Source organism: Lepisosteus oculatus, chromosome 12, assembly GCF_040954835.1.
Source record: "Lepisosteus oculatus isolate fLepOcu1 chromosome 12, fLepOcu1.hap2, whole genome shotgun sequence".
Taxonomy (NCBI): domain Eukaryota; kingdom Metazoa; phylum Chordata; class Actinopteri; order Semionotiformes; family Lepisosteidae; genus Lepisosteus; species Lepisosteus oculatus.
This window is the reverse complement of record NC_090707.1, coordinates 23,883,368-23,955,456: the sequence shown is the minus strand read 5'-3', so window position 1 is coordinate 23,955,456 and position 72,089 is coordinate 23,883,368. Positions and strand designations below refer to the sequence as shown.

The window sequence follows — 72,089 nt, the reverse complement described above, 5'->3', positions numbered from 1 at the left end:
AAGCATAGCAATGAGAATGTCCATGGCTCCTAGTTCTGTTTGCCTTGTTAAATTCTGAACATAAAACTGATTGGTTAGAGTTGATGAGCTGCAAAGGGGCAAGCTGTGGTTATTTCCATGCAAAAAATTAAAAAAGAAAAAAGTCAACTTTTTGCCCGTTAAGCCTTTTTCATATGACTCAAACCAATTATACACTGTATGTACAGTATTGCACATAACATAGTGAACTTTTCTATTGCCTTTCCTGAGTGTCAGAGCCTCATACATAAATGAATCTGCGTGCGGTGGCTCTGTGGCTGCACCTGTTGCTGGAAGGTTGCTGGTTCATATCCTTAACCCCCAAGGGCTCCAGGAGTGCCATATAAATGGCTGACCCTCCGCTCTCACCCCAAGCTTCTCTCCCTGTCTGTGTGTCTCATGGACAGCAGGTTGGGGTATGTGAAAAGACAAATTCCTAATACAAGAAATTGTATATCGCCAGCAAAGTGATCTTATCTTATTTGTTCCATATATGAACACCTGCCTATTTATACCCAAAGCTGTATTATATTTTTTTCCATGTAAGTTTTAATTATCATCTTATTTATATTTATCTTCAGTAATTTACTGAGTCACAGCAATAAAGTGAAATTGTGTACATACAGTAGACAATGGGTAAAGGGCCTAGATAAAACACAGGTTGCTTGTTTGACGGGACTGTTTGAAGACCTGAAACTGAATTATGTAAAGTGCTATTTATCTCGGCACAGTTTGAAGCAAAATATGTTGTGCTTCCCTGTTCTGGCATTGCCTTTCCATTGCCATACATGACCCTGCACTGACTTTCCAGTGCTTTACAAACATCTATAAACACAACTATCACGGTAAACCATCTTCACACCAGAACCACAGGAGCTTGAAAGTCTGCCACACGGAAATGTTTGTTACTTTTGTCTAGTGTATCAGTTTCTTTCTCCCTATCTCTTGAGATTAAAGCTCTGTGGTCAAGATTTCGATCTTTTAAAAAAAATTGAACAGGTATCTGCGATTAAACAGTGGAGTAGCATAAGTTAAACTTCCACCCACATTTGCCTATTACAGTATCAGGATTTGATAAAATTCCTTGTCTCACACAGAACACGTTTTTCATGCACAAGGTTATTTGACACAGATAGCCCTTAGCCCTTTCATGTCCTGAAGCAACAATTGTATTTATAAAGTGAGGCTATAGGTTTTTTTAAAGATGAAAGCTGATGCACATACAGTAATTTGTTCACTGGACAATTGAGGTGGTCTCAGCATTCTCCTTTTCCTTATTCTAATGTACAGTTCTGGCTAAATGAGGTCCCTTTCCTTTTGTTCTGACACCACCTTTACAAAACTGCACACCTGTAATGCTTAATACCTGTGCAAATAATGCTTAAAGCTCTCTGTAAGTGATCTGGATATTCACTGAAAAAACATATTTGTAGATTTAAGTATTTAGACAATCTTTCTAAATTACAAAAATAATTACATTTAGCAAATATAATTTGACTGGCTAATTATTAAGGAAATTGAAGTACAATAATGATAGTTAATATACTGTACATTCAGCAATTGTATTTATAATCCACATAGTGCAATTATTATCATCTGCAAACATGCCAGAATTCTTTTTTTTTGCATTAATAATGAAACATAAAAATCAAAGTTCAATTAATTTATTGTCTTAGGGTTTTATAGCATGCCAATGAGCTGAGTTTCAACATTTTCATCTTTTAAATAAAATGTCTTGTTTATAATGATCACCGCCGGTATACATCGTTCACTTACAGAGCAAAATGAATTCTGCATTTCCTTATTCTAACGCTGTAAAACTAAAAACTAAAACTAAAAACTTTTTTCAAACATTTTCAGTATAGTCACATTAAACTGTTAAGTTGATACAAAATATCAGTACAAAAAAGCTATAATCAGGACATACAAATTAACTTTAAAGAGGAGTTATAACACCTAACAATGATTAGAAACATACTAATAGAAAATAGAAATAAAACAGTTATTCCATTGAATCATAGTGAATTTGTTCTTGTATGGAATAACATAAAGTTAATTGTAATACAGACATGAAAAATAAGTATAAATATACCTATTTAAAAATCTTGTGAATAGCCCACTTTCACAAAGCAAGATTTTCTTTTTTTAGCTGTTGCTCTTTACATTTAAAATCAGGCGAAAAACTTCAGACTTTTGCAGCCCATTTTCAAAGAACCCTTATATTTCTCTCCAGCTAATATAACAAGGACCATTAGTTTACAAGATAAAATCTTAAGATGCCCACGATGCACTGAACTGCATGAAGTTTATGAACTGCTGAACGTAGACTAATGAAAACAGAGACATCAAAACACAGTGTTTGCATTTGTATTGGAAGTTTGTTGTGTGAAGAGCAAAGTGGTTGTACTGTTGGCATGCATACTTCTACTTCACAGCTCTTTGATTCTAGGTTCGATTCTGGATTTGGGAACCTTTCCAGGATGCCAAAGTCATTGTGCTGGTGAGCTAGATTCAGGCCTCAGAATTGCTTCCATGTCCTGCAGTGCATTGATGTCCTGTCCAGGGTGAGAACCTGAAACACTCTGGGTCTAGGTCAGGGAAAGCAGATTTTTGGATATTTCAACTGCATAGAGTTGTTTATTTAATATTTTGCTTGGGTCATTACTGCAGTCTGTTATGCAATCTGTATTGTAATGAATTGTAAAAGGTTTTTATATGTAAAAGTGTATTTTTACACAGGGATACAGTAATACAATTGTACAGTCTAAGCTTTCATACAACATTACCATCCATATAGCTAGCACACGAAGATAAACTGCAAACAATTTGCTAGCAAAGTAATTAAGTGATTTCCTTTTTTCAGATGGTACCCATCTCTTTCCCTCTTAATGTTTACTTACTTCCTTCTCAAATACCTTTCTAAATCCTATAATTCTGCCATAACCCCATCTTTCAGCATATGGATTTTTATCCCAATGGGCATTTAACATAATTACACATTGCCACTAATAGTAATTTAACGAATTTCTACAATACACAGCTATTATTCACATATGGTGAAGACATGTTGAAAACACCTTTATCTTTTATCTTTCAAAAACCATTGTTCTCTGAAATACTAAAATTCAATATATATTCTGTGGTATTTTTGTTTTCTTGATAACTGTTCAAAATTCACTTAAGCTGCAGCAATAAAGGCCAAGAAATAGTCATGTATTTAATAGCATATAGTCAGACACCTCTGGGGTGTAAACCCACCTGAGCAATGTTCTTGTGACTTGTCCTGTAGTTTACAGAAATGACTGCACATTTACGTTAGTTATCCCACTGATTTATTGTTTTATTAACAGGGCTAATAAAACTCTGTTAATAAAATGATGTATTTCCCCACAGACTTTAGTGCTTACAAAACAAATACAAGTAACAAAAGATCTTTTTAACGTAGTAATTTGTTCTTTTTAAGCCTTAAGACTTAATTACAGAAAAGAACCCTTTCTTTTGTTGATCACCTAAACTGTGCCAAACCAGCCTTAATCAAACGAACAGAACTCTATGAAAAAGACACCTAGCTTTCATTTGCTCCACCCATATATACAATGTGCACAGGCCATTGACAACACCTGTTCTCAATTAAATCAGGGCAAATATCCCTTTGAACTTGAAGATGTAGTTTTTCCACTATTCATTTCTGCAACTACAGTATTTACATGGAGAAAGATAGGGAGAATATAGGCTGTACCATGTTGTAGGTCCTTAAAAGATGCCTCTATAACCATATTTTCCCTCAATATTTAATCTTCTTGGCAGAGGAATAAACTTAACATAGAGAATGTATGCATGTGTCACAACCTGTGCATAGAGGTTCACTATCAAAAACATACTGAAGGTAATGTCAAAGAATTTCAACATTTTTCATCATTTTTTATTCTAAGAGAATAGTGTAGAACATAGAAAGCAGGCAACTCCTAAAAATGGGAGAATAATTTTCCCTAGAATTAGACATTTGGTTACGTTTTTGTCTTTTGTGTTTAACAAAAAATACTATATTTCAAAATACATATTTCTAACACCTTTCTAGAAATAACCTACACAGATATATCATTGCTAAATATGCATAACTGTCACTTATTTATTAGAAAAGAAGTCTTCTTTACTTTCACACGAGATCTCAATGCTTTGTATAGTTTCTCTAAACACCTTTAGAGAGATTTTATGAATAAGGCACAATCTCAGATCCTAATTAGTCACAAGGGAAATTACAGAAGGAAAACCTGAATTATACTAGATAAGCCCTTTGAGAAACTGTGTTTGGTTTCATTTTAATCAAGCTAAAGAGCTATTTTACATGTTAGGTTATAAGAAGGAAACACAGTGCTGCTCTTCCATCATTTAAGTTTAAGTTTACAGGAAAATCTATCAGGGATCTAAAAACTGCAGACCAAGACTGCAGACCAAGACAGAGCTGGAAAGATTATTTACACCAGGGTTGGTCCAGGCTCAGACCCTGTTTCACAGTTCCCCACTGTTTATAATGAGGTGTTTACTCATTTTGTAGCAAATAGGGTGCAGGGACCCTATGACAGGGGGTTAATGTGTGTAGGTCCTTCAAAGTCACACTACCCATTTAGGTTTAGGTGATGAAATCAGCACTGAGGCTAATGAAAATTAATTAGATTAACTCAAGCCAAATCCACTCCAACTGACTTTTTTTATCAATCAAACTGAAGTTATAGTATTCTCATATACTGATGCACACTACATTGTTCAGTGTTCAATGCAGGTTTCTATAAATATTAAGGGTATTTTTAGGCCTGAAGTTAACAAAATTATTTTCTTTCTGTTGGGCTTCTCTGATATCATTCTCTGATATCATCATGCTCACACCTGAAGAAGGCTCCACGGCCGAAACGTTGTGTTCTCTTTCTTCTTTTTTTCAGCATGGGATAAACCTATTACTTGTTCCTTTGCAGCCTACGCATGCTGACGCAGCTACCCACCTGAACTATCATTAGATATAGATTAGTAGAGTTTTTCTACTGTCAGTTTGCAAGACATCTATTAACCTGTTACAGACTCAGGGCAAAAACGAGTGAATATCCCACTCCTGGGCTTTTCAAAGGAGGTCATTAAAATTTTATTACATTTCTTTCAAAAATAGAATATCCTTTTTCTATCCTGTTTTCCACAAAGAACACAATGTCAAGTTAAATCTTTGCTAATTCACACTGGGAATGAGGTGACTTGCCAGAGTCAAAGAGAAAATCGAACAAACAGTAAATGAATGAATTACAGTAATTAAGTGAGTGTCATTTAAGCAGAGTAACACCCAAATAACCATCTTCTAGAGGTAGGATTAAATGGGAGGAGGAATTTTTACAAAGTTAATTCACCAAGCTTATTCCTCATAGATTCCATTTATAAGTTAATATAATATAAATGCATATTATTTGCTACAAATGAAGCTTTCTTCTCTTTTAAAGAAACATGAACAGGAAGTAGAAATTTCTTGTTTTGAATACATTTTTCATTGGTAATTTATAATATTTATAAATTCATACTTTTTAGTGTGGCACGATAGCACTGTGGTTAACATGTTTTTTTTTTATTTTTTCCCCAGGTTAGTAGTTGTTTTTCTGGTGTACTTACTTTTCTGTTGTAAGATTCTTTTCAGTCATTGCAATAGTTCTGATAGTTCTATTTTGTTTTGTACACATGTACTGCACTTTGTGCTAATTATTTTATTTTTTTACTGTAAATTATATTCTAATTATTATTATATATTATATATTATATATAAGAAGGTGACTTAATTTCCAAACTTTTTAGACATCCAGTTTTACATTTCACCAAGTAACTAAAATGAAAACAAATGTATATGCATCGATACCTTGGCACTTACATTGTATTTCTGCTTTGTTAAAACTATATGTAAGTTATTTTTGTCAGTTTTAATTGAGTTATCTGTTCATAAATGGGCATCTAAAAAGATTACTTTATTTATTATCTTTTTAGACATTCAGTTTTACGTTACCCAGGAACTAAAGTGAGAACAAATAGACATCAATACATTTGCATTTGCATTCTTTTTCATTGTATTATGTTGTTTTTCTAATAATCACATTTCTCACACCTTTTTACTATTTGCCTTGTGTACTATATGCTATATAGTTTTTAAAATACTAAAAAATCAAGTTGTCTAATTAGATTTACTGTAATTTAAAGCAGAAAATCTTTTTTTCATATAGGAATATGTTTTTAATTTAAAATGAAAGAGTTATTTGATGCTAAATAGCTACTATTTAACTGCTATGTGACTGAAATACTATTTCTGTTACAGCTTTGATGATTTTTTATAACAGACATGCCCATATTAACATAATTTAAAACTAAAATTGATGAAATACAATAATACCAACAATTACAAGCTTAAAAATAAGCAAATAAAAAATTGCCTGTCATTTTGATGTCATAACAAAGTCAGCCAATAAATTCAAACTGCATCAAAGCAATGCTTTTTTAATTATAAAGATCATAAATGGTACAAATGAGAAAACATTCGGCTCATCTGGTTGTTTTGTTTGCAAGTACTTACTGGATCTATATACTATATTCAGTTGCGTCATGAAAAAGGAACCTCCTGTCATCAGTTCTGAACGCACTTCCTCTTAGTTTTAGTTATATTCTTCTGGTTTGAGTCTATAGAATCAACAGAATTAGTTAACTTTGCCAGTGCCCTTGAGGATCTTGAATAATTGAAACCAGTACTCTCATTGTGCTGTCTATTTAAGATGAAAAATATTATCAGTTTTATCCTGTCAGAGAAGGGGCTTTCTTTAACTTAATATATTGATATTGATAAACAATAAAGAAACATTTAGTTTAACATTAACTTTAAGTACATCTATATAAAAATATGTACATGTACATGATTAACTATGGCCTTTATTTTTTTAATCTTCCAGTTAAGAATGGACCCATCCCATCGTTTTTACAGATGCAGCTATAGCCCGAATGTATCTGGTTGCTCTTCTACAGAGCTCTACTTGTAATGTATTAGTCCATTATACAAATTTAACATAACTTTCCTTCATTTGTATTCTTCACTTTAAGTTCAAATGCTAACATTCTGTTTGCCTTTTTTATTGCTTCAACACAGTCTCTAGATTATAAATTAAAAATGATGTATCAACATAAGCAAATAAGTATTTTTCAAGCAGATTTTTCAAGATTAACATTTCCCACTTTAGTTATAGTTGTAGTTCTGCTATTAGCATGTATCACTGTACTCTTTTCTCAAGTAATTTACGAGGCGTTAAGCGCAGTTTTAAATTTGATCAAAATCTATTTGAATTTCCTGTCCTTTACCTTGTATGGTGTTTGCTAATACTCATGCTATCTTGTATTGTCATGTGCAAATATGAATCTTCTCACTATACCAGAATGTAGATCAATTATATAAATTAGGAAATTCTGTGGTACTTTCTGACATCACCACAATTTTAGCTCTCATTTCTTATCTGTACTTTGATTCCAAAAACATAATTACTTCTCAGTGCAGATACATACATTTAATTATGTATATACTATCTACAATTTGAGAAATAATCTTTTTTGAAGAAAAAGTATTAAAAGACCTCTAAAATAAAAATATATTATACTCATTGTCCATTGCTGCTGTTGCTTTTTCAAGAAACATTACCAAGATAGTTAAGAAAGACTTCAGAGTTATAGAAAATCTCTCATAAATCAATGACAACAATTTATCACAATTATTCATATTGCAATTCAATTTAAACAATTGTGCTCTTTCACTGGTCCTCTGTCATGTATAAATGAGCAATTCTAAAATAATTGGCATAATTTCACATCTCTAATTATGAGTTTAAGCAGCCCTATGATAAATTACCCATTGGGACCTTACAGGCAATGTTTGTATCAAGTTCTGCAACTTTAATTTCTACTGACTATAGCTGTATTTCAGGATAGGTTTTAAACTTTTTAAAAGCTAGTCCCATACTACATTTTAGCCTTTCCAATAAACATCATTACAAAAACATTTGGCTCTGTGCTATATTTGATTATCAGCAGGATTGTTATAACAATTAAGAAATGGGTTGTATCAAAAAGTTGAAATGGAGTGGTTTGAAAGGGCAGCATGTTGTGGTCTGGACATGACAGGTCAAGGTATTCTTGCTTTTGGGATTATATAAAAAAAAAACTACGTGACAAATGAATCTCTTAGTGATTTTAAATACACTAAGCAAAAGTTGGTAAAAATGCAGATTCCAAATCAGAAATTACAATCCAGTTTCACATATTTTTTTTCAAAAAGAAATGACAGAAATATATATTTTCTGCACCTGGTTTGCAATAAACTAAATATAAAACAGCTGAATTGAGTTACTACAGAAAAGAATGACTAAGTCTTTATAGTACCTGCATTCTCACTGATACATCTCTGGGTGGAGGTATTTTATTAGCTTATCTGATGAGGTGACTACACCCTGTAATAATGTCCATTCATGCATTATGTGGTCTCTCTTTTGTTTCTTCTCAGCTGTAGGAAGCCAGAGAGCCTATGCTGAAAAAGAACATAGTGGAGTAAATAGTATAACGAAAAATATACCATAATGTTGCAAGCACTCAAAGGAGGTAAAGAATTGACGGGTGTATAAAGGAAATTTTATTTCATACATAACTGACATCAAAGCTTCTCCTCTTTGTTCCTAATGGAGTTCTGTATCGCTAAATAAAGGCCTTGTTCACAGAAGGCAGGAGACAAACAGACAGGGGGCTCTGTGTGATGATGAATCTCTTGATCACACCCTGAGCCCTGGGTTTCTCACATAATTATACCCTTTTTCCTCATCTGCCACAATCCAACTACCTATGAAGAAACCTTTGAAGTTAGGGCCTTTCAAAACTGAGCTAAAGACAGTTGGGTTTGTATGGACTGTTAACTGTTGTTTTCTTTTAAAAGCATGAGTTTCTTGAAATGGTACTTATTCACTTTTGAACAAAAAGGCAATTATATCACAGCCCTCCACGTAAGAGGCCAGACTTGAAGCTTACAAAGGTTAATAAGCCATTTTTAATAATTTTTCAAATAAATAGTGGTGATTCTCTAAGGGCTTGTGTGTTAGCAGTTGATAAACTTGAAACTCTTTTCCTTTAAAAGTTGGTAAAAAGTTAATTAAGGCTCACGATGGACAACAACTTCCAAGATTTACATGCTTGGTGGATGTTTGGATTATTTGGTAGGATACTTGCAATTAATGTTACAGAATAAAGTATCCTGTGAACTACGGAGGAAAAAAAAGATTTTCCATTTCTGTTTACGTACATATTTATACAGTATTATGTTAATATATTACTTACCATGATGCTGTTGACCAACAACCTCCCAGCTGGATTGGAGCTGCAGTACCAAATGAAGTAAGCTACAGTATTTAACCTGCCTCTGATCCAGAACAAAGACTGTTCCAACTTTAATTTAAGCTAAAGCAGAAACAGATCTTCAAGGCAATTGGTAGCGTTTATAATGAGGGCTCCAAAAATGGGATTGGTGCTCATCATGCAGAAGACTAAAGAACTTTGTCAAAAAAACTGCTAAGGGAAGCAGTCCTTATCTCAATTCATATTCTGGACAATGCTGTGCATTCCAACACCTCGGAAGTCATCACTCACAAATGGCTGACATTGATGAAGAAATTAAACATTGCCTCAAGGGGAAAGTACAAGTGCAACCATTGACAGCCTAAGGAAATGAATGTCTGAAGATTATGACAACAGATCCAAATCCAAGCTAATGGTCTTTCAATCAATCATTATCCCCACCCTACTTTACGGAGCCGCTAAAACATTAACAAAAGAAAACACCTTAAGGCCCTAAAGAAGTGTCATCAACACTGTCTGCGGAAGATTTGTCTAACTCAAATACATCTAGCAAGAGTTCCTAATCACCTGACATCAACTTTGCTTAGTTGGCCATGTTGTCTGGCATCTAACACCATTGTTTCAAAAACAAAAAAGTGATTTTCTCTGAGCTCAAATATAACATATGCTAAAAATCAGAGATGTCCTAAAGGACATCCTCACTTGAGGAAGTGCAACAGCAACATAAGCTCATGGGTCACTTGGACTGCATCAGATGGAGAAAGAGTCTTTTACAAAGATCTCAGCATATCAAAATCATAGACCGAGAGCAGCAAAAGATGAAAAAGCAGGAAAGGCAGAAACATGAGCATGTAGAGGTCAAATCTGGAAATCAGGACATCCCCACTCAATTCAGGAACACGCTGATGAAGACAACCATTATGGAAGATACTATTAGTGCTGATAACTGATAAAGTTTAATCATACAGTTGAATACATTTGTCAAAAGGCCAACATCTTCAATCACAGGAATAAAACTGCTTAAGATGAACAGCTCAGGGTGGATTGCTTAAATTTCTTTCCTCCTACAAACAACTCAACGATATTTGCCAATTCATAGCACGTTTCTGCCATTTGAGAGAGTACAGTCAATGATTATATCATGTATGTACTAAAGTACATACAGTACATCAGCATTTGTTTACCATATAATGTATCCAATGAATGGTTCGTGAAAGAGATAATATTGTAAGTCATCCAGCCTACAGTATGTAGCTAACGATTTGAAAAAGCAGCCATGTACTATTTGACCTTTTTGCATGGAAGTCATCTGATGTAAAAATGACCTAGGCAGAAGAATGAGCTTGATGTAATCCATATTTGAAGATCTCAAACCCACATGGAATGAAATTGTAAATCATCACAGTCTTTTCCATAATTGAAGATGGAAAATAGAGTTTAAAAGGGACAGAGTTCAGATCTGGGTTAAGAGGTTCTTACCCATCCATAAGCTTCGGTCTGATGATTTAAAATGAATTTAATAGTTAACACCTCATGGTCCTCCTCTTTTGAAAGCATCAACCTCCATTAACTAAACAGAGAAGAAGACATATTTTTAGATAAAGAATTATTACTAAATGTTTTGAGAAATCTTCCATTTCTGTGACTGAGGTACAAATTGTGTTTTTCAATTAGTTATCTTGTGCTTTTAAAAAAAAACCCACCATATTCCTTCATTCTTAAAAGTTGTTTATTTTTATTAGTATTCATGCTCATATAACTTTGTTTAATTAGGCCCTAACTATGTTTCACCAACACACAGTAAAAACTGCTTTTAATCTGCTTGCCAAAAGCAATAGAAATTTAAATTGTAGGATAAGGTTACATTATACATGCTGTAATATTGTACTTTTGTTATATTTCCCCTACTTTTCTGTTGCTCCTTAAACTGTGTAGTCACATCTAAATTATATCTTAAAGACCAAAAAGAAAAATGCAAAACTATACTCAGTGTTAATCATTCCCTGGTGAAAGTAGTTATTTAAAGATTGGTGAGTGTCCTGAACTCAGCTGAGTGGAGATATTAAACTCATTAACAGGTAAAAGGGAGAATTTGATACTCTACATCTCAAGATCATTTAAGTCAATTAATTAGAGAGTTTTGCAGTTTCCGACAGGTGACAGATTACCTACAAGATTAAGATGGTGGTGTTACTTTCTTTCCTTAATGCTGATAATAATAAAGTATTTAATACTGGCAGGTAACCCTTTGGGAATGTGTTAATGGAAAACATTAGTGTTTGCAATGTACTTTATAATGACAGCCATGTAGCAAACAAAAATGTCTAATGTAGCAAGTGTGCACTCCTAGCAAGTGCATGCTTAAATATTCATTATTCTCTTTTCACAAAATCCTGCAAATTATACTCTGAGAGGCTTTTAAAAGGAGAAGAAACGTTTAACTTCAAGGCATTTAACATGATGAAGTATTGAAGGTGTCATGTATTCAGACTGATCTTTTCAAATCACATTTGAGTTCACTGTAAGGACAGCCTCCTTTATAATCAGGGGAATTCCTCTTTAGCTTACACATCTAAGGGAAGGCTAAGAAAAAACAGCTCTGTAAAACTCACCTCTCTCTCTCTTTCCTCAAGCAACCCCTCCTCTTTGACAGCTGACTTATTCTCATTTAAATGTCTGCCTGGGCTGCACAGCACCTCTCCCTTCAAATAACTCTTCACATGAAGTAGCACACAGCAGGATGAAGCAGCAGGACTTGAACAGGATCGTAAAATCCCAGCCAGGTTACACCACTGGCAGTCAGTGATTTGGCAGAAACTGGATTTTGGGCAACAAATATGCGCCTTGATTCTTTCCTACACACCTGAAGGCCAAAACAAAATCAATTAAGTCCATTAAAAGAAGCCTGAAAGAAAGGTCAGCTCTTTTTTCTGTTCATTAAACTGGACATTTACAGGCGGATTAGTTATTAGAATTAATAAAACACTAGAAGAGTGACAAAGAGCTAGGCAAGTAGCTAAACCAATGAAAAAGCTTGGCTTGGAAATACTGCTGAAAAACAACAACTTCCCAAAAACTGCGGTCACTGAAAGGTGTGTTTTCATTCTAATGGAAATCTAATTATCTTCTAAGCCTGTTTGTAACTCTCCTTGTTGAAGAACTTTAAGACAGAGCTGGAGGTGACATGTCCTTCAGATAAAGGCTATCATGAAGGGCTGTGTCAGGTTCCTTGCGGGTGTGCTGAGCTCCTGTTGGACATTAGTCAGGGTTCCAGTGAATGGAGCTCCATAACAAGGACCTCTGATGTCTACGCTGCTGCTGGTCTGTGCGCTCCTGTACTCAGGGATGAGAAGTGGCCTTGCTGGAGGATGGAAACCATGCACAGGTAGAACATTTTTTAGATGATTTCTTCTTTTTGGATTCTTTCTGTCAGGAATACTGGTATCACTTTAAAATAATGGGCTACATGTAAGAATTTGGAACTATTAGTGATCATCATCTCATCAACATAAGATATTTTTTTGGAATTCAAAAGGAAATGCTTGGGTTATCCATGTGTTATTCCTGTGATATTCAGTAAGAATTGCAGTAAATTTGTCAGCATTATTTTAAAGTGCATAGTGTTGCTCTAATTCATGAATCTTTCTTCTTTTTGCTTTTGATGTTTATGCATTGTCAGGATTGACAAATTTGGATTAACCTGTTCTGTATTCATTTATCCTTTGATGTGCTAAGAGCAACAGATTTTTGGTCCAATTCAGCCTTAAAACCTCATTTCAGATGCTCAGTAATAGCCAAGATGAAGAACTAGCAGAAATCACAACATGCACTTAAAGAGGACATATGGAGATATGGATATTTCACCACAGTGCTGTTGCTCTTCTGTCAACACTTGCAGTACAACCCATAAATATTGTGGCTGATGCAACACCAATCTGGAGAGAAGCGTGTTAAAAACATGTCTACAACAAGGGGCCTGTCACATGATTCCTTAATTTGTAACTTTGGTGCTAAGAAAAAATAAAGAATGGAATAAGAAAACACATTTATCAATTGTAAAGTGGGGTATGATAACACAAAAACAAATCATTTTAAAGATTAACTGATAACTTTGGACAATTAACAATAAAAGAAAATAAATGAATTGTTGCCCCACTGCAAAAATTGTGTGATTGGGGTTAATGCTGCACCCTACAGTTTGATAAACCACTTTAAAATTGCACCATGTACCTTTCTACAGTCATCTGTGATCTTATTCAGTTCAATTATAGGTTATAGAATTACTTGGATTATTAACTGTGTTTCACTTTTCCTAAAGACATCAATCAGATGGAATCCTAAAAAAATAAGAGATGTCTACACACACTGTATAATTACATTGCTTCAAAGCGTGCAGTTGCTGAGGAAGATTTCCTTTCTCAAAATATTGATTAGTTTAGCAGAAGAAAAAAATTATACCCCCCCCCAAGAAAGTAAGATGCCTGACAAAAGGTAATTGAGCAACAAAACAGTAAGTTTCACATATACTATCTGCAAGTGTGCATCTGTCATGTTGATCTGTTCTGTGATCTGTCTCATAATATCTCAGCCTAGATTAGCATTTTTGCTGATATTCTTCAGATGAGAGTTAAAGTGTTCAGAAGAATGGAAGAAGATCTACCATATTTCAAAACAGGTTGCCTTGTAACGCAATTTGAAAGACTGTAAACAGCTGTGTGATTACTACTATTGTTTCAATAATGAACCAAAAAGAGAACTTGATTCTGGAATTGTTCACTGAGTACATTAACATCATGACTTCCAAACGTTTAAATTACTTAAAATCCTTTCAATAGAACTGTTTTCCAGCTTACCAACAAAAAGAATGTAATGAAAATATGATAATGGTACTTACAAGAACTGATAAAATTGCTCTAGGAAACTGGAGAGCCCAGATATATTTGAAGGTCTAACTCTTTCTGATTAAGAACAAACAAAAAACAAATGTGGTAAGTTAAAGGTTGTGCTTCTTACCAGCAAGTTGATTCTTGCACTATACATGAAAGCTATTCACATTCATAGTAAACAACTTAACCCCACGAGCCCATCTAATAGTTACAAAAAATCTAATTAATTTATTCAGTCACACTTGGAAGAAGGTTGTAATTTGATTTATGTCAGATTGCATAGATGTAATTTACTTGCAAGGCAAGCATTGCAAACATTAGGAAGTGAACGTACAGATAGCAGACAGCTCCAGCTTTTTATTTCCCTGATTCTTTCTATGCTGAAGTTACATTTTTAATTACTTCCCAAAATATTTGGATGCAATCAAGTTACACAGAAAGAAAACATTCTAATGGAATAAGGCATCTAATTAAAATAGTCAGACACCAAGATTCTGGAAAAGACAGGTCTAATTAAAAAAAGCTGCCAACTTGAAAGATGGATTTTTAAGAGTCTCTTTAAATGCTTACTTCCCCATCGTGAAATGGCAAGAGCTAATAAATATTTAATCCCATAATTCATATTATCAATTAATCAGTTTAATAATAACATTTTGTTTAGTTTGTTGGACCAGTAAGCCAAATCTATAGATGTCTCTTGATTACCTACTTTGCTGTGGTTAGGCTCATCAGGGGAAGGTATTGGCACCTGCTATCACTGTTTGAAACCTTTAAGTAAACTTTGGAAATGAAAGGATCATTGCTGAATCTAATTGCTCTTATGTCCTAAGTCTGAGTAGCTGTCTCTGGCTTTGCCTGCCTGAGGATAAGAAGTTGAACAGAGCTTACAAATCACTGCGTCCACTTTGAAAATCACAACCACAAGATTAAATAGATTTACAAGGTAGCTTGGATATGTGTTTAGTATACAAAAAGGAAGACATACTGATAGCTTCCCACCTTTACAGTCCTGAATGGTTCTCACAAATGCCTTGAGACTCAAGACAAAGCCACAGATACAAGGGGAGCTAACTGAGACCTGTGCTTTTGTTTAGTGCACTGAAGTACTGAATAAAAGAATCCCAATGAAACATTATAAGTCAGTATTACCCATCACATGACTGGGAAGCAGAAATGAGTGCTAGTCAAATTAATCAAGATAACCTGTTCTAGATTGTAATAATTTGATAATCTTAGGTAAGGATAAAAAGGCCATAAAAAAAGAGAAAAAATGCACTAACATCTTTTAACTGGTGTTTGCAATGCTTATCTTTAGAAATTTGAAATATTTGTTTGCTTACATAATTGAGAATGCTGGTCTTGCATTATTTTGTATTCTCTGTATTTTGAATGCTATGTTATGTCTTTAAATAATGTTAATATACTTAGACACACATAGAATAAATATTTTTTTATGCAGTGATATGCAACACTATATTCCTTCATAATTGGCAGTACTTTAGTTGGGTTTGTTATGGATGGCTCAGATTCAGATTCAGGTGGCTCTCAAACTCTGAGAGCAAAATAGACTTATCAGATGATGAAGACAACCAGTGTTAATGACAGCCTACTGTGCTTGCAGCCCTTCACTGTTTGAAAATGATGTCTTCAAAGCCTGCTTTTCTTCAGTTTCATGTCATTATTCTCCCTCTTGTATACTCAAGGTATTTATTTAAGATGCATGGGGGCAGACATAACTATTGATCTTGATCCCTCTGCTTTCCTTTTTTCACAATACACAATGGATAAAAACAAAGGCAATAATATCCAGCAATTTTCCTTTCTGCACTATATTACAGAAAAATATAAGTTGTACATATTATTAAAGAAAGCCTGCTAGATCTTTCTTAAAAGATCCCTTGGAAGCTTCAGTCTTGTTCTGTCACATAATGAAGGCGCATGTACCTTGCCTCAGGATGTAACTATATTTTTTAAAAACATGATAAGACAATATTACACATAAATATAAAATCCCCAAAAAACTAAAGAACATTTTACAGTATATTGTCTTTAAACAGTATATATTTTATATACCCTTTCATTTACTACAGGTCCCGAAAATGTTTGTATTATTATGAGATGTGGTAAAATACTATTCCACATATGTTGTGAAACATAGGTTTTATTTTTCTTTAGTTGCTAGTTTAAATAAGAAATTATGAAACTGAACAATATTTGTTCATATTCATATTATTATGACTGGTTCTCTGTATATGTTTCTGAAAGCTGATGTGAGAGGTTTATTTTCCTTTTTCAAGATTCTCTGTAGATCCTGTTACAAGGGAGCTGCCTTTGCAAAAATTGCCTATAGACTTGGACATTAAAATCAATCCTTAAGAAAGTTTTTGGAAGAGTGGTGTAAAAAGGCTGAAAATTGCTTTGCGGGTCTGTAGTCTGAGACACAGGCAAAAAAAATCCCTGTTGCAGGTAAAATCTTTAAAAACATGAATGCTTTAAAATGCTTATCAGAATCCCCTGAAAACTGCAAACAGGACAGGGACCTGTAAACTTATTGAGTTATTTATGAAAACTAAAGGTATATTACTAGCCAGGAGAGTCAAAAACATTTGACCCATTGGTTTAATAACTTGTCAACACAAAATTCATTCAGTTCTGGTAAAGTTAAATGCAGAGAAAACTCACACAGGGTGGATTCTATGCCTAGGGGCATTACACATGATGAAATAAAGACTCGACTCTTGTCAGCTTCAATTAATTACCTTCTTTATGAAGCCAGGATCTTTCCCTACTGTGAGCCTATACCCTGTGTCTTTCCCTCACTCCACCCCTTTGCTGTTTTGAAAACCTGCCTCTCCCTCTGGGGACTGGCGAACCCTGATACTCTTTGGGCTTTATGGTCTAAATGCAACAGCTCTTCCGTCAAACACAGAGGTCCTAGCTTAGCCAGACCATTCGTTCAACAGCATGTTTTCTTGTGGTACCATACTAACTGCTAATGCTTGAAAACCCACAGAGTAAAGGTATCTATATCTACTCTGAACAAACTGCAGTACATGTATGTCCAAAATTCAGCAGCCAGAATCCTGACCAGGTGTAGTGCAAGTGTTCACATTACTCCTGTCCTGGAGTCCTTGCACTGGCTTCCGGTCAAATTCCGTATAGACTTTAAAATCCTCATGCTCACCTATAAGGCTCTGCAAGGCTTGGCACCTCAGTACCTGTCTGAACTATTATCACCCTACTCCCCACTTGGCAACCTCCGCTCTTCAAATTCTGCCCTCCTTACTGTCCCCCAAGCCCGTCTACATTGTATGGGTGACAGGGCCTTCTCCTGTTATGCCCCCAAGCTCTGGAACTCTTTGCCCACGGATATCAGAGAGTCACCTTCTCTAAACTCCTTCAAATCCAGACTCAAAACCCTTTTCTTCAGAAAAGCCTTTACTTAACTGGTTCCATTCTTCACCCCTCTGCTCTTCTTAGTACCACCATCCACAGTTTCCTCTATATATTGTAATTGTGTCTTATCTTGTGTTTTCTCCTTATTTATTGTTGTATTCTTCTTATTTATTGTTATTGTCATCCTGTAAAGCACTTTGAGAAGCCACCTTTAAAGGCACTATATAAAATACAGTTTATTATTATTATTAAAGTGATTTTCTCTTCAGAAAATAACAAGAACAGATGTAAATGACACTGAGGATTATCAACTTGTAATAATTTGAGACTTAATTATGAGATGCTAAAGTGTACTAGTGTACAAAACACCTGTCAGAACCCTAACAATTATATAGTGTTTTTCATACCAGTGGATCCCAAATTTACACACATAAAAATAACTATTTTATTCACATTTTAAATGCATTACAATGGGTGATGTGCAGCAGTCCTTTTGTGGCAGCAGTACACATGCAGAACTGAGAAATTGGTTTAAGGTGAATACAGCTTCCTTAAGCCGACGTCACACTACAGGGCTCAACACGACTTCTAGTCGGAGAGCATGTCAAATTTAACGACTGCTGTTGCTGAATCTTGCTGCCTTTTCTGTCCTAGAGGGTTCAAATCATATGACTAGGAATCACACAGGGTGACTAATTGCACGATTCCCTCCCGACTTTTCATCACAGTTCCAAATCTCGTATTGTGCCACGAAAGTACCGCGAGGTCACCTCATTTTGGCAGCCAATCAACATGGACCACACCAGAATAAGAGGAGGAGCACTGCACGAAAGTAAACAAACACGAAACATTGAACAGACATCTGTGTGGCTCCCAACTTCGACGAGCCTCTTGTCCATTTGCACAGTCCAAAACACTTGAGGTGTTTTTATAAATAAATATAAAATATGATGTTTTTAAGATGGAGGAAGAAAATATATTCCGGTGTTTCTAAAACAGTTTGTTACAGTGCATTGTGATAATTTGAACTTATTTTCTAAGGGGTCAGTTAAACATTACCTGGATTAATACAAACAAGCTTAGATTTAGATCTATATCTAAACAGCAAAATTGAAAAGTTTTTTAAATTTAGATTAATTAAATTCTTTATATGGATTGTGTGTTTCAAAAAATGTTATTAAAACATAATTTTCAACATTTACACCATAAAATCCATATATACAGTATACAGTATATTATGATCTGTGCTTCATTAAAAAGCAAAACAAACATGATATTTGACACAAGTTCTTCTTATATTGTAAGACATAGGATTGTTTATTTCTTTAATGCCTGTGTAAACCTTATATTTTTATAACTCCTGAATACATTTGATAATATATACATGATTTATTTTTAAATTTGATTTCTAGCTATTTGTTATACTGAAAACATATTACAGTATATTGTACCAGCCAAAACTGTCTACAAACGGTATGTGTGAATGTCCTTAGTTTGAGAATTATCCCTATTTTGTCTTTTTCAAGTTTTTCTGAACAACAAGAATACATATTAGGATATTATCACCCTCTTAGCTTGTGGAAAAGCAGAGCTTGCAAAATTATTCTAACAAGTCTGCTTTTGGGTAAATAAACTGTAGTATAAAAATTATTTAATACCTTTATTCAAAATCCTCTGATTCTGCTTATAGTGATATTGAATATTGTGGGATCTTTTCCATAATACTGTATATGGTAAGAAGCACAGGACTCTTTTTATGTGAGTGTGCTTCATACTGTAACAAGGCAGGACATTTGGTACACAGATATGCTGGTGCTCAGCAGATTGTATGGATGCTGACACTACGATATGGTTTGTGTTTCTTTAAGGAAATAAGGGATCAATATGGGTCAGTATGAAACCTAGGATTCCGGGAAAAGATGTCTTACTGAGTATTACTAGGGTACCTTCATTAGTGTTCATTATTGTTCTGATTGAACACCTGATGTGCATTAGGTTTTTTGAAGTTCCTTTTACAAGATAGAAACAGTTTAATGTTTAATGTAAAGTTTGATATCCGCTTGTTGTAGTGATACTACTGTATGTGTTTGAGTTAGGACAGTTGAGACTAAAAATGAAAATATAACTTTGTTTTATTTAATAAACAGGCTTCCACCGGAAAACTAAATGCCTGTCTTATGGAGAATTACAGAGGAAGTTATATGCTACTATTCTCACTCCTAGCTGACATCTGTCCATTAATTTGACATTATAAGTGTCTTGTCAAACTCATCCCGGGTTTGATTTCCCTTTTGCCTTATTGTGGTTGTCAAAATTGGTGTGATTCCTTACATGTGATGACCATAATGCACATCTTTTTGATTCATTCAATCTGGTGTTTTTTTTAAGGACAACACAAACGTAGTGCAAATACCTCATTCATGACAATCTTCAATAGATTCCACTGCATAAAGCTAATAGATGTATAAAATATTCTAAATACTGTCTTATTTATATATGAATGGAAAGTGAAGTCTAAATACATTTTAAACATATCTGTACCAACTCTGTTTTAGGAACAAGTAAAGAATTATTCCATGCTTTTTCCAAGCTTTTCACGCGAAGAAGGCTCCACAGCCGAAATGTTGTGTTTCTTTTCTTCTCTTTTCAGGATGCGATAAACCTTTGTTCCTTTGCAGCCTATGCGTGCTGATGCAGCTAAATACTTCAACTCTGTTTAATATTGACTGAAAGTATTGAAGCCTAACGTGTCTGTTATCTAATTATAGACACTGATACACAAAAAAGCATCAGTATTTTGTTATCCCAAGGAACAATTCAAACATTCATCAAATATTCCTAATGTAAATAACATTACTTATACAATATGTCCAAGGGGTACAGAATAAAATATAGACTATTGCCTTTTTATTGTGCATCAATACAGATTAAAACAGAGACTGAATGTTTTTCATCTCATTCTACTTTTTTAATTGAAATATATTGCCCAATAGAAGCACAGATCACAAACCCTGAAGTACAGTAAGCGCAAAATTTTCAAAACTGTATATAAATTTTTATGACATCCTGTCCTCTTCTGCAACCCTCGTTTAACATTTTTTGTTCTAAATTTAAAAAGGATTTGTAGGTTGTTGTGAAAACACAGATACAGACAGATGGATCACTTAAAATTACAAATGGTCTAATCTTGTTTTATTGTTCTGCAAATAGAAAACATGTAATCTAATTAATTACCTGCCCCCCAAAAGTTAAATGCAGTTGCCAGAACCAAGCCTTTCAAAAAGGGAAAAAAGGAACTTTACCTTTAGTGATGTTAATTATGCATTTTATTGTACTTTAGTTTTTTTATTAAGTTTTTTTATTAAATGCCTTACTGTCCATCCATCATTTCAGTAACAAAGAAAAAGACCTATATCTAGATACCAAAAAAAACTAGATACCAATTATCAAGTTAAAATTCATATGATTGGTACTACTACTACATGGTACTACTTTACCATGATTATTCTAGATTTTAATGAACAAGTTTTCACAAAATCTGTTTGGCCTGTGGTACCCGCTTCAAAGTCGTATAATATAATAATTAGCTGAAAAGCAATGGCTTTACAATTGATAATTTTCAAAGCTTTCCTACGTCTTAACTTTTTTTTCCCAGACAGGAATTGTAAAAGTGTTAAAAAGTATAAATCCAATATAGACAACATAAGTGTTGAAACAAGAAAATACAAGAACAATGTTTTGTCTAAGCATAGCTTTGGAAAATTAGCTGGAGTGTATTTGAGGTAAAAGCTTTGAAATGTAACTATATACTATGTCAGATCACTTCTTCAACTGTTTGTGTATCTTAGCACAATGTAGCAAAGGACTGAGTATGTCTGTCTTTTTTACAACAAAAAGGATTTTTGGTGATTTTATGGGATCTCATGGCCTACCTACAGTATCTTTACATCTTTACTGTACAGTCAAAGTATTAATGTATACTGATATGCAATAACTTTTTAATTACTCTTATTTGTATGTTTTAAACCCCTTATTGTATTGTTTATCACCTGTGAAGGATATTCATTTTGGGAGAAAACGTATGCCTTTTCTTTTTAATAATAAACTAGTTTTCAAACACAAGTGATCTTACAAAGTAAGAATTGCTCTGCTTTAAAGAAAAGCATAATGGTGATCCCAAAAATTACACTGATAAACAGCATGTCTGCTTCATGCACAATAAGAGTTTATGCATGTTAAATTATTGTCCCAGTACAAAAATTCTAATTCTTAAATATTTTCATAGACTTTAATATATAAAATCTCTCTATATATAAAATATATATATTCCTTGTATGGATAAATAAAGACTAGCTCATAGCTCCAAATGCCATGTTTCTGTTATCTTTTCAAAAATCTCAGATAAAAGTGTAAGTGGAAAAAAGATTATCTCAGAAGATCCTTGCCATCCCTCTTTAAATTACCTACTTTGCATAATTAGTCATTTGCATTTTCCACAGGGATTGAATATTCCTATCAGAGCTAGAATTGGCAGTGATTTCAAACAGTTTGTTGAGCTGTTGAGTGAAATCGGCCCTGGTTCTGTGATATATACTTATTTCCTGCCCTGCAATGCTCTTAAACTGTTTTTTTGTACTGTATGGTATGGTACTGAATGGCTCTTTCTAATCAAGAAGTAACCAGTGCGTGACTTTTTTTCTTTCATAGTACTGCTTAATTACAGTAAGTCAATTGCAAATTTAAAATCAGTAGTTGAAATGGAAAACTCATATACAATGTACACTTCTGTTATTGCTGTTGTATGTTCGTATTCCACACAGCTTACAGTCCATAGCCCTTTCTGTCCCAATCTCTGTATAGTACTTGGAATTTAATAACAATCAAAGGGCCTTTTTTTATGGCAGGGCAATACAAAATGAATATTTCCCACCTTTGATCGAAGTCTCAGAATATGGAAATTGTTTTAAGGAGTGGAGTGTGTTTTTAAAATAAATGTAAAGGTACTAGGTGGAAAAAGAAACTGGCTTCTCTGGCCAATAAATAGGAAGCTCTAGGCTAGGTCATAACACTTGGAGCCTTGTGTGACACAGCTGATCCCTGCCATATTTGTCATTCCTGCAGATTTGTTACCACTGGATTTCCTCTCCAGGGTTCTGCCTGCTGGTGGAATGGCCCTCAGTGGGGTGAGAATGGTTCAAGACCAGGGAGCCCGGGGCCTTCAGTTTATGGCTCCTCACCAGGCCCTTAGTTTCCCTGCTTCCCAGCTCTTCATCAACTGTGACTACTTTCCGGAGGAGTTCTCCATTGTCACAACACTGAAAATATCAAGAATTGCCTCAAAGGTAATGTCCACAAAGACCCTTTGCTTTCCATTTCATAAGCTGGTTGCCATCCGGTATTTACACACAAATTTAATTTGGGACGATTTTTTACATTTCTTGTACATAATTCATCAAGTTGTGGATGATCTTTAAAGTTGTAATGGTAGTAAAACAAGCAAGATTTAGGTTTTAGTTGCTAGGCGGGCTTAAGGAAAGGTAATTTATATAAGTTTTAGATTGGAACACGGGTGCAGTAAATTAACACCATATCTATGTTTTGTGAATTTAATCATTTGTCTTTTTTCTTTTCTCGTTATTCTTTGATCCTTTACTCTGCTCTGATCTGCCCTTAGTACTCCTCCTCTATGAAACATAAGCCACAAGCTTTACTGAATCTGATGTATTTTGAATTTTAGAAACCAGAATGCCCTATCCATAAGAAAGAATAACTGAAATTCAGATTTACAGCTTAATGACACAATATGAGATCATGGACAGAATTGGTTTTAAACATGTTTAGACTTTCCTTATATTGATTACATTAAGTAAGTATTGTTTCAAGCATCAAATACCAAGTAACTTTGTATTTAACCTTTCGTAATTCAAATTCTGTCCTTCTAAAAAATTGGCTGAAAATAGGTCCAAACATCTGAACAATTGAAGAAGCAATAAAGTCCTGGCCTCTGATTTGAAAGCTGTCAAAAAGAGGATGAGATAGAAGAAATTGTTGGCAAAGTAAGGGCAACCGAATATAGTAAAAATTATTTGCTGTCCAGGATTTGAAGGACATTTTATTTAACAGAAACATAAAAAAGCTAATTTTATTGTAGCCTATGAGAACTGCCTGAAAATTATAACCATAAAGAATGATCATTATTTTACCTATAGTTAATTTGGCACATTATCATTTTCCTGGTAATTCATACCATTATATAATTGAGCTTTACCAGAAACTGAATGTATTTTTTTCCTCATGACTTGTAACAAATAAAGTTTTAATCAGAGGATTTAGACATAATGAAAAGTAACTATTGGCTGTTTAGGGCTAAACAAAACCAATAGTTCATGTACCTCACTGTTAATGTTGAGCTTGAAGCAATTCATTTAGATATTTTGAGGTTTTACCTCAAAATGACTTTTTATGGTGCTATGCTCCTCATTCACTCCTTGGTTACTGTTGCATTTAAAAAAATAAAAATGTGAGAAATGCTGCATGTCTTTTGCCTTCTCAGAAAAATGAATACCTTTTCAGTGTAGTAGAGGAAGACTCCAACAGCCTGCTACTGGGACTTCGCTACTCTCAGGATAAGCTGCACTTTTTGTTCTCAAACTACAGAAAGAGGAAACGAATCTCCTTCAGATCAATGCGGCTGGCTGACAACCAGTGGCACACTCTCATTTTAGCAGTTTCTGGGTACTACGCATCTCTCACAGTGGACTGTGGCATGCCCATCGACTTGTAAGTTTACTTTTTTTTACAGTAGCCGAGTATCAGCCTAACAATGCCTGTTGAAAATGTCTCATGCTGTTAAGCCTAAGTCTGATAAATGTCTAAATTTTGGAAAGTCTGTCTAAATCTTCAATGATTGCTTAGGTTTCATTTTTAGTTAATGATGTGTTAGCCAGTGCTGCTATGACTAATAAGGTCAAATAAGGAAACATATTGTTACAAATGGGTGGTTACAAAACTGGTGAAAATCAGGAATTAGACGAGTGGTTTACTCAATTAATGAAATAATTATTCATAACTCCCAACGTGTACTGTAGGTGATTTTCAGCAATATACCTTTTGAGAGAGGTTTGTATAATTAGAGGCATGTGAATTCTTTGTTCGCTGGTACAACTTTGGTGAGAGGAGTAATAATCCAGGCACACTTGGTTAAACAAATATTTCTTACAATGACAAAACACAAACTTCATTACACACAACATACAACACACAAGTTACTTTATGTACAGTATTTACAAACAAGGCAGAGGCCTAACATTCTGATCACCCAGAAAGCCCCAGACTGCTACTAACAGAGGTCAAATAAGAGATGAGCTGCATACATCCTTACTCCTTTGAAGTGTTTACCCTTCCAAGTGTCACAAATCTAAGATCTGAAATCTAAGAGACACTTCTCAGTCACCTAAAGCTGTAACAATATTACTATTTTCATATAACACAAGTGTATCTAAACAATTTTAGTTTTCAAATGCATCAAAAGTTTTATAAGGTGTATATGAACGCTCAGGTGTTTTGGTTTTTGATGAATCAGTTACTGATTTCTTTAAATGTCTTTTGTTTTAAATACAGGTTCTTTGACAAGCCATTCCCCGCATCTCTGAGCACAAAGGGCTCCAGGTTCTACATTGGCAATAGGAGACGATGGAAAGGATTATTTTCAGTAAGCTATCCTTGTTGAGATTTTGACTCTCATAATGGGTCAAGTTATTATACCCACTTCTTTGGGATAGTGGATGCTTCATATGTTATATTGACAAAATACACGTTGTTTTTAAAAAGAAAATATTTCAGCATAAATTTGATACTACAGGTGTCTTTCCTGCCAGCATATCCCCATGCATCACTGTTGTACAAAATGTCAAGAAAAGCCCCTCAGGGCACACTTGTTCTGGTCACACATTGTTTCTGGAATTGCCTGGCTCTGAGATACAAAGTAATGCATAACACAACTATGGGAAAGAATCGGGACTACACAGTACTAATATGGTGAAATTACTGTAAACCAAAAATTTACCTCAGACAGTTTACCATTGATTGCACATTGAATGGAAATAACCTTTATGTAACTAAAGTTTTACTTTAAAGAAGGCTTCACTAATGATATTGATCACTTTAAGAACAGAAAACATTATCTTGCTTTGGCAATGTACTGTAGGTGTATAACAAACAAGGAGCAGGAGCATTGTCAGAGCTCATGTGCTCTCCTGTTCCAGGGGTTGCTGCGACAGCTGGTTCTGTTGCCTGGATCTGATGCTACCTCAAGAATCTGCCCCTCCTTACATCCCCAGCTTGCCATCCTCTCTGTTCCCCAAGCCCTGCTCGACCTACCAGCCAAACCCTCCGGAAATGAAGTCTTGAAGTACCCGTATGGTGAGTAAACAGTTAGAAGAGCTTTGGGAAATGTTATAAATAGAACTGGCTGGAATATTGACCCAGTTCCAGTTTTTAAGTTGTTGAGGTCTCAATATAAATTAATTTCCACATTGTCCTTGGGGGATTCAAAGCATACAAAATACTGTCAATGCAATCTGTGTTGGAATGGCTAACTGTTTTGTCATTTAGAACCTCAGAAGAACATTTGTCTCTTGTGTTTCTTGTGTTTCCTGTATGGATGAATATAATTTGAACTTCATGAACTGCATGAATTTTTGCAGTCTGTGCATTTAATACAGTACTTTAAAACAAGTTCCATATGGTTACTAGGATGTTCTGAAATTGTATGTAGACACTGTTTTACAAGGTCATATCTTACAGTGCCATCCAATTAACTTTCATCCCAGAAATCAGTTTGTTGTTTATTAGTACCATCGCAATAAATCAAAATGTCGTACAGTTTTTTAAATGGATTCAATTAATATTCCTCATACTATAGTAGGACCGTTATCAAGAGCTTGTGTTTTCTGGGATGTTTTGTTTAACCTGTAAACATGACGTTGTGATGGTAAGAATATCTGAGTAATCTTATGCCTGCTTACTTTCTGACAATGATTGAGGGGAGTGAGTTTTGTGTGTTCCTCTCTCTAAGTTTGAGCTCATTTTGGTTTCAGGTTTAATACCGTCTGAGTGTTTTGTATTCAGTGCTGCTGCTGAAAGACGTGGTGGAACTTAGCCAACACTGAGATCATTTAATCTTTCTAAACTACAACATAGTTCCTCATTTCCTGTACCACTGAGACACAGGATGGGACAAACAAATTCCCATGAGAAGATTATGTTTTTAAAAGTGTGATTTCAATTAAGCCTTTCCACATAATACATGCATGTACGGTGTCTATATTATTATTAGATATTCTAAAACTGTATGAAACAGAACTAAAATTGACTTCTTCTTGTTTATAATACAAATAGAAGACTCAGATTTTAAGGTTTCTTAATAAATAAAATGACCAGAAAGAAAATGCACAAAGTTTTTTTTATCTATTTGTTAAAAGAATTACAGCATGGAAAACAACTGCTTCTGTGGTAGGAAAGCATTAGTCATGTATTTTTAGCATTCTGTGTGAATGCAGACTGATTCCTAAGCAACTGAAAGTTTAATAGGAAACATTCAAGCAGAAAATTAATAATCAAAATTCAAAGTAAGAAAATAATTTTAAACCAATAGAAAAGGCCCAGTATCAGTTGACTACAATCACATACAAGAATCAATTTGACGAAAAGATAATTCATACTTTCTATAGAACGTATATATTTTTGTACAAGGGTGTGCTTTATTTTCTCTTTGTATTCGACACATTTTTTTTCTGAGTGAAAAAAAACATTAGATAAGGACACTTTTTTAGGCAAGTCTATTTATCTACTGAGACGCTGCAATCTGTCATTAAAGATTAACCTCTTTAGGTACCTTAGAAATAACATTATTCACTGTGTTTTATTGTGGTTTTGCACTTCTCAGTTATTTGGAAAAACAGGTTCTCTGATATGTTATTTCTTGCAGAATTCTAATTTGGTGATTTAACATCAACAGCTGCTGCAGACAAGGTGTAAATCAGAAACTGGGCCAGAATGTGCCTCTAAATAAACTTGTTAAAATACTTTATTTTTAAGATGCTGCAGCAAATAATAGAATGTGATTTCAATGTCTTGCTTAATTTTATTATTTTATCTAACAGAGCCTAGTTGTTTGTTTCATCACGTTTTCAGCTAGGCTGTTCAGAAATAAAAATCTTGGTACTGAAAGGCACTGAGAGTGGATGAAATGATTAATAACAGTAAGAAAAGCAACTGGATTACTGTCAGGTTAGAGTATGTGAAAAATCCCAGTTCACTCTGTATGTTTTTATATAAGTAATTGTTTTATAAACATATAAACATCCTGGTAGAAAACAAATATTACAAGGAAAAAACTGTATTAAAATCCATGCCTCACGGACAGGTTAGAGATTAAAGGTAGAAGATGAAACTGCAATGTATCTCCTCAGGCAGACAGACAATGACAGAAATACTATTCCTTGTGTTAATTGAAAAAAAAGATACTGATCTGGTAATTTAAAGCATTATGAAACTATTCAGGTACATGAATTCCAGGACTATAATATTTTGCTTACCAACTAATTTATGCTAGCAAAAATAACAAAATAATCTGTTGCCATCAAACTGTTATTTATTTCTGCTAATTATAGAGGACAATGATAAGCAGTGCATCAACCTGTCCTAGAGCTCCTAAAGGTTGTGCTTAGTTTGGATAACTGATACTACCAGTTCTAGAGTGAATTCTGACATTAGATTCGTGGGAAGAAAGCCTAGTGCTTTAGATTGTTACATTTGGCACAGTGGACAAATGTGTGATTCAGTGCCACCAAAATTCATGCTAAATGAGGCTGAAGCAAAAACATAACAGAATAGATTTTTTTTTTCAGAAATGAAAATCTTACAGTTATAGCATGATACAAATAAAATAAAATCTCTTGTTGAACATACAAACGTATTTTCAAATGCATGGAAAGTTGCACACCAATCTTACCAGCAGTTATGCTAATACAAATATAATGTCATTCTCCCACCATGGTGGAATCAGAAGCTGAATTGCGAGTAACTGTGGGGTCTCGTCCTCCCTGCACAAAGATGGAAATGGGCCAGCTGTGGTTTGACACTCTGAAGAGAGGACTCTACACGTGTGACAGCCGGGACTGGATCGCCATGTTTCAAGGTTTGGAAGAACGTCTTCATTATTAATTCCACAAACATAATCTATTCTGTTTACCTCCAGACAAAAATCACAGTCTCGAGCAGACACGTTGGTGAACCATAGAAAACGTAATACATCACCTCAATTTGAGGTCACGGATGAATTTGACAATTTTCACAATTTCACCTGGAGTGTAAAGAGTATGAGGAAGTCAGTTGTTTTCCATTTCTAAGATACTGTAAATCATAACAGCTCTTGCCAAATTATCTTTTTTTTTACACAGAAAAAGAGAGATTGGACTATGTGGAGGATTATCAGGATCTATACACCAATTCTGAAACCCTTGATATCGAGGTGTTTGAAATCCCATCTGTAGGACTGTTTGTAGCAACAGCCAATCGGAAGCACTATCCAGGTTCTGGGATCTATAAATGGACTAATGGCAAGTTTGAACCCTACCAATACATTACAACATATGAAGCACAAGCCTGGAAACATTTTACTGTTGATGACAAGGTAAGCCTTCTACTTCAGTGAAATTTTATAAATGTGATTTAAAGTGATTTAAAGGATTTTTCCTTGTGCTTCCCTTGTTGGCTGCATGTATCATGACTATTGTGCATGATTTGTGTCCTGCTTAGTGTGCTACCTTCTGTGGTGCTCAGGCATCTTCTTCAGTAAGTCTTCTTTTGGATGGGGAAGCTAATTATTCCTTATCCTCAAAGGGTCAACAATTTGTGCCTGGAAATATATTTTTAATCCCCTTGTTGATATAAAACAAATAATTAGGAAACACAGATGCAGTTTTGTTTGTAATAGGAAATATAAAATTGCACAAAACCAAAACAATAAATAGAAATATTGCCACATTTTTCCAAATGAACATCACCTCTACGTGTAAAGGTCCACAAATCTATTATTGACTTAGTTTTGATTCAGACTTTGAAGAAACAAATAACTTGTATTCTTATATAACTAGCATTATTCACTTACAGTAAATAATGAAATGCAATACAACATTTTTTGAGTGTTCTTACTTTGTTGTAACCCAACACCACTTTCCAACCATGTGTTCAGTATAACTACTCATAATTACCAAGGAAATAAAAAAAATAATGGTGAAAATATCTATTGGTCATATCTTGTGGATTCAAATCTGTATAGCTCTGATTTTCTTTTTTAATTTGGAAATTGAGATTTTTTTATAAAAACATTTTCCCCTACAATAAATGTGGCAAAGAACTTCAAAATGAAAAGGGACATGTCCAAAAAGAATGCAATTAAAACAAAAAACAAGGTTTTAAATAATAATCCTTAATTTTATAATAATTACAGTTTGACTACACCTGTTTTTCATTTTAGCACCTAATATAACTACTATTTAAAAAGCAGAGAAGGTGCATAGGTAAAAAAAGCTTGACAAAATAGTCTAATGCCAGTAACATTACAAGCAGATCATGGTTTCAACTCTTCTCAAGTCCTGCAGCGATGGGGGTGAGGTGGAGCGAACGGTAGAGGTTACTACTGGTAGTCGTAGTCCCAAACCTGCATGTAGGTTCTCCATTGACCTAGGGCAGCAGTGAAGTCCGGCAGCATCCCAGGCAACTGAGTAGCCCTATTTAGGACCAGCACTGCTCACCTTAGTAAGGGAGTGTACAAGAAAAGGTGTCCAATACATTGCTTGCCCTAACAATTAACTGGCCAGCTGGCCGCAGCTGGCAGTTAACCCCTTCTGTGGTCGAAAACAAAGAAAAATGAAACTTCTCGATGTGTGGAATGTACGCACCCTTCTGGACAGAGACGATGCTGTCAGGCCTGAGAGAAGGACCGCATTCATTGCCTGAGAACTGGCGTGGTACAGAATCGACATTGCTGCCCTCAGTGAGACACGATTTGCCTGGAAAGGATCCATCTGTGAACCGAGAGAAGGCTATAGATTCTTCTGGAAAGGCAAAGCTGAGAACGAGGAGAGCATTCATGGAGCACTCATCCCTATCTCCCTATCGGTGTTAACGAATGCCTTATGATACTTTGCTTCCCTCTCTCCTGGTCGAGACATCTGACCATTATTAGTGCCTACGCTCCTACACTAACCAGTTGTGATGATCAAAAGGAGCTTTTCTACGAAAGCCTAGATGCACTAGTAAAGTCCACTCCTGCAAATGACAAGCTCACCCTACTATACAATTTTAATGCCAGAGTGGGGAGCAACTGCAAAGGTTGGAAGGTGTGCTAGGCTCTCAAGAACTCGGGAAGATGAACAGTAATGGGCTCCTCCTGCTGACCATGTGTGCTGAAAATACCCTGGCTATCACCAATATACTCTTCAGATTCGCTAACAAGTATAAGACCACTGGGATGCACCCCAGGTCCACCTTATTGGCACCTTATTGATTATGTCATCGTCAGCAGTTGAGACATTCATGACGTGAAAATCACCAGAGCCATGAGAGGAGCCGAGTATTGGACAGATCACAGACTGGTCAGGTCTGTCCTCAATCTTCACATAGCCCCAGTGCACTGCAGGAAACCAAAGCTCATCCAGACCAAGTTCAACACCGGGAAGCTGAACAACCCACTCACGAGGGAGAAGTACCAGTCACACCTTGTTGATGCACTAATTGATCATGGACCATTGGCTGGAGACCCAGCTGAAAAATGGAATCAGTTAAAACAGCTGGTATCAGAGTCTGCAGAGACTGTCCTTGGACACAAACAGCGGGTTCAACAGGACTGGTTTGACGAAAACAATAAAGAGATCAGCAAGCTTCTGGCTGAGAAGCACAACCCCTTTATAGAATGGCAGAACGACGTTACCTGTGCTTCTAAAAGAGACCACTTTAAATACCTCAGGAACAAAGCTCAGAAAGATCTACGTAAAATGTGAGACAGCTGGTGGGAGTTCTTCAGTTCACTGAAAAATATCTACGGACCCCAAAGCCCAGCATTACTCCGCTGTTTACCTCTGATGGCACCACTTTGCTAAAAGAGAAAGGAAGAATCATCATGTCCTGGAGGGAGCACTTCTCACGCCTCCTGAATGTGTCCTCCACTGTTGACTACGCAGTCCAAGAGACTTGTCTTGGAGGCTTTGTTTGCTGATGATTGAGCCCTCATTGCTCACACAGAGTCTGATTTCCAAGTCATTGTAGACAGGTTCACCCAAGCCTCCAGACTCTTTGGCCTTATGATCAGTTTCAACAAGACCAAAGTCCTGAACCAACCAGCTCCAGTCACTTTGGCTCCTTCACCAAGCATCAGCATTGAAGGCGTCAGTTTAATTACTTAGGGAGCATGCTCTGTTCCGATGGTTCTCTTGACCAGGAGATAATGACTCAAATCAGCAAAGCCAGCCAATCGCTTGGTCGCCTGCAATCTCATGTGATGAACCATAGGAACATCAAGCTGTCAACTAAAATCAAGGTATATGAAGCGCTTGTTCTCACGAGCCTTCTGTACGGTTGTTAAACCTGGACGCTATATCAGAAACACATCAAGCAGCTTGAACGCTTCCACATGAGATCCCTGAGGTCAATCATGAACATTAAGTGGCAGGACATAGTAATGAACCTAGAAGTTCTGGACAGGGCTGGCCTAGTCAGCACTGAGGCCATGATTCTCAAAGCACAGCTAAAATGGACAGGCCATGTCATCGGGATGGATAGCTCCCGCATCCTGCGCCAGATCCTCTATGCAGTGCTTGTGTAGGGCCGCAGAAACCTAGGGCGTCCCAAAAAACACTTCAAGGATTGTATCAAGGAGAACCAGAAGCAGTGTGGGATCTCTGCCAAGGAACTGGAGCCCTTTGTCAAGACAGGGCAGGTTGGTATGCTCTAACAAATAGGGCATTCTCTGACTTTGAAGCCAGCAGAACGTGTTGCCAGTGCCGGGGAACGCAGGAAGGTCTCAGCATCAGCTCTACCAGCAGCAGCGTCATTCCCGTGCCCACACTGCCCCCAAGTATGCGTCAGTCAAATTGGGTTAACCAGCCACATCTGGGCCCATCAAAGAAGGTTGTACAACGATTGACATCATCAAACACGATGGTCAACCAACACTATTCAATACTGCACAAAAATCAAGCTCTCTCATAGTACTTAATAACAGACTATGAGTCTAATTTAGACTACTTCAGGGAGGCTGAATAGTGCTGGTAACCTCCTACTGTAAATTAAGATTGTCATTTGTGATGTGACAAACAACCCACTCATGTATTTTCAGGTATTTATGCCCTTCTACCCCAAACATTTCACGCTTTAATACTTATTAGCACTGTAAGGTATTTCCAACAACTGTAAAAAAGAAGAAACCTCATATTTTTCTTTAATCCCACTTTGGAAAATGTTATGGCCACTTTAGATGTATATTTTCAGAGCCATTTCTATATCTTTTTTATTTATATTTATTTAATAATTTTTACTTTCATGAGGTTTTCTTTTTTTGGTGCACTTCATCTTAAGGCCCTCGTTCAACCTTTGCAAACAGGTGCACTTTGATGTTGGCATGGAGGTGTTTTGTTTTGCAAACAGTGATGCTGGGAGAGACAGAATTAAAAAGGAGTAAATGGGAAGGGTTAATGTGTTCTTCCAGCTTAAAGTCCAAGTGGATGAAGCTCATGGGAGGAGTGCTACAGTACATCATTGCCTTACCTCTAACATCAGCTGCAAGCAATGAAACAACCCCAACCCTGTTTGCAGCACGCAAAGCTAGCCCGCAACAGGAAAATGCCACTGGGTTGCAGGTGATGGGAGATTCTGAAAGCAACCACAAGAAAGATTAGAGAAACAAACAGCACAGGAGTTCAGGCATACAGGACTGGCGGAGATGTTTGGGTTTACCACAAACCAAAGCAAAGGGTTTGTGCTAATATAAAATCAGCTCAGGTCATACACTGAGACAGTTCTTTGACAGCAACAAAACCACTTGATTACAGCCCCAGTCACCCAGTCACTGACCACAATTTAAAGCTTAAAGTCAAGATTTCAGTTCAGCCCACATTACAAGCTGGAGTTTTGTAGCTTTAAAGACGTTTGAGATAGATTTTACATTGCAGATGTGGCAGTTATTTTCAGGAGTTTTTCTGAGTAATTAGCTCAGCATGTCTAGACTTCCTCAGAAATTACCTGCTGTCACTCTCCCATCAAAACTTAAATGAAGTACTGCACAGCTCAGCTTGCTTAAGTTCTAGAAGGAAAAAGAACAAAACTTCTGTTACTGGGAGAGAACAGAGGAATTTCTTATGATTAGACTCCCACGTTCAGATTTATCCCCTGATTTTAAATTCCAACACACAGCAAAAGCACTGTAAAAGAATAGCTCTTCAGGTGTCCTGGCTCACATGCTCTTAATAACTCAACCTAATATTGAAATTATAAACATGCATGACTGCGAGAATGCTTGGAGAGAAACTTGTTTCTGACAGCCATGTCGACCATGTATTTGCCCCCCTCCTTTATAAAACTACTGCATTTGAATAGTGGAGGTTCACAGTTTTGTGAATAATTCTGTATTATTTGTTTGTAAAACAGAAGCCAGATGGGTCAGTAATACTATCAAGGAGGGTGTCATTGTTGATAACACAATTCACTGTGTGATTTATGAGATGTTTTCTTGCTTATGTAAGTTCTTAGATTTAAACAAGCACAGGTAAATCTCATGCTAATTACAACTGCGACATAACAGAAATCTAAACATAGAATTTCTGTTGTGCGATTTCAATAGCTAACCTTTGGGAACATCTTTTAGTTAACAGAGACGAAAATCTTTGATGTGGTAGATGGGGGTGGGGGGTTGAAGAAAATAATCATTCATACTTGAAAATTGTAGGAGTGAGTTTACTTTTTTATGATGTCATATCAATTAAGTGTTTTTCTTCTAGCATTATTTTATTTAATTAGAGTAAGCACTAGTTGTCAGGCCTTTAAGTTCTGAGTTATACATCCTTAACGTATTATCATCCTTACATCCTTAACGTATTATCTTGTTTGTTTTTGACTGTTTCAAGTGGAAATTTTGAGGCTTTCAAAACATTAGACATCACTTGTATTTTGCATTAGTTCAAGAAAAAAGAATAACGTATATGTTGCATTTGAAAGAAGCTGTATTGGCTTCAGGCTCCCAGTTATAGTAGTTTTAAATGCTGGCAACTCTGTCTTAGTGTGGTGACTGCTTTCTGGCTGTTCAAAGTAGAACACCTATAATAACAGTATGTATGTTTGTTTATGCACATAAAAAAAGAAATACCTTTATTTCAACAGATCGGAACTCCATTATGGATAGCAGAACCTCTCTTTGTAGTGCTATATCTTTTGAGAGCTGAATCATCATGAAATCTTTCTAAATATCATTTATGTATATTTTATATAGTGTTTACATGGTTTTATAAGCTTTGCCTAGGTGAGTAAAATAAATGTTTGTTTCCAAGCAAAGTCATTTTTTGTTTTTCAAAGCTTGTTGTCAACTATCACCAGGAAGTATAACACATTTAGTATTAAAGTTTCTAAGATTATATCATAAACAGGCAACAAATCTCATGAGATATCACCATTACCTTTCGCAGGTAAATTTGTATTTGTTGAGTATTCTATTTTGAAACTGACCAGAACTATTTAAAATTTAGAGAAGTTTAATAAATTAAGACATAGTTTATTTACATAGTTTATTTTTTGGTATAATGACATGCATACCTTTCACACTAGCTTGGACTTGTTTCAAAGTATAATCAGTGCTGAATGTTTTATAACAGTTGTAGACTTTTTGTATATATATAATATGATGGTGGAATACAAAGTAGTGTTTCTTATGCTGGATGGGTTTGATATAGTGTCATTCCCACTTACTGTGTGTATTGACATTACTAATTGGGTACCTTTGGAGAGCTGTTCAGACAAAATAGGCAGAAATCACTTAAAGAACTAACCAAGGAGTGAAAAGGTGGAACTCTGTTCACCAAGATTCTTTGAAAAAGCACACCCATAACAATGTTTAAAAAAAGACTTCAACTGAGGTTGAAAAGGTCTAATTTAATAAGAAGTTCCAGCAAAAAACAGAAGATACTGGAATTCCGCAAAACTAGGTTTGAAACCACAAATTTGAAGTGTGGACTTCACTTAAACTTTACTCTGTACATAAAGGTCAGTATGACATCTGTTTTGAACCTCTTCGTTGTTTAGAACACATTGCTTTCTCATGCTAGAAAGTAATTAAGAACTTGGCTGTGGTGATTGATAACCTCACACTGCCACAAGATATATTTAGTTATTTTATTTTTTCATTAACAAGACAGATGAATATGAAAATGTACTGAATATATTGAAGTTTGAAGTATCCTTAAATTAAGTTTATTTTGGTATGGTTATGGCATTTATGGCGACGCCTAAATACAGGATAATTTAAGCTTTTGTAGCCGACTATGCTACCCATTATTGAACAATTATGAAGGTGCTATGGTCCTTTTTCCCCTACAATAGGTAACCAGGTATGATGATGTTCTGTCACTGGACCAGGCAAGTCAGTCAACCTACAGTACATAATACTCTAGTTATTACTGATTGTCAATCTACCCATCACACATTGCTTTATAAAATAACATAACATAACATAACATAACATAACATAACATAACATAACATAACATAACATAACATAACATAACATAACACAACACTTTTTTCTAACCGCCACCCAACACACAAGAACACATAAGACAAATTATTCACAAGGGATACACACTCACAAACCAGCACAAGCACCCCATGCATGGACCCCAGTTAACAAAACCCCAATGTCTCGAATGAGCAGTCCAGCAGTGTCGTTCTCCAAAGAACGATCCAGTTGGTGACATGGCACGTCTCCTTCTGCCACAATGAAGTAAACTGTCTATTTTTAGGCATATTTTCCAGTACTGGCTGTCCTGAATGATGTTGGTCCCTTACGCCCACCCCTACACAGAGTCCAGTTTATGAGTATTGGGGCAGGAAGACAATGCTGGGGCCTTCCTTCTTCCTTCTGCTGCTCTTTGTAGAGTCCCTGGTGTCAGAACCCTCTCATAAGTGCCTTCGGTACAAACTGGAATACAAATGTGTCTTCCAATTTCTTCTGTCCCTCTCTACTTACAACTGGGGTTTCTGCTGATACAACTGCTGATACATTCTCAGGGGGGTGGAAGTCTTCCTTTGATGTCTTGGGCAGTGGGCAGAGCTAACTGCTTGGGGCTCAACAGGTTGCATGAAGATGACCGGGTGTAACAACGCATTCTGTATTTGTACCCTGTTCTAGAGCCCTCTCTCTGGGGCCCAGTGAGACCTGTTTCACAATCCCACATGTCAAACTCTGAACTGTGGGATTGTGAGACAGTAATTAATGAGTGTCTGAGCAAGGAGGACGTTTGATCAATGGGAAGCTCAAAGGACAAGGAGAGAAATGTATCTATCCTTAGGGAGGCACTGGCCATTCAATGCAAATTTAAAGTAATCATAGTCCTTGACACCTGTTATTCCACACCCCAATTTTGTCTGTGAGATCTATTGTAGTTTCAAGTTAACTGGTTTGATGTATCATGTATCATTTTCTGCATTATTTGCTTTTCATATCATGACAATTACTTCATCACATGTCCTAAAAAATATTTTAATTTCTTTTGATCCTGCCTTCTATTTGCTAATTGTTAACCAACTTGGTAACTGTGCTTCCACCGGGGGGATATTGGTCACAGGTGGTCAGGCTTCAGTCTGGGCACTAAAACCTTTGGTTTGGATGACTGCCTTTACTGCTTGAGCTGCATGGGAGCACAGAATTGATCGTATCTCTTACCCACTTCATGCAGAGGACATGTTTTTGCTGTTAAATCTATCTTTGACTATTTTTTTGGTATTTCAATCTGTATAAATTATCCAAGGGCCCCTCTTTTGATTTTCCAAAGGCTAAATAAACATGTTTGGCCTTAAAGGTTGCAGAGCTTACTTCTTATTACAACTATTTAGCTGAAAGCAAGATAAATATTTTACCCACACCCAGATTAACCATAAACCTTGAAGAAGCATCTTGACTTTTGACAAAATCTGAAACAATGCTGCTTTCTCAAACAAATAAAAATACAGTTGACCTTCTTATTTCAAATATCCTGTCCTCCAAATTAATAAATTATATTTATATTTATTACAAGATAGCAGAACAGTTGGTGCTGCTGCCTCACAGCCCTTAGATTCTGCGTTGGATTCTCGATTGGGGAGCCTTCTGTGTGTAGTTTGAATCTTCTCCCACTGTTAATGTGTGTGATTCAGTTTTCTTCAACCTTTCAAAGGCTTTAGCAAGTTTCCAAACTGTCCCTATTTGCTTGTGTGCTTGTGCCCTATAAAGGACTGTAATTGCATGTTGGATGTAAAGTAGTCCCAGTTTGGTCTTATGATTCCAGGATAGACACAGGGTTGCTTCAGTCCTTAATAGAAATATATGGTTTGCTAATAACGAACAGATGAATTCATTAATGTGATATTTTGAAGAAAAAAATATTCAGAGACGTTTTATATTAAATATAAATTAAAGTATTTAAATTAAATATTGCAATCGGCAGGTTTAAAAGTAGTTTTTTTTTCCTCTGGTTCGGGGTAGGTTTTCTTAGTTATTGCCAACTTCAAGAAGAATGAAAGGAACCAGGAGCACTCAGTGATTTACACATGGAGCCAAAGGAAGCTGAAGTTCATTGTGTACCAGACCCTGGAGACCCACGGTGCCAGAGACTGGGAGGCCTTTCACATTGAAGGGGAGACCTTTCTTGCTGTGGCAAATCACATACAAGGTACTGAGTCCTGTCATTACAGCTTGTTTTCTGACAAAAGCTACTTTCACAAGCTTTTCTGACATAGGTATTCACACTGGCTCCCAAGAATGAGCTGCCATTTACCATAAGCACGTGTATCACAAACAACATAGAGAAAACAAAAAGGAAAATGTTATTTTTGCATATCCCCTGACTAGGTGGGAGCTGTCAAAGTATTGCTCAAAGATGTGAATAAAGGTCAGTACACTGCCTTTTTGGAATTCCTCTGCATTTTATTTATAAAAAGTAGAGTACAAATTTGTAGGAAATTCACATCTCATTACTATAAATTAGGATTCATAGAGTTGATTGCAGGTGTGGACAAAAGTGCAAACCATTTTATAAATATGGAAGACATTATTTTGGAAAATAATCCCAGAGTAAAAAAAAAGTACTAGAGTAATCCCTGTATTATTGTCATCACTGTTACAAATTATAATGATCTATAGTTTGAGTCTGTGTTTAATCGTAACATATGGCAGACCAAAGATATAACATATAATCACAGAACATAAACACTATTTTACTACACATTATGTCCAAGGTATTCTCATTTAGATTACTGTTGTTTTAAGGTAGGATAATTCACACATAAAGCTTAATAATTTATTGTGATGCAATGTACATTGTGTCTAGCGTATTAAATTAGTTAAGCATATGAGTTACTTCAGAACACATTTTTTTAAGTCAGTGAATGAGTTAATATTATCTACTGCAGTTAATATGGCAGAAAACAGTGAGAAAAAGGTTATAGAAAACACAGAAAGTAGGATTTTAAAGCAATGAAGATTGAAATAGTAAACATGATATACAGTTTAGCCTGTAAAGCTTTTGTATAAGTAGATCCAACACTTGTTGCAAATGTCTACAAAAGTGCCACATAAATGCATTGCATATCAAGAAAATATAGTACAGCCTTTTTCATGTCTGTTAACGAGCCATCAACTAAGGTAAAAGCCTAACCATTATTAGTACAGTATGTGCCATTTGTGTTTAAGCTTTTATTCCTCATTTTTCCACTTCTCAGCCCCTTCCATGTGTATAGTGCTCTTCTTCTGTCTGGGGAGTTAAAAATGCATCTTTTTGTTGATCAAAGAACAAAGATGACATAAAGAGCCTTCATGGGATCTTACAGCCCAGAAGCACAGTCTGTGCACCTGCAGAGGGTTGGCACAGCGCCAGCCAAACGTAAACCTGTTCCAACAACTGCCTGCCCAGACAGCCTGGGAACCAGGAGCTGAGACTGGGGTGTGTGAGGTGTTGGGGGTGGGGTGAGGGAGGCATGTGTGTGAGAGAGAGAAGCAGACAGACTCAGAGCTGGAGGATATAAAGCAGGCTTATGAAACGATGAAAGTATTTTCAAAAGCAAGGCCTTACTTTTAAATCCAGACTGTAGCACTGAAACAATAAATCTTTAAAATAAAAACATCCAGTACATTATCAAGAGGTAAAGGCAAATGACTTTCTGCGTTTTGTTTTCAGTGGAAATATGATATCCTATTGTTTGGCTTTAACATTAAAGACAACACTAAAGAATGGCAAGGAAGCTGTAAGGACCCATAAACTTAAATTAGATCACATAAGTGACATTCTCACCCAAAATGTCTGCCTTAAATGTTCATTTAGTAGGTCTTCCTACTGGTAGAAATCTTTAAAGAAGTTATAGTGCTTTGAAAATTTACAATTTAAATTGAATATCCCTGATAATTTCAGAAAATTGGCAAGAAAGAAATGCAGACTAGTATTGGTTTTGGAAGTCATGTATTCTGTGTCCTGTGCTTTCCTGTGAATTATCTGGCAATGATACAACCCTCACCAGAATGTCAGTGCTCTCAATTCCACCTTGTGTTCTGTGCTTTCCTGTGAATTATCTGACATGATACAACTCTCACCAGAATGTACAGTTTGTGAACTCCAGCTATAGGTTTGTACTTTATCTCACTGATGGTTTACAGAAGCATTACTGTATTTACAACACTAAACTGAAGCTTAGTCTTTCAGTACAGGAAACATATTTATATTATCTATTAAAATATAGAAATATATGAAATATATATTTCCATGCTTGTTATGGAAGATTTTTAGAGATATAGGCAGAAACATTGTGATGGGGATCTCAAATCTTGTTTATGATAAACAAAACCTTAGTTTCTAAGGATCAGTTTCTGAAAGGTAGACCTTGGTTAAATGTTACTTTTGTCAGTTGTGACCATGTATGACCTAAGATGAAAGTAAAATAAAAACATCAAGAAAAAAAAAGGAAAGTTCAATTAAGTTTAAAACGTCTATTATATATAAATATATATATATACAGTATATAAAATGACATTCAAGGTGAAATCAGCCTGAAGTTTAAGAAACAAGATTTTTACTAGAAGGTTTTCTGGTGGGGTCAGAAACCAGAGCATAAGAACTTCAGGGGAAGTTTACGGGAAAGATAATCAATGCATAGAAAGGAATGTAGAGCCTTGTTGTTGAGTCAGATACCCTGGGACCTCTCAAAATTTAAGGTTCAGCAGTGCTGAATTCAGCAGTGTAACGTTGCATATTCTTATGTCCTTAAGATTAATATGTACATTTTATTTATATTATACACTGTATATGAATATACAGTATGTAGAGTTGGAACATCTGACAGAGTGAACAATAGTGTATTGTGAGGATAAATCTAATTAAAATGAAATTGAAATTAAAATGCCTTGTTTTCTTTTGCTTTTCTGTATGTGCAGAAATAATACTCAAGGGATTAATGAGAATTACTAGGTGTGCAAATTGAGTGAATTGTTTTACAGCTCCAGTATCCACTTTACCTTGCAGGAGACAATCACAACATACAGAGTGTCATTTATAAGTGGAACCCAGCTACCCAGCTCTTCGAAGCCAACCAGACCATCTCTACATCTGGAGCCTATGACTGGGAGTTTTTCACTGTCGGGCCTTTCTCCTTTCTGGCTGTGGCAAACACCTTCAATGGGATATCTACTCACATAGATTCGAAAATTTATGTCTGGTTTGGTGGGAAGTTTCAACATTTTCAGTCGATTACCGTGAGTTTAGAGCTTTTTATATAAGAATGATTTATTTTTAATTGATTCCTTTTCTGTATTCTCCATTTATCATACAACACAAGGTCTTTTAGAAACAGCTTGCTTCATATGTTAAACAGAGACCTGTTTATTAATCATTCATAGTAAGTGTACAATATGTTCTATAGTTAAATATAGCTATATGAAATATGGATAATATATTGGAAACGTGACTGGCATGGTGGAGCAGTATTGTACTGCTGGGTCCCGGGTTCAATTCCTGGGGTACTATCTGCATGGTATTCTCCCTGTTTTTGCATGTGTTTCCTCCACATGCTCCGGTTTTCCTCTCACAAACACAATTAACATTCCAAAGACGTGCTGGTAGGTTAACTGGCTTCTATCAAATCGTGTGAGTTTGTTTGTGTCAGTGTGTGTCTTGTGATGTTCTGGTGTACTGTCCAGGGTGTATCCCGCCTTGCTCCCAATGCTTACTGGCATAGGCACAGGGCCACTGTGACCATGTTTTGGATAACTGATAATTGGAAGTGATGTGACAATGCAATTGGCAGTATTTCTATCTTTTTACATTTGTCTTAAAACCATGTAGAAGGATAAGGCTTGACCTCTGCTGTAGGATAAGGTTAGATTATATGATTTAGATTACGTACTGTGGATTAAGTGGATTAAAGATCTCATTTGTACGATACACATTATCATAAACTATATTGTACAGTACTGTATCTATACTGTATTTTGTATGTACAATAACCTGCATAGTAACCCAAATTTCAATGTTAGGAGTCTCAGACACACACTATCCTCATTTTTATTATACTTGCAGTACATGCATATGGATCAGGTCTTGTAATGCATGATAAAAATGCCCTCTCTTTGACTTTCATTAGTCATTATACAGCAAAAGGGAAGCAAAGGGGTGCCTTCTAGCACAGTGGGCTACTGTACATCCCTGTCTAGGGTTGTACAGGTCAGTTTGGTCGTTTCTGAGATAACAGTTAGCATCTGATTTCCACCCATACAACTGCTTATTTCTGAGATTAATAACAAATTATTCATATTTTGGGACTGATTAACAATCGTTATTAGTGTGATACTAGAACACCTTAATGCTGAATGTAGTCATTTGACTCTTTTAAGGGCTATATGGGTAGATGCTTGAAGCAGTTTGCACTTATTGTCTGAAAAACCTTGGGAAAAATAGATGTTAATATTATCTCTTCAATAGAGCCTGTAAAGCAGTTGACACACAAAAATATCATCTTAACAGGCAATTGCTTAAGATTGATGCTTCAATTGACATTTTGGTACAAATCTCAAAACCTCACTTTGTTTTTAAAAGTTTGTTGAATGTAAAAACTGTTATGCAGTGTGTCCCATAGTCAGTGGAATCTTGATTCCCTAAAGGGGCCCTCTAATACCATAATTGCCACTTTCATAAAAAAACTGATTTAGAAATTGTTAGCTGTAGGCGTTCCTACAATTTCCGATCCAGGAAGAACATTTCTGTATAGTTTAAAATGCTTTGTCACCTATTTATTTTCCGAAGCTTATGGAAAAACCTCATTTGTTTTTTCTGGGGGTTTTAAGATTGAATACTGTATATAGACTCAGGTGTCCATTTGCAATTATCTATGGCAAATGGTGCTATGACATAAACAACACAGCTGAACAATTTCAACATGAGAAATGCAGTAATGTATTACTAAATAATACTTTAATACCAAATATTGACTAAATAATACATTTATACTAAAATGACACAGAATCTTATTCCCAAGAAATTTCTACCACCTTGTTTTTACACCTTTTTTCCTAATTAAAATACACTAATCATTATTAGGATATTTATTTAAAAGTCTCTAAAGGCTGTTTAAGACTTTAGATCTTCATTTTTCTTTTAAAAAAACTGACAATAGTCCTAATAAAATTAAAAGCAATTTATGAGTCAAGTTGTACAATTGACTTAAAAACTAACCAAACATATATAGAAGTATGCTAAACTCATTTAGTGTAATATTGCCCAAAAGAAATGATTAGAATTGGAAAAGAATGAACTGCTGGATTTCCAGCTTTGAAATAAAGCTTTTATACAAAAGGAAATAAAAGGAAACTAACAACAAAAAACAAAACAAAAAATCTTACAAATATAGTGATTCTCATTGTTGTTCTCAAAAGGTAGGATAAATGGTTTAGCTAATATACATTATAATACAATGGAAACAACTCAAATGCAATTTTGTTATCTGTAAAGGAATTAATTGTGAATCCTTCCTTTAAAAATAAAGCTATTCAGGAAACCGGTGCTACTATATAAGCAAAGAGAATCTGAAATCAAAATAATAAAGATACAAATTACACATTAATCTTTTCTTACTACTGCTAGAATATATTTTTCATTTGATTTTAGCACTAATAAAAAAAAAGAAGTTATGCAAACCCTGAGCAAAACCTGATTTCTACTTGACAATTTAATGAGTCAACAGTCAGACAATATCAAAACCAAATTTTCCAGTCAAGAAATGTTTAGCCCTAAGGAAAGACTTCAAGATACTGGCAGAGGCCTTCCTATTTCAAGGGAACTATCTACATAAAGTTTGTTTAGTTTATTGGTATAGAAATAAACTGAGACTGCTGATTTGTCCTAAGCATTTGAATGTAAAGCATATTCTAATAAACAAGCAGGTATCTGAGCACTGAGTATTCTCTAGGTGCTCCAATTTCCTCCCACATTACTAGCATATAATCCTGCCATCCCATGCTTATGGTATTGTTTGCTATATCCTTCACCAGAAAGTGCTTTTCTGATAATGGGAGGCTTTATATCTATAATTGTATCACTTCAGTTGTAGCAAGGTGAATCCACTGAGTTTTTGCATACTACATTTTAGTCATGAATTAACATGACATACTGTTTCTAGACATTTTCTAGAGATTAAAAGGAAATTCTAATTTTATCTTCCTTTGCCATTCATGCTTCTCTTAAGCACTGATAATGTATTAGAATTTATTAGGACTATGACAAAAACAAACATTCTGTCATATACTGTATATTTTTCCTGCAAGGATCTTTCTTTCTTCCCTTCTCTCTCTATATAAATCCTGGTGAAATATAAAATCTGGTTAATCTCTTTTTGCTTAAGTCGGTCTAGTTCAGGTCATAGCTTCTGGGTGCATCCTAGTGACCACTCTTTTTCATCTGTCTCCGTTATCCAATCTGGTGAATCTAGACGGACACAGATCACATGGAAAAGATGACTTTTTTTACTGACAAAACTAACTGCATCTATAATATTCAAATCAAGTTTGGGCGAGTCAGGTTTATCCATTCCTACATTATGTCTAGTTCGATGTCTAGCTTTGTCAGGCTCAAGACATGGGCCCTCAGACTTACTTAGATGCTCTACGATTCCAAATGAATCCCGGTGTGCTGCTGTGGGTTTTCCGGTGGTTTGAACGAAAAAGCAGAATATCAGTCTTGGTTTTAATTCTGGTTTAACAACTCTGTTAATTAGATCTCTCTCCCACTAAATGCAGTTAAAAAATATCACATTTTCCTATGTGCAGACAAACCTACCCCACCCACAAAAAAGAGAGACAGAACCTGGGCCTTATACTTAAAGAATTCAATACAAATATGGTACTAGCATTATTTCTTCTGAGAGTTAGAAATCTCAGTACAAGATGTCATCTTGAAAGAAATCACTTGTTATGATTTATTGCAATTAATTGCAATTTAATTCTGTATTTTACTCCTCTTAGCAAATATGTGTTAAATACTGTACATATAGCCCTTAACAAAGTGCCCATAACAAACACTTTGGATGATTTTGGTATGAAGACTGCTTATGAGGAGAGTTGTTCTACAATGGACCATACAAAAGTGGTTAAATTCTTACGGGGACCCATCACAACAAAGTCTTTGAGTGGCCCAGTCATAATCCTGACCTGAGTCCTACTAATCCTAATCTTACCAATCTGAAATTGCTGCCGATGGTGTTTACACCAAATAATAATAGTAGCTTAAATTTATATAGCACTTCTCTGGACACTCTACTCAAAGTGCTTTAACGCTTTAGGAAATGGGAACTCTCCTCCACCACCAATGTGCAGCATCCACCTGGATGATGCAACGGCAGCCATAGTGTGCCAGTACACTCACCACACATCAGCTATCAGTGGGGAGGAGAACAGAGTGATGAAGCCAATTCATAGTTGGGGATTTTAAGGATGCCATGATTGGTAAGTACCAATGGGAAATTTGGCCAGGACGCCGGGGTTACACCCCTACTCTTTTCGAGAAACGCCCTGGGATTTTTAATGACCACAGAGAGTCAGGACCTCGGTTTTATGTCTCATCTGAAGGACGGCGCCTGTTTTACGGTATAGTGTCCCTGTCACTATACAGGGGCATTAGGACCCACACAGACTGCAGGGTGAGCGCCCCCTGCTGGCCCCACTAACACCTCTTCCAGCAGCAACCTTATTTTTTCCCATGAGGTCTCCCATCCAGGTACTGACCAGGCTTATGGAAGGAGGAGAAAAAATGGCAGCTACCTATGTTTCACATAGCCACACAAAGCGTATCAATGCTCACCAAATGCCCTTTTCACCATAGCTGATCCTCTTTAACAATTTTGTCTACTTTACATTTAGGAATTTATTTGACCAAATCTTATTGCACTTGTAGACAACTGGCCTCACATGTGTTAGACCTGTGAATCCACTGTTAGTGAAGCACTGATCCTAACATTTCATTGCATGTTGAAATTCATAGTGTAACTGACAACTAAATTAATTTACTTACAGTATGTATTTCAGTAGCTGGTTTTACAAAAGAGATCTATACTTGATTAGAGTGAGTGTGTGTGTGTGTGAGAGAGAGAGAGAGAGAGAGAGAGAGAGAGAGAGAGAGAAATGATGGTTCAATTGTCCTTTCAAATTTCTTTAAAAATTAGGTAAGAAAACTTAACTTGTTAAATTACAATATGTACAACGGAACATAGTATGTTCCACTTACCATCGCTATTACCTTTGCCATAACCCTAGTAGTGAACAATTATCACTAGCAATTTTCTAAATGTATCTGCTTATATGAGGGAATAACGGGCTAGTCATCTGTAGGGATTTATCAAAATAACCAACTAGGTAAAAACTAAGTGGACTGAGCTTAATGAGCTGAAATGAACTCAGGTGGAACAGGTTCCCTTGCCTGTATTTATATTAAGTTTTTATTATAAATGTGATTCATTTCATTCCATAAATTCTAGGGAAAATATTTTAAGAAACCTGATCAAGGTGAAACTTTGCCTCAACTATTTTCAATGTATCTTTCTTTTTTTCAGTTATACAACTAAATCAAATCCATTTACTGTATCTAGATGTTTGTTTCATCACGTCTCTTCATTGTTATTAGTTTTTTTTTGTTTTGGAGACTTTTTCAAAAAGGAGTACATTTAAATCACAAAAGATTCAAAGCTGAAAAAAGCTTTAACTTTAATAAGGAAAATGAATGAACACAGGTTTCAGTTGAATTTAACAGATGAACAGATAGCTCAGTTAGGGTAGTGATAAAAACAGACACAAGGGTTCTGTACCTGACCTTTGTACATGTGAGTGTAAAATAACTGATGGACATTATTGAGTTTTCCTAATTCTGTTGTATTAAGCAATGTGGCATGATCTGTGTGTAGACTGGCTGACCACCAATCACTGTGGCTGATGTCTTCAATACCAGGCACACGCTTACTGACCACACGGGCAGTAGTGTGGAGCAATGGTTACAGGTCCAGAAGCCTAACCACAGGGGTCCTGGACACAACCACTGAAGGGGACACCTTAAGCAAATTGCTTACCAAATTGCTCTGTAAAATGATAACCTCTATAAATGCCAACAGGTGTAAATGTACAGTAAGTAGTTCTTAATAATCACCTCAGTCAGATAAATTATTAATTAATAGTAAATCTGGACACCTGTTTCTTCTGTGGAGTTTCAGGTTTAACAACAGTGCTTGAGTTTACAAAATTATTAACATATTTTATGTGCTGTCATTTACAGAAAATTTACCATGTACTATACGATTCATATAATGAAGACGCAAAAAACATTCAGATACTTTAAATATCTTCCAACCACATTCAATATGGGAAACTCAAACATACCCTGTGGAGATGATGGGTGGGTGTTTGCATATATGCTATTTTTTATAGATTAGAAGCAGAACTTAACAAGTTTTGCTTAAAACCTTTATGCTGCCCAGAGGTGAAATCAGTTTTGTTCCATGAAGTTATAATTATGAAGGATCAAATAATTACATTCTTATATGTTTCTGCTCTACGATTTGTGTCAAAGGTGAATGTGCTTTGTCTCCCCTGGAAAATGGGTTAAAAAAGCAGTATGAGCATGGCTTAATAGCTTAAAAACTTTCATTTTTTCGTGTGACTGATTTTCATTCCAGAGCTAGTAATCTTTTTAATAATTGTTTTGGTGTTTAAAATGTATTTATCTGAAAGCACAATGCCTACTGAACATCAGGATTTATCTTCTTTTCACTAAAGATTTTGGGACTTAATGGTGTATGTTTTATAGAACAAAAATGTTATTAATCTTAGGCAAGTGATTGCAAAGAATAATTCTCAATGAGGGTACATCTTTCTGTGTTTTCTTTTTGCACTGTACCAAAGATTAAAAAAATCAAGCTATTGCATTATTACAGCTTACAAATCCACAACAGCAGTGAAGTTGATTAGGAACAAATGGGGAAATTGGTAATAAAGCCCTTTTAGAATCCGTAAATATTCTCATAAAACCAGAAACGATGTATTTCCATTTTAAAATTTAATATTTTATCATTGCAGTTACCAAATGTTTGAATACACGTTTGTTCTGTGTTGTATGTCTAAATGGAATCTGTTTGTAGTCTGATCAGAGTGATTTATGAATTGTATTAGGTATAGGTTCCATAAATGGATTTTAAAAAATGACACTGTCTTCATGATGAGGGGAAAGGGGCAAAATTAGTCAGCAACCACCAGACATGACCTCAGAGTTGTGGATCTATTAACCTCCTACTCATTGAAAAATCAGCTTTTATGCAATCAGTTCATCTTGTCAAAACTTGACACTGCACAAGGAAGGAAGAGATAATATATGTTTGTGTTTCATTAAGGATTACAAGGCAAATTTTAGCAAAATGTATTTATTTGACATCAGTTTGTGTCACATAGAATTACATTTAATATTCTAGGTTATATATTGTGTTGCACTGTCTCTCATTTAGGAATGCTTCTTCACATTCATACTTCATGATATAAGATTCACTCTTATCACACTTGAACGCTGATACTATGCAGACCTTTATCCCTTTGAACTTTCCCTTTCTGTAAGTAAGTTCAGACTTACTCATTTCCTAATATACCCTTCATTGTTGAAAGCAGCACCTGAAAGTAATAATTAGTCAGATTAATAGGTTTATGGTAAGTTAGAACTGTCAATTAGTCTTGAGTTTATGACTGCCACCTAGCTTCTTGCTAAGGGGTATAATTAGGATATCACAGAGAAGACATAGACAGGATACAGACTGGACATAGAATATTTCATTTAATTAGTTTAATACCACATGAAGCTACAGGTATTTTCTAAGGCTGCTAATATATGCTTTTATATTTTGGAAATATAAAATACTCAACAGCGGGGTAGCCAAAGCATGTCAATAGATTAATTTCTTTTCATAATAAATATTACTTAAATTCTCAAGAATTTTACATTTTATATTGTTACATATTGGGGGTTGTGATAAAATTAAAAAAAGGAAGTTATTAAATTAATATAAAAATCAGGTTCTGACACCAGCTTGATATGCTAACAAATAATAACAAATATTAATCATTTCACCCAGTAAGGGCAGGGATTACAGCATGTCTTATAGCAGGTCTGTCCTTTATTCACAGGCACAGTTTGTCAATAGAGTAAAAAACATCCCTAGACAACAATAATTTTATAACATTATGCAGGTACGTATATACTGTACACACACAATGCTACACAACATAAACCAGTCATACTAAGAACAACAGTTACACTATTCACTAATATTTATAATTCAGTTTCAGAGCCCTAATGTTTATAAAAGCAAAATGTCCAGCATTTCTATTCATTTAATATTAACACATAAACTACTTTAACAAGAGTTAAGATAGAGAAACGGTGTCCTAATAAACAAAATGGATCGTAACCAAGACTACAGTAAATCTCTTTCTCTATACAGATACTCACACATGAATAGGAACCAATTTCCCCAATCCACATAAAAACAACACTAAAACAGGAGAGATGTTTTAGCATGAAGATCCACAGAGAAGGAAATTAGAATTTCATAAAATAAATAAGATGGCAAACCTTGGTCTATAATAAAGCTCAGAGTCCAGTACTCTTTCAGCATTAATAATACCACAACTGAATCTGGTTTAATTTCAAGGAGGAGCTCTCTCATGGCACAAGCTTTTAATGAAGAGAAGGATGATGGATGATGATGATGTTCTTTTTTCCTGTCCTTGTCCTCCTTATCTTTCTCTTTATCTATTTTACTGTGTGTGTTCCTGTTTTTATGCTATGGTCCATTTCTGTAGATTCCAACTTGACCTCACTAGGAATGGCTCTATCACTGTTGGATCTTTATACTTTGCAATGGCTGTCTTAATGATTTTACAGTTCTTTTGTTTAACCTGAGTAAATTATTGAGACTCCTTTTGGTCATCTGTGGATTCCTTCAAGTGTACTTGCCTCATGGCCCAATAACACCTAAATATAGCTAAACAATGGTAATTGTTCCAGATCATCGAAGTAAGGAAGTCAAGATGGGACAGCACCCATGCTAATCCTACTGTAGGTGAAGCTCAGCTACCTCCCTTGCCCTTTCCATAAAAACATTCATGCAATTCTTAGGTTATGTGTTCTTTGCTTAATGTGTTCTTTGGCTTAATACCATGGTGCTATTTATTTTTAATAAACTTCATGTTCAATATATATTTTTATGATAAATATTTAGATGACATTCATAATCCTGTAGTGTGAATGCAGTGTTAACATTTGAAGAAAAATTAATAACAATGCTGTTTTGGTCAGGGAACAGTCTTCATATTGCATGCAGTATCCATCTACTGGTGAGTATTACTCTACTGCATTGAGTGAGGAGTCTTCATGCAAGGAATTAGACATAAAAACTGATGAAAATATAAAACTAGCCTTTTGTGGTGATGAAATATATTTTTTAACTGAAAATTGTTTCCATTGAACAATGCTTTTCTATTAGTTTCCAAAGCTGTGGCAGCTTTAGAGTATGATAGAAGAGATAGCCACCATCCTTACATCCATGATTACAGGATTTCTGCTCAGGTTAAATTACAGGAGTTCTGCTCAGTTTATCCAGTAAAGTTTGGAAATACTTCATAGATTGTTGAAAAAGCAGATTTCAAACTTGAAAAAAAATGTAATCATAAATAAATTAGGCAAAATAAAAGATAAAAACAACTTTGTTAATTCTATCCCATAGCTACATATACTGTAATAGACAATCTAAATCTATAGTAAATAATACAGAAGTACAGAACTGTTATCAATGTATTATTTCTATCAGCAATCCAAGAGCCCAGATATACAGTATACCCCAGCTCAGTAGCTGTCCATGGTCTCCAGTTTTCTATGTGACAAATATCTTGTCCTGTGTTTTATTTGTATAAGAGTTTTCTGTTTAATCACACACATTTCTCCAAAAGCTCTTAATCTTTTAGGTTCAGCGAGGGGGCATGAAGGAACAAGCAATGCAATATAAAAAGATGGATCAGGCCATATATCACACAGATTCTCCTTATTGAATTATTACTTCTTTGTTTGTGTAGATGGATTCTTGTAGATAAGAACTTTGTCATCTTTCAAACGGGATGTCCCAAAGAACTCTTTAATATTTTCAGACTTATGTTTTCATTCTTATTGATCTACAGTATATTCACTTTGAGGGCAAGAAGAAACATCTAGGTGTAAAGATTTATAAGACAACTAATAAAGATACCCTTTACTTGGGGAAATGTAAGCCAAGGCAGTAGCTGAAGATGAAAAGGTGTGAAAAAGGCTTTGGTGGACTGTTTGGTATTAGTTTATGTAGCTCTGGGCATTGCTAATTTTAACTAAATAGGCTTGATAGAAACAGGTAAAGGTTAATTCCACGCTGAAAGGAAAAGAAAAGAGACACAACGTTTTGGCTGTGGAGCCTTCTTCAGGTGTGAGAGGAAGAGGGAAATTGGCAGTTAAGGAAGCATGGGAGAACAAAAGACAGGGCAGTTGAGAAGTGGAAGTTGGCACGGGATAAGAACTAAACACTCTGGCAACAACTGGAAGAGAAGTGTTAAGGCTTAAGAGGTGTTATAGATACAGTAGGTGTGGGGATACATGGAGACTCTAAAACTAATTCCTCAGATTGCTAATTATTATACAGGAGTAAAAATTACAATTCCAAAGTGATTCGCATTTTAAATTCGGACAAGGAGCATGTTCATTTCATTTAAGATGAAAATGTTATAGGGTATTTTGTGAGCTTTATGATACCTGTTCAGAATTTAATGTTTGGAATATCTCAAATTTGTTGTCTGAGATAAATTGATTATCAGAAATCACATTAAAAACAATATTAAGGTGTGAATACACGTCTGGCAATGCTATTATTTTGGGAAAAATCTGTGACACTGTATGTGTTTGGAAGACAGGTGGCTGTCATATACAGTACGGTACATTTTGAGAATAAATCTGAATTTAAAAATAGAAAGATGTTTCAATATCAATCTGATACTGTAAGTTTGCAAAAGGTGTAATTAATGTTCGAATACAGACTTAATCACTTACCCTGTGTACATATAAACAAAAATGGTTTAGCAACCTGAAAGCCACAAAGCTATAAAAAGAACAGCTTGGGCCTATATGGGAATTTCCATGGTTGCAATGAAGGTTGTGGAAAAAGCAAAGTCATTTTTGGTTTATTAGTAAATTTAGATTAGATGAAGTGATTACTAAAACACATATCTCTCATTAGGTGTGACTAAGATCTTGGCTCATGCTCTCTGTCATAATGAATGAGCTTCAATCTACTGTAATTTTATTATAATTGATTTATTTTGGCAGACACTTTCAAAAACCAAACCAACATACATTTGTACCCAGACATGTGGGCACTATGGCAATTTACTTGAGTGAGGAACTTTGCTCAAGGATACAACAGAAGTGCCCCACCTAGGATTTAACCCATAACCTTTCAATTATAAGTCTGCTGCATTTATCCAAATGCTGACACAAGATATTTCATCTGATATGAAGCTCCTTAACCTAATCAAGCAAACTGATTACATGATTTCAATTCTAATGGATTACCTGTTAATCATATTATGTTTTATCATATTAAGTTATGACTTTGAAAATGTAGGTTCTGATTTTTACTAGCTTATTGTTATTTGTCTTAATCATCATTGTAGTTTCCTTCTTACAAAATTAGAAGCACCTTTTGATGCATTTGTCCTTACTTGTACAGACTGATGGAGCTACTGACTGGGAGGTCTTCAAGATTGGGGACAGAATCTTTCTTGCTGTGGCCAACAGTCAGAAATATGATGAGGCTGGACCTGGTTCTTATGCCATCAACTCGACCATCTATGAGCTCAACATGACTGCACAGCTTTTCGTCAAATTTCAGGACATTACAACCTACAGGTAAGCTATTGTGGACTTTCTTCTTCAATACAAGTGCAAAATTGAAAGGGCTTTCTTGAGTGGTAAATAAAAGACATATTATTTCAATGCACACAGACAAGCTTTTGGGTACATTAAAAAGAAACTTCCACCGTGCATACAGCATTGACTTTGTAAATCTAATTTTGGCTTCCCAACAACTTAGAAATCCACTATTTCCAAAATTCTAAAAAATTATTTTGAAGAATTGGTTCTTGTTCTAGACAACTTCCAAGCAATGATTTGCTTAATTTTCAATAAAATCCCAGATATTTGTATAAACATATTAAACAAACAAAACAAAAACTTAAGGCACATATTCAGCCACAACCACAACATGTCACTTTCAGATAAGTTCATGATTTATTACAAAAACAAACAAAATTACCCTGGACTGACTAGAATAATAATTAATAAGACAGAGTACTGTATATGATGAGACACAAAATGAACTGCACTGACAGTGACTTGCCATGACTTACTTGTTGTATAGTTGCTGTCAAAAAAATTAATAGTAAATCACATTAAATATGTTAACTATGCAGACTTTGTTTTATTATAAATTCAATGGTAATTTATGTTTAGATCCTGTGGTTTTGTGAACTCAGTAACCTTTAAAGTGGAGATAGAGGAGGAACAAAGACATTTGCATTATCTTTTGCAATTATACAGTCATTATACTACAAAACAAAGGAAAACAACATATTTCAGTATCAGTAATTAAAACAATTCTGAAATTTTCTTTTCATTAAATTATAAATGACATGAGTCTCAAAATGATTTTTGTCTTTCAATAAAGTGCTTAAACAACATGGTAGAAACCTAAAAACAAAGCAAAATTCTGACATTTCTAAATGTTAAACTTAATGTGAATAATTAGTAACATAGCTGGTAACATTACTGTACAGGTAAGCTGGGAAGTTTGCTGGACAGCATTTTGTCTGGCAGTGACTACATACAAAAGATGAATCTATAAATTCAATGCAGTCCGTCTCCAATATTAATAACAGTCTCATAACTGTTAAGAGAAAGTGTGACCAATTATTCCTTCCAGACTGTTTTTCTATAAATGTTCAGCTTGAACTCACGCAGTTAAGGATGGATAAATAGATGAACACACAAGAATTCAAGATTTATTACTGACAGTTAAGATGCTGTAGTGGCTCATTTCACCTCATAAATGCTCTTATCATTTGGGAATATTCTATTAGTCTATCTCAGTTATAAGGTAGTGCTCAATCAAATCATGCCCAATTCACCCTGAATGTGCGATTTTTTTACATGACTGAGAAAACTGCTGTTTCCAGCCCTGGTACAAATGTGAAAATAATAGCTTTCAAGTCCATTTATAATGATTTTAAAAAGTATTTACAAAATACATTCAGAAAACAGAAATTAAAAAGAAAATGTAAAATTAAAAATAATGACAAAAATAATTTTAAATACAATGCACTACTCTGTTCCTTTACCCTCCTTTCTTTTTCTTTGTACAAAACTTTGTAGATTTTCATAGAAGTCCATATCTTGAGGAAAAAACTGTAGTACATGATTATTTCCTACAGCATTAAATAGCTATTAATAAGATGCCTCATCAACTTTAGTGAGAAAAAATAAAGCAGCATATTCTACCTTTTTAAAACTGTACAAAATGAAGATTATATAATACTAAAAAAGAAGAAAGGCCTCAGTGAATTCCTAACCTAAGGCAATTTTTCATTTACACTAGAAGCTTTTTACGGTTGCTGAAAACAAAACTGAAATGTAAAAATGATTGAAAGTGATATTTGTAATGCTGAAGGCTCTGTAATAGGTAACATTAATAGAGCAATTGGAAATTCTGTGATATGTTATCTTGTTACATATCTACTTAAATAAGAATGAGCTGTTAATGAATGGAACAACAGGAAACCATCTATAACAGTTTATTTTTTCTTTTGGATTAGTGCTGTTGATTGGGAATTCTTTACACTAGGAGAAGACAAGTTCCTGGTTGTAGCAAATTCATTTGATGGGACATCCTTCTCTGTAAACAGTGTTATATACAGGTAAGGAGTATAGCTATGTTACAAATTATTCATAATTTAAGAACTTGAAACCTAGTAATTGCATACTTTAATGGAATGGTACACTTACTGTAACATCCAAAGTTGTAATATTTTGTAACTGTATTTAAATGATATTTTACATGTTCATTAGATACATTTTTCATCTATTTATTGTCAAAGTAAATCACTTTTAAGAAAATTGTAAGACAAAAAATAATCTAGTTCATATGAAGACATACAAAATGTCTTAGAAAAGAACAATTTAGTTACTGGGATGTTATATTTAAGTGTCTCTTCAAAGTGTTTGTAGGCACATTACTCAGGAATTGAAAGGGGTCTACAACCTGTCTCAGCCTGTAAAGGGAAAATAAATCTTTTTAAAAAGGCATTCAGCCTGCCTCAGTTACCACCTGTCTGAAAGTACCAGCACAGAAAGTACATCAGTAAAAAAACAAAAACATTTCTCTATGTGTACCACCAGGGATTTTCTTTCTACAAAAATAATTTGTCTAAACATTTAGTGGAATTTACTTAAGCTTGTTTGGTCATTTCATAATTATTATTAACAATTCTTAACAAAATAGCCAAACTCTATATTTGCAACAACAACAACAAAAAAAAACACAACTACAACATATGTAACCTTTTAATCACAATCTTGATCGGATTTGGCATTGTAATGTAATTTTAAAGCAGAAAGACTGCTGTACTTCACATACAGGAAATATACACCAAGCTGTGGGTATGACAAATTGACAAATGTGTCACTGTAACCCAACCTGCTGTCTGACAACTCTGAGAATAAGTATCTTGAAGGCGTTACGGTTCCTTGCAAAAGTATTCACATCCTGTCAATGTCACATTTAGGCAAACACGTGTTTTTTTACATTTTATTTTTTTTATTTAAAACTATAGGGATCAAATTAAACATTGTTAAATGTGAAGGAGGTTGAATAAAGTAAAATCTGCAAAGAAAATATACAAAAAAGAAACGTATTGATTTATTTAGCCCCCTTACATTAGTACTTGATGGAAACAACTTTGGCTGCAATTACTTCTATCAGTATATTCAGTTCAGCTTATTTTCATATGCAGAAGTGCAATGAAATGCGTATTTGCATGTATGCTCCAATACAAAGAATACAAAGAGATTTAAGAAACACCAACAGCAGCAGCAACAACAACAAGTTAAATAATGTACATCTTAGAAACAAAAAGGATATGATAGGATATATAGGATGTATAGGATAGCACATTGATACTGGATATGTTTCTACCAGCTCTACCAAAATTGCTCCAGTTTTGACAAGTCTGTTGAACATACAGTAGTTGGAGGACTGCAGTTATGAAGCCTGTCACGCCCTCTGCAGCTAGAGGGCGCTCCTACTTTGTCCTGTTCCTAGACCCCTGTGCTTTGGTTGTCCTTCTAGTGTGTCTTTGTGTGGGGCTATACAGTATATTTCCAGGTCACCCTTTCTTCCTCGGTCAGCATTGAGGGATTGGATGTCTTGAGACCTGCCTAGCACCAGGTCGTCTCCTTCGCGGCCTGAGGGCATAGGTTTCTACCCGACATCGTCTGACCACCTGAGCCCAGGCTACCCATAGGGTCTTTATTGCTCTAATTAAATTAAGGACTTTTACTGGGCCACTAAAGAACATTCATTGAGCAATTCAGTGTAGCTTCAGTCTTGTGCTTTGGTTCATAGTCCTTTCGAACTGTGGAAGTTCTAAATTGAAAAGTTTTTACCCAATTTAAGATTATTGTGTCACGGAAGCCTGATGTTCACTAGGATTTGCTTGTATTTTGCACCATATATATTTTTTATCATTCCTGACAAGATTTTGAGTCCCTGCTGATGAGAAAAATCCCCATAAAATGCTGCTGCCACCATACTTAACAACTGGGGTTATGTGTAACACTTTGTGTTTAGATCAAAAGCTCTGCATTGGCAGAAGGGTTTATCAAATAATGAAATTTTAGATGAGTCTATCCATTTCCTAACCGTTTAATTCAGGGTTGCGTGCGAGCTGGAGCTTATTCTGGCAAGCAAAGGGCACAGGTGGGATACACTCTGGATTGAACGCTAGTCCATCAATGGCACAAAAACAAATACAAATAGACACAACCACAAACATGCACCAGGCAGCAGTGTTAACCACTGTGCCACTGTGTTGTACAAAAGATAAGTCCTTTGCAGTAAAACCCTTTTTCTTGCCACTCATCCATACAGAGATTTGTGTAAGAATCAGGGTATGTCAAGGGAGCTGGTCCTCACTCCCGAGTAGTACGTATTTTGGACCCTAAGATGACGATATAATCCGGAAATGACTGGAATAAGACTTCAAGGGAAACACAGCAGGAGCCGGATGGGATGACAGACAGGGGGGCGTGACGGCTGTGATCTGGTGCTCGGGGGTGGCGTGGTGCAGGGGAACAAGTCCTAAGGTAGTCGAAAGGGGAAACCGGGGTGCAGTCCAGGGTCCAGGAGCTTGGAGATCGAATCCGAGACAGACAAGATTAAAACCAGAACGGGATCTGGAACAGGCACAGGGACAGGGAACCAGGAGGATAAAAACAGTAACGGGGCCAGGTGCCCCGTGCTCCAGACCGAAACCTATGCTTTCAGGTGACTCCAGGACTTGCTGGCAAGTGGGCTTCCGGGCGTCCATCTTCCAATGCAGAGCCAGGAAAAGCGAGAGCACCAGGCTTATATAATGGGACACAAAACAAGTGGCAGGTGCACATAATTAACTAAAATAGGAAAGGGTCGGAGCGCCCTTAAGAGGAGGAATGACAATCGGGACAGGGTAAAGATATACATAAAATAATTTCCATCTCAGACAAAGAACTTTGCAAATCTTTCAAATTCTTTGTTGGCTTGCCAGTTTCAGTTTTTTTTGTTTGCTCAGCTGTTCAATTTGGGAGGGAGGCCTGATCTAGGTAGTGTCAGGGTGGTGGGTGCATATTCCACTTCGTAATAATGAACTTCACTGTATTCAAAAGAATAAGTAACCTCTTGATCTGTACCTCTCTATCACTTTATCCCTCATTTGTCTTGAAAGCTTCCAGGTTTTCATGGTTGATTTGTCATGTCACTTTGTGAGCTGTGGCATGAAATTTTATATCAGTGTGCACAAATTTATAGAGGTACCTTTAGTCTGATGTGTGATTACACACTGTCAGAGAGTATTACAGTAATGTTGCGCGTTCATGTAATTTATTTACATACTTCCAGCTGTTTTTAGCTGTGTTAGTTGAGTGGATTCTCAATATTCTCAATATGAAGTCCTATTTTTAAAATTTGTTTCTTGATTACAAGCTCAGACATCAACAAAATGTACTTTGCAGGGGAGGGAATAGTTTTGCAATGCACTAATTATACTAGTTATATGAGTAGCTTTCCCTTTATGTGGGGAAACATGGATATTAACAAATTCTAGTGAGATTTCCTACTGCACCCTCAGTCATCAATATATTTATATTTTCCATACAAGGGCACTAAGGCTCTTTTGTGTGGCATGTTTATAAATGCTAATGTTCAAGTTACATACTCTATACTATACAGCATACTGTATAACGTGTACATATTATACGTCTATTTCTTATATCGTAAATACAATGTGACCTATATCTACTGCACAACTGTGTGCTTATTATCTAGGAGTCACTGCTACAGTGAATTTCATGGGTTACATATTTGGCTCTTTAAATGATACTTTATGGCTCCAATTAATGTATTAAATTGTATTAATGGCCTGCTGTATCCCTGACAGGTGGCAAGGCTATGAGGGGTTTGTTCCAGTACACAGACTTCCAACCTTTGGATGCAAAGACTGGGAATACTTCAGTTCCACAGAAGGCTCCTATCTCATATATTCCAGTGCTAAAGAGCCTCGCTCAAAGGTCCTCAAGCTGAAAACGTACTAAACTACACAAGATGTTTATTCAGTACAAGGCCAGAAGTATGAATTACTTAAACACAACACTGTGGATGTAAGAGCCATTACATTCCATAGGAGCCTACTTTGCTCATTAATCTTATGCCTGCCTCCAACAGCCTAGAAAATGGATGAAACAATATAAGAAATATGATCGGCTGAAAATGAACAACTTTTCTTAACATATTGAGTAAGTGATGAAGTGTACTGTACATGTACAGATAGAAGAAACTTAATTACTAACTTGCAAATAAAAGTCAATATTATTGTATATTTGGGTTAAAATGCTACTACTATAAACTCAGGGATGAGAGCAGAGGGAAAGTTCAGATGGGCTAGCTGAAGGGACTGTGACTACAATGAAAATGTTCTGCAAAGCTACAGTTGATATATTCTGAGTTATCAGTCACAGTAAAAGTTTCAGAATTATCTTTTAAGTACATGTAATAACTAAAAATTAATATAGTTTTATTAATATGAACTTTAAGACTAATTCCAGAGAATGACACGATTTTCAGAGTTGAGACTTGACATACTTTGTAATATGAACAAGTAATAGGTTTATTCCATGCTGAAAAAAAGAAGAAAGAAAACACAATGTTTCGGCCATGGAGCCTTCTTCCGGTGTGAGAAGAACCTCAAATCTGGAGGCAGCTCTACAGCTGAAACGTTGTGTTTTCTTTCTTCTTTTTTTCAGCATGGAATAAACCTATTACTTGTTCCTTTGCAGCCTACGCATGCTGACGCAGCTACCCGCCTGAAATACTTTGTAATATGTTTATCCGGTGACTTAATGCACTGCAATAATATGGCAGCTAGTGAATCTACAGTATAATGCAGACAAAGGGAACACTGATAGTACAAAACTTAACAGAAAATCAACCAATTACATTAAAGCATTATTCCAAACACTTAAGCTGTGTTTTACAAGGTTGCTACTCCAAAGAAGTTTTATAATTGTGAGTCTGACTTACTAATCTTATTTATGAGTGGATTTACAACTGAGTTGTAAATAGTCATGGAATGTGTAAATAAACAGATAATGTCAAATTAGAGTGAGAAAATGAAGAGAATTTTAAGATTTTAAAAACTTTTCTGGAATGGTTCTATCATTTGTTTTTCTTTTTTTGCCAGAAATCTAGCTTCAATCACAAAGGGGGACTGAAACTTCCATGAAGAATTTTAAAATTATTTAGGAGCATTCCACAGAACTGAGACAATCAATACTGTATGTATTAGATTTGAAACTCAATTGCTAGACCAAAGACTAAACTTACCCAAACAAATACTACCGTCTTAGCCGTGTTGTCATTTCTATTATATTAAATGATATGCACTGTTTACTCCCCCCAGAAAAAATAAATAATTCAAAAGCCTGTGGCTGATATAAAAAAGAAGGTATAATATAAGATTGCAGAGAATATTTTTACTTTGGTGCTATAGGCCGTCTCGTACATTTTCAATGTCTTTGCAGGCTGTTGTTTTGAACACTTGAAATGTTGGTGCTATATCTGTTTGAAGACATTCATTAATGTAGCAACAAAAATTACATAAAATCTTTGTATTTCTCTTTAACAAAGAAATGTCTCTACTGAAATGCTTCTGATGGAGTTTATGAAATGTATTAATTTCTATTGTTTTTTATATTGTTATCCTGTGTTGAATCATGTTCCTACAGTACCATCCTTTACTCCATTTACCCTTGCCTTGCAATTTTAAAACAAGGTTTACTGTTACATTTTTCCGGAAGAAGATGCTAGATGTTTAGAAACCAACCTTCAATAAGCTCAATGGGATATGTAGCTTCAGAACTACTGTAAGAGCTTTATTCTTCTTGTGTGTAAGCTCTGACTTCTCTCTTGCTCAGTATGTTTCTAGGGTATTTGGAGAAGGAGAGTTGTAATTGTTCTCTAGGCCAAACTAGGCTGACATTTATATGATTTCTGTCAGCCTTTTTGGGAACAAGAAGCTGGAGATCTAAATCATAGATCTGTTTTTTTTTTTGTTTTTGTAAGCTAGTCTGAAATTTGTAAACCCTTTAAGACCTTTACAGTCTGTTCTGTAAAATAATATTAAATAATTTCTGAAGCTGAAGACTGTACTTAAACTATATTGTAGTTTTCTTCTAACATGCTTTAAAAAAAACAAACAAACACTGAAGTATATTTAAGATTATAACTATATGCAGCATTTATTTAGAGGTATATGTTTTTTTTCCACAATTGATAATTGAAATTACCTACTCTCACAGTTCCTCATTATAGAATATATAAGCCATCTGTTTTGAAGTGGCAATTTACAACAGTTCAAATACAATTGTATAGTAATTATTTTAGGAACTATTAAAAGGATAATAATTGAGATCACATAGGAAAGCATACAATATAAAAATATTTATATTTATTTAGATCCAATATGTACAGCTTGTAATATGTTTTAAAACAATTTCTTAACCATGTCTGTATACAATATAATTTTAATATAAATTGGCTCATAAAGTTCATATGTGTGTTCGGTTTGTGTTAATGCTACTAAAAAGTATATTAAAATGGATATAATGAACTGATGATCACAACCTTATACTTCACATTAGAACATTTTTATTAAGCTTTTGTTTTAGTACCAAAGGATACCAGGTTTGTAAATACAATACAGATTGGAACTGTACATAAGCTTCACTCTGTGCATATGTTTTCATACTGAAACACTTTAGAAATTCAGTCTTCATTTTTAATTTTGATAAGATAGATAATTCATTAGTTTTTTACATATTATTTGCCCTTATCCAGAGCAATTTACAGCACAGGTTGTGATATGTGGAGAATTCAAGGGTTGTGCACAAATATTGACCTCCTGCAAATGAAGTAAACAAAAATGTTTCAGTGTATATATACTACCAACATAACAACTCACTTAATAACAGATGTCACATATACTAAGATATGACTGAGAGACATTACAAATGCAGTAATGTGTACTGAACCTAATATCATTGTTTGCTTTTTCAAATTTTTCAATATATAATATAATCTTTTAATATATAATAAAATATAAGCTTTCACCACCTTTCACCAGTGCTGCTGCTACTGTCTTAACCTGCTGTGTTTGTATACTGTTTCACAAATCTATTAGCTATGTTTGTTGTTTTCTGAAAAACACAAATGTGAAAAACATTTTTCACAAAATTCACAAATTGAAGCCTATGATAATCATTTTGTTAGAACTGATATTATCAAAGATAATGTGGTGAACACACAATGCAGAACCTGTGTTTAATCTTGTTTACAGTATGTCTCTCTCTCAGTTAATAAATATTCTTCATGTATTACTTTATTCAGCTGGATTTCGAAACTTGTGATTTATTGTAAAGTGTGGAACTATTTTATCCTGTGTATGATTAAATCCCTAAGCTTATTTTTCTAAAAAAACATGGGTGAATTTCATATTAATTTATCTTAATAAACGTTATCTTTAAAACTGTATTGTACTGTTTTTTCTGTAAGTTAAGAGAAGTTAATAATTTATAAGCAAAACATACTTTGAAAAAATATTTTACACAAATTTAAAAAGAATACTTAAAAAGCCAGATAAAAAAACTGGACATAAAATGTATTTTTTGGGCAATTTATCAAAGATGTAGGAACTGACCATAATGTCAGTTCATGCTCTGTTGTATAGTGTCATTGTCACCTATTTAATCAAGAAAAATACCTCTGAAATGTGTGATCAGCTTCATTGTAGTACACTAAGGAAAATATATTTTTTCAATACATTATAAAAAGAAATTTAAAATGAAACATGCTTCTCCAAAAACAAAACGTACAGTATCAAAGCAAGTTACTGTATTTAATTAGTGCTGAGATATAAAAAGTCAGATCTTATGAAACATACAGTACAAATGTTTTTGTAATGAGAAATGCTTAATAATATGATACAGTACTGTATATAGACAAAATAGCAATATCAAAAATGTCTTTATGTAAAAGTAATCAGATACTTATTGACTTCTCCAGAAACCCTGTTAAAAGGGATGTAGTTGCTGTTAAGTTTTTCTCAGAGCATGATAATATTTCACACTCACAACACTCTTTTGAGTATTTTATACTTACGTTCACTTCACTTGCTTATTTGGAGATTTGTATTGAGAAAACTACACTTTGAGCACATTTGCACACACATTCCAACTAACAATGACAGTGCACACCAAATGTTAATAACAGCGTTGTCCAACAGATCTTTGCACCCTAGGAATGCACTGTATGCCCCCTGGTGGACATCTCTACAGCTATTGTAAACAAGACAATGTACAGTAGGAGAAATGAAGAAATTTATTGTTTTAGGTTTTCTGACCTTATTTAGTCTCAGATAATTACAGGAACATATGCACTGTGTTGCAGACCAACATGCATTTCTTACGGAGAAAAAAAATATTTGTGTCTAAAATCTGCAGACTGAGGAAATGAGACTGGTAATTCATTACTAAAAATGGCCAAGAGAGGGAGACCAAATTTCTCTAACACAAAAGAAGCACTGCCAGGAAAAAACAGCAAGATGAACATCTTTCACTCAAATCAATGAATAGATTAAGGTCATATTCCTTCTTAGAGCAACAGGGCTATAAAATCACTTTGGTTACAAAACATCTGTTCCCTCTCTCTGCTTTTTGAAATGTAAAAATACAAATAATTAGTGTGGATCATCATTTTTAAGACCATTGCCAACCCAAGTACTGCTATTTATCAGTATAAGTGCATCATCATAATGATAATAACATTATTTTATACACTTCCTTTAAAATAAATCAAGAATGACCTAGAATATCCTAGTAACCAATAGATATCACAAATAAGATTTTATCATAAATAAAAAGTAATAAAATAGAAGGCAAATAAAATGATATTTCCTAGAAAGTGCTGTACTTAATATAATTTTTCAAAATACATTTGTAATAATTAATTAATTAGATCTGTATAATCTGTCATCATTGTAATAAAAAAAAAATAACAGGATCTTTAGACGGCACTGCTAAACCATTACTTATTGTCTGTACTTGAGCGGATGAGATGAGATTCAAAGAGTGAAATAAAGATTATTGAAAAGAGAACACAAAACTACTTCCTGCCAACCTAATCTACTCTAGAAACATGAAAAGATGATGTACAGATTTTGGAAAAAAATAGTAGTTGTACAATCAATTTAAAAGAAATTTCCCTTGCTTTGTGAGGTGAGATATACAGTACTGTGCATTCAAATACTACTTAATGTGATGAGAGAGCCACAGAACAACTCTTTCATAAAAGTGACTGCACTTTTATGCAGGTCTGCCAAGTAGATTTTTTACTAACACTGATAATGTTGATATATTGTGCTAGTTTTCATATTATCCTCAGAGATTAATGCTATTCAGAATTTCTGGAGTATACAGTCCACAGAACAACAACAAAAAAGGATACATTAATTCTGGTGGCCTCTAAGGCTCTCAGAATTTTGTGCTAAACAGGATCCATTAATCACAATTCATTAGGAATAGTCATACTGTACTCTTGACTGAGATTTCCACTTGGCTGCATTTAATGGTTGTCTTTTGGCAGCTTGTAGTCCTGCCTTCAGGGTTCAGTTCTAGACTATTGCACTTTCAGTTAGGATTCCCAAATTTTGGTTAGTAATCCACATGAACCTGTAGTTTCAAGCAAACCTATAGGCTGACAAAATATTTGTTGTACAGCATCTGCTGACATTCTGACATTCATGAAAATTCCATATAACTGTTTGTGGAAATTGAGCATAACCTCCCTGTGCATGAAAATATTGTATTTTAAAGTCTGATACCCAATAGATTTTTTTTCTAGTCTGTACAGAACTAATGTTTTTGTTACTAAGTGAAATCAGATATCTACATTTTTTTAATTTTCTGAAAGTATCAGTTCCATAGTTATAGGAGGGTGACATCATCTGCACGTCAGGTTCTCAAATACGGAACCTCCCAATGCAGCTCTTTGATAAAATCAGTTCCTCTGTTCTCAGTTATCAGTTAATTCTGTAAGTTTGAATTGATGAGTTAAATAACAATTAATCAACAATTAATCAAACAATATAATGGGCAAAACATTCAATAACACGGAGGTAGATGATTCTTTACTGATGTTTTTCTAGCCAACAATCTCACTTGTTGTACATTTAAGTATTGTGTGATTAATGAGATTTTGAGAGTCATGGTAAAAGAAAGTTAGATTCTCTTTGTATATTTAATATCAAAAGATCCCTGATATTCTATCTTCTGAGAACTAAAGAACTATTTTTTTTTACTTTGGGGAAGAGTCAGAAAAGAATGAGAGTACCCAGAAAGAGCTCTATTCCTGTACTAAGTATGTCATTCTGCTTATTGTCTCAAGCTGTAGGCTGAGGAAGGGCATACTATCATACTTTTCACTTGGATATACAGTACAGTATACACATTCAGTGCATTGTAAATACATTCAGACCATTGCACAGACCTTTGAAAGCTTGAAGTTATGACACTTTAAAATACAGTATCAATTAATATCAGTTTTATACACCTCTTTTCTATACCTCAAATTTAAAGCAAAAAGAAAAAAGAAAAAAAATGTTTCGGTATATCAGCGTAAAATGGTCATGATTGCATATGTATTCAAAGTTGTTGTGGCAAACCAAAATTTATTTATTTTCACAAAATCACCTTAATGATACACAGAAATAGCTGTTGCCTCTGTTTGTGTGCAATAATAATATCATATCAGAATACATTCTGTGTAAGGTCACTCAGTCAGGTAGTGAATTTCAAACAAAGTTTCAAACTTGACAGCAAAGGAGCTTTTGAAACAACTCAGAGATAAAGTTGTAAAAAAGCACAGATCAGGATAAAGGTATGATATAAATTCCAAAATGCTTTAAATCCCTTTGAGCACTGTGAAGGCAATCATTAAGAAGTGGAATGTGTATGAGGAAACCAAGCAGCAGGACATTGTGCAAAGAAGCATAGACTCCAAGGGGGGGTGAAAAAAACAGACAGAAAGAGATGAATGAGCCGAACTGACTCAGCTTCTGGAAATACCTTGAAGAGCTGACAGCTGAGAGATAAAGAAGAAGACCGGTGATCCACATAATGAGAAGACTTGTCTGTTTTCTGTATTTATTAAGAAGAAAGGAAAAGTGCTCCCACAAAAGTATTTATAACCACCGGACTGGCCCTGTCCTTTTTTAGACCAGCCTATAACAGCAGTAATTTAGCAAAATGGGATACCACAGGAAATGTCAGAATACTTTCGTAAGGCACTGTGTATTACACATGCACCCCACAAGACCCAGGTGGCAGCAGCCACAAGAGCAGTCTTAGAGAGGGTGCGTGTGAGCATTTTAACCATCCATTGTCATGGAGATCCCAGGCAGAAGACCTTTTTACACCCCAAAGAGCACAGGAGACTTAAGGACTCTGTGTTGTTTTTTTATCAAGCACACGCACAGAGAACTCACTTAAGAAATCTGTCTGAAGGCTGTATGTTAGTTAGATTATTACTGTAACTGTGATGTACAGCAATGGTTTATGTTATTTTAATACAAAACTATCGACAAATAAAACAGACATAATAAGGACACATGGTTTAAAATAAGGAAAAAAAAAACCCTTTGAAACAGCCTTTGAAACATACTGTATAAGTGTAAGCCATGTTTTTGTTATAGTGCAATTGGAGTAATTATCCTGTTTTGGTTCTGTACCTAATCAAAGAATTAAGAATCCCATGTATGTGTTTTCTATAGAAAAATCATCTTCTTGAGTAGAACAATTATTGTCTCCAGTAGAATCTAAGCTATGCTAGGGGTCAACAATGCTGCAGAGCAACTCTAAACAGGTTATGTTAATGAGGTAGGGACACCATATCTTCTCAAAGAATGAGCAGTTTAGCAACTTATCGGAATTGGGAGATGGGAAGACAGATAAGTGCCTGGAGAAAACCCACATGAACACAGGAAGAATATATGGCATATACCTGTTAGGTTTTAGCATCCTTTCCCCTAGGGGGTGCTTCAAATTCCCGAGTCCTAGTTTGATTTCTGTATTAATCAGTGTTGATATAAAAGCCTAGAGTTTCTGATACTCAGGGCTCAGCGTTAGGACATGGATGTCCAGAGGCCCGCCTAGAACCAGACCGCGGAGTCGTCTGAGGGCATAGGCCTTGCCAGAGGCATCACACCCCCTGAGGCTGGGGTTCTGGAGGACCTGGCCCTGTATGCTCTTGGACTGTTCCTGATTTCCCTGTGTCTGTCTGGTTGGGTGGATCACCTGGTTTAGGATTTTTGGACTGTGCTCTGACTTACCCCCATGGATTTGCTTGTACCTGGATGCCTTGTTTTCCCCTGTTCACTGGAGCACCTGTTGTCACTGAGCACTACCTTCGCGAATAAACCCTTTTGTGTTTTCCCTGATGTCCACCTCCTATTTGTCTCGGGTTACACCGCACTGCATAGGGTCTAATCAGCAACCCTCCGCAGAAGCCTGAGGCCCGTTCATAACAATACCAAAGCCTGGAATCAGATTCAGGACACATTAACTGAGGAAGCAGTACTAACCACCCCACCCCTATGTATCGTAAGAGAATTTAGATAAATATATGTTAATAAATATAAGACATTTCTTTCACAGAAAACAAAAGGTTGTTTATTTGAAACTGCAAATGCTGAATAAATCCGGTTATACATATTAATAGCTTGTGTGAATGATGCCAGTTTCCTTTAATTGTTAATATATCGGAGAACTTGGAAATAGAGACTGTGCTTGAAGACAAGTAAATATAACACTTCACACTACAAATGTGGAAATGGATTTTCTCAGAGGTGTCTAGCAATAAGTTATAATGTGCAGCAAAACTGCTCTGCATTGTTGAAATCTTTGAGTCATAGCATGAAGGTAGGTAGATTCAATGTTCCAGAGTGTCATACAGAGTTTGACTTATTTCTGTTCCATAATAATCAAATTTTACCTTATTAAAAAGCCTTCTAAAATCAATTTTAAGACACTTATTTTTAATGCCTTTCAAGATATCAAACATACAACAAAATATCTTTCAGCACTAAAACTAATGTGGTGATGTTGGATTTTAATTTAACAATCAGAAATTGTAATAATAAATTGCGAGAGTACTTGATGACTTTTAGGAATCAAACAGTAATTTACAGTCTCACACATAGATTCTAAATATACAATATACAATTTATTGATACAGTATATTATCAAATACAATTTATTGGTATAACAAGGTGATGAGGTGGGGGCACAGGTGGGTCTTGCTCCTCTCGACTTGTAAAATACTTCTGGAAACCCTACCAGTTTTTTTCTAATTTTTTAGAACATAAACTTTCAAAAAGGAATGCCAAGTGTGTGCCTTCTGTGTGCGCTGGTGACAGATAACCCATGGAGAATCTGCCAACATGTTGACATCACCACAGTCAGGAAACCTAGGGAATTTAGTTTGATGGGATTTGTAGTTCTCAAAGCCAACTCAGTGTCTATGAGTGATCAGAGCCAGTTTTTATTGCTGGCCCATCCGGTTAACCCATGTGTATTAAGGCGGCGTAAGCCAGAGAAGGTGAAGTTTAGGACCCTATGCAGAAGTGGATGACAGTTCAGAAAGCAAGAATTGAGGAAGCCGGGTGCACTTATCAGAGAAATGATATCCAGAATCGTGGTCAAAAGCAGGCGAAGGTCCAGTAGAGAGATCAAGGAAGTTGCTTCAAAGGCATGGACAAGAGCCTCGATAGGAAAACCCTAGAATAATAATTCTTAAGTAGTCTGCAGCTGTGAGGTGTGGTAGTGATTGAGAAGCCTGATTGGATAATTAGATATATGTTGTCTGCACCTTCTGGAATTAGTAGAAGCTTGCGTCTGATTACGAGAGGCCATGACAATGTGTCCTGGCAGATAGCATTAAGTATTAGTTACTGCCTGACAGAGATATGTATTATGACAGGGATACAAATGCACCCCAAACAACAATATATTTATGAATTAATCTGCTTTAATATAAAAGATAATCATTCACTCAGGGATTACAAGCAGAAAAGTTAATAACTTCAGAGTTAAAGTTCATCACCTATAACAGGTTTTCTTCATAGGTTTTATCAGTTTCATTAAATATATTCATATTCTCGCATACAACTAAATATGCATTTACTATTGTGAACTAAACAGCAGATGTGTTTGGAATAATAGTTCAACTGTCAAGGGTAATAATGTGAGATCAATTCAAAGATCCATTTGCTAACATCCTTGATGAGTTAAACTTCCTGCTTGTAAGATGGAGCTTGGTTGGACTGGCCCTTGACTCACCTGGGCAGGTGTTCTGTGCTGAGAGTTATCACAGAGTCAGAGATAAACAAGAGCTTTGCCTTGCATTGAGTTAGTACTGTAGCTTGCATGAGCCCTCAGGCAGCCCTGCCAAACTCAGCCTTTTGCTGGACTTTAACAGACATATTTAAAATAGCCTGGGCACAGTCCTGACTTGGACTGCATGTAGTTATGTGGTGTGAAAAGTCAGATATTTTTGGTGTTTTTGCAAATGAACCCGGAAATTGCAAGGACACGTCTTAATTTTTCTTATTTTTGTGAATAATTTAAAGCGGCATGTATAATCTAGAGCATGTAGAAACAGCAGTCCCCTTTGAAAGGATCCCAAGGAAGAGCTTAATTCCTTTTCACAGTGTCCCTCCTCAAGAGATGAAATTAGACACACTTGATAGAAAATGACTAAAAGCAAAAGCTGTTTCGTGATTATCAATCGATCTGTCTGTCAGGTTCATACGTAGAGGCTGAAGAGTCAGACAGCTTTATTTATTAACAGCTACAATGTGTGGTACACAATAGCTGGTATGACAGTGTGCTTGTGTTATGACCACTGCGCCTTTGAAAGGCTGACAATAAAAAAAGCAAGTTTTTAACATTTAATCAAAAGATCACTGTTAAACTTACAGATTGTTTTAGATATAATTAGTGAATCATAAAGCGTAAAGACTGGTAAAGAATCAATATCTGATACCTTTTTTCTTCTGTACAATTGGAACTACAGTACCAATTCATTTTATTAGATTTATGACATCCTGTTTCTACCACATTTGTGCCACATCAATCTGTCATGAAATATTTAAAATAAAAAATCTCATAACAGATTAACAATTTAATGAAAATACTATTTTCTGCTTTATCTAACCTTATGTTACTAAAAGCAACCTTCATCACTGGAATGGCAGGATATTAAAACTACCGTACCTTCATTAGCATTGATTTTAAGGATTATGGTGATTGGGAACTAAAGTCTCAAGTGGATCGTTTACTGTGTTCTGTTGTACTCCATTGTTTTTAAATGTATTGGGAATGTTCTATGGAATTATTTAAAGACTCCTATTTTCTCCTGGCGAGAAGGTCACTATGAATGTCAAACAAGTCCCCAAGATTAAATAGGAACTATTTCGTCATCCAAAGGGAAAGATCAATTCACTCAGAGCTAAAGGTTGATCTGAAACATTTGGAATGTAGCAACCATTGTGTAACCAACAAAATACATAAAAATTGAATACTTTTTTGCAGGGAGAAGGTCATATTGTTATTGTAAAGCATGCAGGTACCTTAAAGGCACTAAGGTAAAGGTCAAAACTAATTGACTGTAAGGCCACTGACGAATTTTCCAGAAAGATTTGATCTCACAAGCATAACATGGTGACTAATCATGGCTGGCCAAGTACCCTGGCTTGTTTAGTCTGACTTTAAGATTTTAACCATAACACCAGTTACCTGTGTAAAGATATCCCTATATTTCCATACAGAAAGATATTTTTGAGTTAAGAACCTGAAGTTCTGCTTTCCACCCTGAAAGATTTTCCATTAATAACTCCTAGCATTTGTTATTTTTCATCCAAAAAGATCCAAATTGCCATCACACAATTGTTCTCTGTGACCCATTCTTTCTTTGTCCATCACTGAAGTGTAGCACATATCCAGATGACAGTAAACTACCATTATGTGCCAGCAATCTATTAATAAAGCAAATCAGGTAAAGCAGTAAAAATTACTTCACTTTGAATTATGGAAACAAAATTGAATGACTGGCCAAACTCAGCTCAGCCAGTTTTTAATAGCCCTTCTCTTACAAAGGTTTTTATTAATTTACTCTGAAAGATGGAATATCCTACAGTACAGTGTTTCCAGTTATCATAATGGGGCACAACCCATATATTGGTAGAATAAAAACTCAAGGATTAATATGTTGATAATAAAAAGGGGGTTTTCACAACTCACAACAAAGCCCTTGTTATTTCTTTAAGTATACAGCCTAGTCCATAATAATTGTTCAATAAAAGTATACTGATACCAAAAGTAAAACACAAACCAGAGGAAAGAAGTGGAGATTATAGGGATGCACATTTTAAAATAAGATTTCTTTACTAATTTTTTTTATCCAAGGATTGTCAGAATCTGTTATAAACTTGCCAAATTTTTCTGTTATTCTTTATATGTCAAATGACAGATAAGTGAAATCCAAACAGAAATAAATAAATGCACTAACCATCCAACATATTCATTACCAATATGT

General features: G+C 35.2%; 1 protein-coding gene across 1 annotated transcript; it reads left to right on the top strand.

Annotated features, from left to right (window-relative positions):
• The first annotated feature begins 12,281 nt into the window (after window positions 1–12,281).
• tspearb (thrombospondin-type laminin G domain and EAR repeats b) lies at window positions 12,282–60,028 on the top strand. The gene is made up of 12 exons (XM_006636644.3): window positions 12,282–12,799; window positions 22,818–23,038; window positions 24,250–24,476; window positions 25,317–25,407; window positions 25,961–26,117; window positions 28,765–28,896; window positions 29,159–29,391; window positions 38,485–38,671; window positions 41,510–41,739; window positions 53,310–53,488; window positions 55,450–55,551; window positions 59,326–60,028. Exons 1-12 carry the CDS (start codon window positions 12,718–12,720, stop codon window positions 59,477–59,479), a joined length of 1,995 nt encoding a protein of 664 aa, XP_006636707.3. The 5' UTR covers window positions 12,282–12,717; the 3' UTR covers window positions 59,480–60,028.
• The last annotated feature ends 12,061 nt before the right edge of the window (window positions 60,029–72,089 follow it).

What these genes read in the sequence shown, in the direction of transcription:
- tspearb (XM_006636644.3), top strand. Translation starts at nt 12,718, where the DNA reads ATGTCTACGCTGCTGCTGGTCTGTGCGCTCCTGTACTCAGGGATGAGA. An exon ending in AGTCTTGAAGTACCCGTATG is followed by an intron (nt 26,118 to 28,764) that starts GTGAGTAAACAG and finishes TGGTGGAATCAG; the next exon opens with AAGCTGAATTGCGAGTAACT. An exon ending in TGTGGCAAATCACATACAAG is followed by an intron (nt 38,672 to 41,509) that starts GTACTGAGTCCT and finishes TTTACCTTGCAG; the next exon opens with GAGACAATCACAACATACAG.